This window comes from Dama dama, chromosome 29 (genome assembly GCF_033118175.1).
Source record: "Dama dama isolate Ldn47 chromosome 29, ASM3311817v1, whole genome shotgun sequence".
Classification (NCBI taxonomy): Eukaryota; Metazoa; Chordata; class Mammalia; order Artiodactyla; family Cervidae; genus Dama; species Dama dama.
Genome location: NC_083709.1, coordinates 32,134,183 through 32,206,271, shown reverse-complemented (window position 1 = coordinate 32,206,271; position 72,089 = coordinate 32,134,183). Strand labels below are relative to the sequence as shown.

General features: G+C 41.3%; 5 protein-coding genes and 1 pseudogene across 5 annotated transcripts; all 6 read right to left on the bottom strand.

Annotated features, from left to right (window-relative positions):
• Positions 1 to 11,008: 11,008 nt before the first annotated feature.
• Positions 11,009 to 11,528, bottom strand: LOC133048748 (interferon alpha-H-like; annotated as a pseudogene).
• Positions 11,529 to 12,239: 711 nt separating this feature from the next.
• LOC133048954 (interferon beta-2-like) lies at positions 12,240 to 12,862 on the bottom strand. The gene has a single exon (XM_061132933.1). The coding sequence runs from the start codon at positions 12,798 to 12,800 to the stop codon at positions 12,240 to 12,242; it is 561 nt and encodes a 186-aa protein (XP_060988916.1). The 5' UTR covers positions 12,801 to 12,862.
• A 35,813-nt stretch (positions 12,863 to 48,675) lies between these two features.
• LOC133048527 (interferon omega-1-like) lies at positions 48,676 to 49,263 on the bottom strand. The gene has a single exon (XM_061132225.1). It carries the CDS (start codon positions 49,261 to 49,263, stop codon positions 48,676 to 48,678), a length of 588 nt encoding a protein of 195 aa, XP_060988208.1.
• Positions 49,264 to 54,095: 4,832 nt separating this feature from the next.
• On the bottom strand, positions 54,096 to 54,665 carry LOC133048696 (interferon alpha-1-like). Its single transcript, XM_061132477.1, has one exon. It carries the CDS (start codon positions 54,663 to 54,665, stop codon positions 54,096 to 54,098), a length of 570 nt encoding a protein of 189 aa, XP_060988460.1.
• Positions 54,666 to 61,801: 7,136 nt separating this feature from the next.
• LOC133048537 (interferon omega-1-like) lies at positions 61,802 to 62,389 on the bottom strand. The gene has a single exon (XM_061132235.1). It carries the CDS (start codon positions 62,387 to 62,389, stop codon positions 61,802 to 61,804), a length of 588 nt encoding a protein of 195 aa, XP_060988218.1.
• An 8,569-nt stretch (positions 62,390 to 70,958) lies between these two features.
• Positions 70,959 to 71,546, bottom strand: LOC133048523 (interferon omega-1-like). Its single transcript, XM_061132221.1, has one exon. It carries the CDS (start codon positions 71,544 to 71,546, stop codon positions 70,959 to 70,961), a length of 588 nt encoding a protein of 195 aa, XP_060988204.1.
• Between the last annotated feature and the right edge of the window lie 543 nt (positions 71,547 to 72,089).

The following is a 72,089-nucleotide window of genomic DNA, read 5'->3' as shown; positions in this document are numbered from 1 at the left end:
AGATGTTGTGCAGTTCGTTTGTTTATTTGTTGGCCTTCTGGAGAGAGTCTTGAGTATGAGAGGCAGAGCTCAACCTTACAGAGCTCACACTGTTGTAAGGACATTGCCATGAAAGAAGTAGTTATAAAGTAAGTAGGTATTTACACATGGGCCCTGGGCTACACAGAAGTATCAGATGCTGATGGCAAAGAGTATCCTGGGAAGCTCATTCAGACCACCTTCAGTCTCCCCAGGGAAGTAATTCGAAGTATGAGACTTGAAGAATGAGTATGAATTTGTCAAGTAACTCACAAAGAGCAAAATTTCCCAAAATAAAAAAATAATAATAATACAAAATAAAGCACAGCATATAAAGGGTCCCTGCAGCAGAAATGGTTCTGGTACATTTAAAGATGTGAACAAGACCAGAGTCGGTAGACTATACTGATGCATGTAGGGTATAGCATGGCATGACACTGGAGATATGGAAAAGGGCCCAGTGATAGACTTTTGAATGATGTGAGATTTTAAGAACCAAGGAAATTACTTGCGAATTTAAAGCTACAGAGCAACTCTGACCAGAGCAGGTGCAGGGAAATTCAAGAAACCAGCAGTTCTCAAAGTGCAGCCTGTGGGCCCCTGCAGATCCCCAGGACAGTCTACAGGGATTCGTGAGGTAAAATGATTATTATAGTGATATCAAGATCTTATTTCTCTTTTTTACCACATTAACAGCTACTACCGGTGGTGCAAATACAATGCTGGGTAAGAGTGCTGGTGCCTTAGTGTTGATCAGAGCAGTGACACCTTACTGTCCTAGTAATTGTCATGTGTTTACGTATAATATACTTGAAGTTTGAAAAAAGTATCGTTTCACTTAAGAAGATCCTTAACGAAACAGCAAGATGATGAATTTTATGAAATCTTAACTTTGGAGTATACATTTAAAAAATATTCTCTGTTGTAGTCTTTTTAACATGTTGTGTGACAAGCACGTCTGCTGCATGCATGGTGATTGTTCTGAGGAGAAGCACTGGGATGATGATTATTTGAGTTATGTGCTACACTACCACTCTCTTTATAAAATCAAGTTTTACTCTAGAGAAGGACAGTCAAATCATGGTCACTCAGAAGTGGGCATTTGACAGATATTTTTTTATACTATTTCTATTAATGTTATATGAATATTCTTGTTGACTTTAATGAATGAGACCAATCTACTTTCAATACATGTTTCTAGGATATGAGTTCATCTCAGTGTGTATCTTTGCTTCTGAAAATTTGAGGAGTAGTGATTTAATTTCCATTACTTACAAAATTTCTAATTTTACGGTTTAATTTTGACTTGACATAATTTATCAGGATGATGTTACTTCTTTAAGTGATGCTTTAAAATAATATTAAAATTAATTGCAGGCATTGTGATCTGGGCAAACAACTTATACAAATATTTTTCCCCTGGAAGAATCATGGATATTTTTTGTGAAGTCTAATGTATGATAATTTTCATGGATGGTTTATAGATATTTGAAACAAGTTATATTTCCTATTCTAGGTTAAGGGCCCAAGAGTGTTAATCACTAATTTCCTCCTCTAAATCATATTTTCAATTCTTCTTCTCTTTACTATTTTATATATGGTTTTTTATAGAATAATAGAATTGTGTTGCTTCCCAGGTGGCGCAAAAGGTAGAGAACCTGCCTTCCAGTGCAGGAGACATAGGAGACACCAGTTTGATCCCTGGGTCAGGAAGATCCTCTGGAGGAGGGCACGGCAACCCACTCCAGTATTCTTGCCTGGAGAATCCCATGGACAGAAGAGCCTGGCAGCCTATGGTCCATAGAGTCACAAAGAGTCAGATATGACTGAAGCAACTTAGCTCACAACCACAGCATTTAGGTAAAATTTCAGTGCTACCATGTTTGTGTTCACACTGCTATATAACGTTATGTTCTTTCCTCATTGTTTTATACTATTTGAAATTTAGCTCAAGCATTTTTAAAATTTAATTATAGATTCAATGTGTTTCTTATGTACATTGAACGTCTTTCTCACAAAGAACTTCTTTCTCATGTGTTATTTCTGGAATTCTCAAGTGTATCAATATTGATATTAATGACAAAGATCTCGTTGATATTAACATTGCCACCTCTAATTATTTCCTTCATTATATTTTCTTGCTCTGTATTGGCCCCCTTCTGTGTTGCCCTTGTTTTGGTATTAAGTATTTAGCATTATTTGATTTTAGGTTTTTCTTTCTCTTCCAAGTAATAATGGAGTTAGTGTTTTAAATTAATCAATAGCATCTTTTATGTTTAAGCAGAGTCTATTAATTTTTTATTATTTCAACCTTTATCAGTTTGGGTCTCAAATGTATTGGATTCATGCTTTAATTTTAATGTGACTTTTACATGTTTTTTGACCCTTGTCATACTCCATTCAGTTCTCCAGTAGTCAATTATTTAGAGCAAATATATAATGTTAAAGCAATTTAGAGTTTCTCTGAATCCTTGAATGAAAAACTGAGCAACTAAAACTGCAAAATTTAAAGTAATTTGAGACTTCCTTGGCCGTTTGGTGGTTAGGACTCAATATTTTCACTGCTGCAGGCCTGGGTGAAATCCCCAGCCAGGAAACTAATGCCTCTTAAGTCACGTGGCACAGCCAAAATAATAAGAAACTCTTTAAAGTAACTTCCACTGATGTGACTGTTCACTTCTAGTTCTTACTAGGACTGTTGCTTTAATCAACAGAGTAAATGTTCACAAGAGACTTGATAGGAATAGAGATGCATGGGAAGCTATGTTCAAGTGTAAACACAGGGGAATGTCTAAAAGTTAAAGGAAAATAAATTGTTTATTTAAGAAAATGAAAATACATTAATTTTGAATCCTCTTAGAATGATGGAAAGTTTGATACAGTTTGCAAAATGAATGCCATGTATTCCAAATATGATGATTGGAAATTTTTGGAGTCCTGTGGTTAGTAAGGCCATAATCAACTTGAATGAAACAATTCTCACTTTAAGGTGAAGCATATGAGAATATAGCAATGAGTTTCATATTCTTATCTAGCTTGTAAACTTGCTCGGAAGGCAGTTCTCATTCTGGGAGTCAAAATCTTTTTGAATGATGATGATACTGTTGCCATCATTAGACATCATGTCTCCTGACCTGTTCTTCAAGACTTCTATTGAGATTACATCCAAGTACATGTACAACTGAGGAAACCACGGGAATACCTACGTTCAGTGTCACATAGACTCTCTCATAAAACTACCCCACAAGCTTTAACCAAGAAAGCAGGTGAACCAGGTGAGGTCTGAGGGGAGAGTTTACGTGGCAGGGGTTACTTCATCACACCAGGCTCTCCATGTGATCCTGGAAGTCTTTCATGGCCTTTCTTCGGGGATCTGTTATCCAATGTTGGACTAGAGCAAGGAGCAAGCTACAGTACTGAGAGAATGAACATCTGAGGCAACTTTCATCTCTTGTTCTAGGTCCTCAGCCTTGTAGTCTTGGTTGACTAGTGAGTGATGCATTCATGAACAAACATGAACTGGAGTTACATTGCCATCTATGGGCTGTAGTCAAATACTGGCTTCAGTTCAGTTCAGCTCAGTTGCTCAGCTCAGTCATATCCGACTCTTAGTGACCCTATGGACTGCAGCACACCAGGCTTCCCTGTCCATCACCAACTCTCGGAGTTTATTCAAATTCATGTCCATTGAGTCGGTGATGCCATCCAACCATCTCATCTTCTGTCGTCCCCTTCTTCTCCCACCATAAATCTTTCCCAGCATCAAGGTCTTTTCAAATGAGTCAGCTCTTCGCATCAGGTGGCCAAAGTATTGGAGTTTCAGCTTCAACATCAGTCCTTCCAATGAACATTCAGGACTGATTTCCTTTAGGATGGACTGGTTGGATCTCCTTGCAGTCCAAGGGACTCTCAAGAGTCTTCTCCAACACCACAGTTCAAAAGCATCAATTCTTCGGTGCTCAGCTTTCTTTATAGTCCAGCTCTCACATTCATACATGACTACTGGAAAAACCATAGCTTTGACTAGATGGACCTTTGTTGGCAAAGTAATGTCTCTGCTTTTTAAAATACTGTCTAGGTTGGTCATAACTTTTCTTCCAAGGAGCAAACATCTTTTAATTTCATGGCTGCAGTCACCATCTGCAGTGATTTGGGAGCCTAAAAAATAAAGTCTGCCACTGTTACCACTGTTTCCCCGTCTATTTGCCATGAAGTGATGGGACCATGATCTTAGTTTTCTGAATGTTGAGCTTTAAGCCACCTTTTTCACTCTCCTCTTTCACTTTCTGCTGGGACCAGTCGGCAATGTGAACAAGTCCCGACCGCAACCACACGGAAGCCTGAGAAGAAAGAAGCTGAAAGTAAAGGATGGGGTCGATAGGGCTGAATGCTCTTTGGGCAAGTCAGTGATTTTATTGAGTAAAACAGCTACCTTTATACTAGTACAAGCAGAAAACATAGTTCATAAAAAATGCCATCTGGTGTTTGTCACATCAATACAATTCTTTGTCTTAAGTGATTGCAGAAGCCTACATCTTGTTTTTGGCATTCCAAGATAAACTACTAAGTGAAGGTCACTACTATGTTTTTCTCAAGGAAGAACAAAGGAGACCCGGCAAATGTTTTACTATTTTATCATGGGGTGGCAGGACAGGGAATGGCCTCTTTCAAGGCTTTTCCCAGGGCCTTTTTGGGCCTTGAGCAGGCCGGCTCCCCGCAACTTTCATCAAGAGGCTCTTTAGTTCTTCTTCACTTTCTGCCATAAGGGTGGTGTCATCTGCATATCTGAGGTTATTGATATTTCTCCTGGCAATTTTGATTCCAGCTTGTGCTTCATCCACCCCCATATTTCTCATGATGTACTCTACATATAAGTTAAATAAGCAGGGTGACAATATATAGCCTTGAAGTACTCCTTTTCCTATTTGGAAACAGTCTGTTCTATGTCCATGTCCAGATCTAACTGCTGCTTCCTGACCCGCATACAGATTTCTCAGGAGGCAGACCAGGTGGTCTGGTATTCCCATCTCTTTCAGAATTTTCCACAGTTTATTGTGATCCACACAGTCAAAGACTTTGGCATAGTCAATAAAGCAGAAATAGATGGTTTTTCTGAAACTCTCTTGCTTTTTTGATGATCCAGCGGATGTTGGCAATTTGATCTCTGGTTCCTCTGCCTTTTCTAAAAGCAGCTTGAACATCTGGAAGTTCATGGTTCACATATTGTTGAAGCTTGGCTTGGAGAATTTTGAGCATTACTTTGCTAGCATGTGAGATGAGTGCAATTGTGCAGTAGTTTGAGCATTCTTTGGGATTGCCTTTCTTTGGGATTGGAATGAAAACTGACCTTTTCTAGTCCTGTGGCCACTGCTGAGTTTTCCACATTTGCTGGTATATTGAGCTTAAAGATTGGCTATGTTGGTCTCCTCTGAACTCCAGCTGGGAAGATGGCAGGAAATTAGAAATCAAAGAACAGTTAGCTGTCCTGCCAATTTAAACACAAAGTAGCAAATACAGAAGTGAAGAAAAAACAATTCTCATTCACAGTATTGATTCTAGTAATGTGAAATGTATGTTCTTAGACCCATGTATTCATCTTCTTTTTCAATAATGGGAAAAAATAGATTTTCATTATTACATGCATTTGCTATTTTTCCTCTATTTTTATATCCTTAGCCATGGACATTTTATGACCTTATCATTTTTTCCAATGTATCAATTTCATACATTAAACCTATCCATTTTTCACTTCCATAAAATGAATTAATTATTTTTCTATTGTTTTATTATTTTTCTTGATGAAACATACTTGACTCATATACTTGTTTTTGATGAGCTACAAATGATGTATAATTTTAAAAATAAGGTAAAGTACTTTTCTCATGTTCTTTTATGTTCTTTACATGTTCTCATGTAAAATAAATTTTTTTATTCTTTTTAATTTAAAAAAAAATAATAGTAAAAATATATCTAAGACTTTCTCTGGAGCTGTTGTGGACAGTGTGGGGTCAGTTCATCTTCAGATAGTTCCTTGGTCTGTCTTGTACTTCTCAAGGTCTATAGGCCCCTTCCTATGTAGTCGGTGCTAGCTACAGGGTTTTAATCTATTGCACCTGTCACTTCCACAGCGGTTCCCTCTGTTTATTTAGCTTCTGTTTGCTGGTCTCTTCAGTGTCTAATTTCCGCCCTGACACAAGGGGCGGGTGGTGGTCACTTTTTTTAGGCTCTCTTGTTCAGTCGTGCTTTGGGGAGGGAGGAACACTGCGAACAAATCTCACTGGCGTGTGCTCACAGTGTCTCAGCCACACTGGTTTGCCCCCGCTCACGGCGTGTGTGCTTTCCCCGTCCACACTGCTCAGACTCTCGGTTGCTCTGCCGGGAACTGTCTGAGGCGGGCCCTGGTTTACATGCACTTCCCAGGTCTAAGCCGCTCAGGTCCAGGTTCTCGGGTACTCCACAAAGGCGCAGACTTGGTTGGGCCAGTGTTTTGCGCCCTCCCCAGGGCCGAGCCGCTCAGGTGGCCCGGTGCTAGGCACGCGTATTCACCCCAGGTGGAGGCTGCGGCTTACCCCCTCCCCGGTTCCAGCCGCTCGGTTATCTGGCCTTCTTACGTGTGCCCTGGGTCTATTCTGGGGAGCTGGTCTCTGCCTGTGACCCTCCCGGCGGATGTCGACCATCCAGAGCCCCAAGAAGTCTTGGTTAGCAGAGAAGTCTGCTTGCAGTTTGGTGGATGCCTCTCTGGGGCCGATTGCCCCCTTCCCGCTCTGGCTGCCCTCCTCTGCCCGTCTCCGGCGGGGAATGGGCCGGTCTGCAGCCGGCTGGCTCTGCTCAGTCCTTTGTCCTGTGAGCCTGCCTGGCTGTGTCTTAGGTTGGGGCTTTTCGCGGGGCTCGCGGGATAGCTATCCCACAGTCTGGGTTGCTATCTCAACCTAGTTCCCTCAGATTGCCCTCAGGGTATTCAGGCCCAGCCCTTACCCTAAGCAATGCACCTGCTCCTCCCTGTCCCTCCCCTGCTTGCAAGTGGGGGATGCCAGTGTCTGGGCTGCTGCTGCGCTGGGAGTTGCTGTTAGGCATGTAATCTGTGGGATTTCACCATTTATTTTTCCTTCCAGTTATTTTGCCCTCTGAGATTCCAAGGCTCACCACAGACCTGCCAGAGAGAGTGTTTCCTGGTGTTTGGAAACTTCTCTCTTTTTTAAGACTCCCTTCCCGGGAAGGATCTCTGTCCCTACCTCTTTTGTCTCTCTTTTTATCTTTTATATTTTGTCCTACCTCCTCTCGAAGACAATGGGCTGCCTTTCTGGGTGCCTGATGTCCTCTGCCAGCATTCAGAAGTTGTTCTGTGGAATTTGCTCCACATTCAAATGCTCTTTCCACGAATTTGTGGGGGAGAAAGTGGTCTCCCCATCCTATTCCTCCACCATCTTAGGACCACTTCCTCATGTTCTTGATAGTATTTCAGATCTAACATGGTTTCCAAGTAGGATTATGAATTTTTTGAGTTTTATTACACAAATAAGACACGGATTCATTTTCATCATTATATTTTAACTAAATGTAGAAACATTCCAGCATTAGGACTTCCAGTGATAACTTGTGAACTCCAAGAGGTATATTGTTTTCTTATGTGAAACATAATAACATCTAAAATCACATACAAGCTTTCCTTTGTGTTTCCCTCGTTTTATAGTTTTCTGCATGGTTGTTGTTGAGTCCATAAGTCGTTTCTGACTCTTTGCGTCCCCATGAACAGTAGCCTGCCAGGGTCCTCTGACAAGAATACTGGAGTGGGTTGTCATTTCCTTGTAGAGGGGATCTTCCCAACCTAGGGATGGAACCCACATATCTTGTCTCCTGCATTGGCAGGCAGATTCTTTACCACTAGTGCCATCTCATCTGTTAAATTGTAAGTTCACATAGAGTTTAATTTTAACTTAGAAAAGCATCAGGATTTAACATGGAAATGTTGTAGTCACAAATTCTATTTAAATGTTCTAATTGTTGAAACATTTCTTTTGTATTTAGAATATTACATTCTGTGTATCACAATTCAGATTGTATGCATGGAAAGCAAAACAGTGAGGGTTTTTTGGAATGAATACGCCAACCTCAATAAGTAAATTTTCCATTATAATAGAAATTTCAAAAATTCAAATTTTGAAAATCTTCAGCCATCATGTAAAACTGAATCTCTATAACATCTATTGTTTCCCTGATCTAAATTAACCACCTTTTTAGAGAACTAATTTGAGGCAGAGCTAAACCAGACCCCCCCCCCAAAAAAAATACGTATACATATATAGTTGTATCAACATTGAAAAAACGAAGATCATGGAATACAGTCCCATCACTTCATGGCAAATAGATGGGGAAAAAGTGGCAACACTGTCAGTTTTCATTTTCTTGGGACCCAAAATTACTGCAGACAGTGACGGCAGCCACAGAATTAAAAGACTCTTTCTCCTTGGAAGAAATTATATGAGAAACCTAGACAGTGCGTTAAAAAGCAGAGATACCATGTTGCCAACAAAGGTCCATGTAGTTAAAGTTATGGTTTTTCCAGTAGTCATGTATGGATGTGATTTGGACCATAAAGAAAGCTGAGCGCCGAAGAATTTATGTTTTTGAACTGTGGTACTGAAGAAGAGTCTTGAGAGTCCCTTGGACTGCAAGGAGATCCAACCAGTCCATCCTAAAGATCAACCCTGAATATTTATTGAAAGGACTGATGCTGAAGCTGAAGTTCTAATACTTTGGCCACCTGCTGAGAAGAAACCGACCCATTGAAAATGACCCTGATGCTGTGGAAGACTGAGGGCAGGAGGAGAAGGGGGCAACAGAGGATGAGATGGTTGCTTGGCATCACTGACTCAATGGACATGAATTTGAGCAAACTTGGGAGATAGTGAAGGACAGGGAAGCCTGGCGTGCTACAGTTCATGGGGTCTCAATCAGTCGGATATAACTAAGTGACTGAACAACAATATATACACATATATAAGTACACACACACTTGTACAATATGTATTAAATAAGTATACACATGTGTGTTGCTACTTTAAAATAAAAGGGTGAAAAGCAAATGCTTACTTGAATTGCTATCTTATCCTATATTATTTATTTTCCTGCACCATAAATGTTACCTCATCAGCAGGATAACAGCAAGAATAATTAAGTGACTGTTAGTGGTATTAATAGACTAAGCTTAGTAATGTGTCAAATATTTTATATAGTGTTTCATCAACTGTGATTAATTTTATCTAACTCTTTGTTGATACAAAAATTTGTTATAGTTTTTTGTCCTTGCACACAGCATGTGTGAGATATTTTTTGAAGATCATTTTCAGGAAGACTCTTCAACTTTCCGTTTCCAATATTTAGAAGATCAGGATGAGGCTCTTGAGCATGGACCCAGGTGGAAGACTCACTCATCACTTTTTCTTCAGTCATCCTCAAGTAGTTGAAAGGAACTGCCTGGTTATTCTTTTCTTGTCTCCCTCGGGTAATAAGGAAACAACCTGTAATGTGTCTACACTGTGGATATTTTCCTGTAGGCAATGCCTTTGGGGATCAGCTTGAATGTTTCTTGCAAACAGTTGATGATACTGTCAACTATGACTGGCATTCTTTTCATTTTCTGGAAGCTGAACTTGGAGAAAAAGCATTTGGGTCAGATTGTATTTTAACAAAGTGTGTGCAAGCAAGAACATTACTTGTTCCCTGCAATCCCTACCCAGAACTTCATTTGGACGAATAGTGCAAACGTGAAACGTGGTCTCATGCCCTGTCAAGGACAAACTAGCACGTGCCATTGGCACTTGTCATCTACCTACAAGGATTAAATCATGTGCTATTGCAGCTGCTGATTTTTAACACCTCTGGAAAGGAACTCAGGGTGGAAAGCAGAAGTGAGGTGAGCTGTGAGCAGGGAAAACTGGCAGAACAAGTCTTCAGAAGGCTAGATGTTTTCAGGAGCCCATTTTATGAACCCAATTCTTCTGTCTCCTCATATCTAGAAAAGCACGAAAATCCTTCATGGTGATGACTGCTTCTTGTGACTCCAAGAAACCTTCATGACACTGGCAGAAAACTTCCACAAAAAATAGGCACATGATTACATGTGTTCCCCCTTCACCAAATTCACATATATCGCTCTGTGTGTCTTTGGAACAGCTATCTGATGTGCTGTCTCCTGGGCTGCAGTCCTCATTTTGCCCCCCCAAAACTTAACTTTCAACTTTCATGTTGTGTATTTTTGAAATCAGCACTCTGAACTTATCTCTTCATCCATTCATCACCCAATAGTTTCCTAACTTGCTTGCAATGAGATTCCCATGAGGATATATCCAGGCCATGGAACATGAGAGGAAGTGCTCTCAACCTGTGTAGTCCTGGAGCTTGGAAACATCCCCTGTGAGACACCAGACTTCATCCATTTACTGCTGAGTGTACTAGATTCAAGTACCACAGACAAACTTGAAGTCACATGTTGATGATGGAAAAAGCCACAAAACAGAAGGTACCCATGTCTTTGAATCACCCTTTGAATGTGAGCAAACCAGAAGATTCACCTGATCCGGAAGGCCTGCGTTGTGCTCTTCAGAGAAGGAAAGATATGTTTCTATTATGATGAAAATCCACACAGTTTATTCTTTCCTTCCTATAGCACCTAGAAATAACTGAGAAAGATCTTTTAGAACAGAGGATCCTGAAAACCTGTCCATGAGAAAGAAACTCTGAACATTGAGTATAGAAAATACCAGCCTCTCAGACATCAAGAGATCTTTTAAATGATGATCAAAAGATCTTTATACAAGAAAAGATATTCTGTTCTGCTGTCCACACCTGTTTCTGGAAAGTCATGATGTTCATTTCAGTTTTCAGTGCCTGAGGAAGTATGAGTGGCAATTGCTTTGGAACAGGAAGCAAACAATAATGGAATTCATTAGCGAGTGTTACAAAAATAAACATCTTTATTGTTGACATTTCTTTAAGGATTCTTACATGAGGGAAAGGCACTTTTAATTTCCACTCTGACAGCCTCTCAGGCAAACTGGCTGTATTCCTGCTCCCTGAGGTAGAGATGGATGCCATGGAAATACTCCCTGGCAGGAAGTCCCAAATGAGAACAGCACAGATGGTCTCCTTCCACCTGCTCCAATTGTTTCAGGCTCTGATCCGGGCTGTAGAGGAGTTTATCCAGCAGGGTGTTGTTCCAAGTAGCACGGCTGTCTCCGTGGTGAAGAGTTGGAAGCTCTGCTGGAGCATCAGATAGTGGTTGCAGGGGCCCTGAGTCATCTGCATTGGAGTGATCATCTCTCTTTTCCAAGGAAATCTGAAGTCGGCCTGTCATTGAGGCGCGACTGAGAGCGGATCCTTTGCATCTGTTTCAAGCGTTTGAAGATATCCTTGTTTTTCTGGCAGTGGATCCCAGGCACGTTTCAGCGAAGAGAGCAAGCAGGGATGCAGCAGAGCATCACTCCTTCCACCAGCAAGTGGATGTGGGCCATAGAGAATGTCAGTGATTCTGCAGACGGCCGGGAGGGGGCGCGCGAGCACCGCGAAACGACGAGCAAACGGTTCTGAGATGGAACCGCAGACCGCCTGCTTCTCCAGGCGATGGCGAGAGCGCGCTCGCTGTGGTTCGATCGCTTCTGCTTTCGAATCTCAGTCTTGGGAGAGCTTGCAGTTGACTCGCGTGGGGCTGCTGGAGAGACAGGATGCAAAGTTTCCAGAGAGCTTTTTATAGGAGCACTGATTCAGGGGTGCGCATATCACTAGCCCTTTTGTGGAAAAGGCCCGGTTTCCGCTGTGCTGAGTAGGGAGCCAGAATATTGCGTTTTCGGAAACATCGCCTGAGTAGTGGGCTTCCTTGTATTTTAAATTCCTCAAAGTCAGGGGCCGGAAACTACTACTCTGCAGGCTTCTTTTGCAATGAATGTCTCCAAGGTGCTCTGCAATTTTTAATATTTGTTGTCACATAAATCAAGTTAACATGGAAACTGCCACGTTGACTTTGTTTCATAAATAATTTATTTCCCATAAAAAAGTTTAAATAAATAAATAATGCATACATCAATTTTAAAAATAGCTTACAGTCTTTAACTGTCTATTGAAGTCCAGTGCATCGCATTGTCAGTTACTTCAAGAGCCTCTGCTGGCTGAAGAGTCTCATGTCAAAGTCACATTGTCCATTCCCAGAGCCACAGGTGGGGAGATGTTCAGTCAAGGAGGTAACCCGTTAGTCTCTTCAGGACAGAAAAGTTCCTGAGCATTTCTGCTTTCACGACTGTCCAGGCACAGCTGTTGTACTCCATGGACTTCAGGTACTGCCCAAGGTTGAAGTAATATTTCTTCAGGTGAAGAACGGTCGAGTCTCCTATAGTGAAGTTTTCCTTCTGCATGATTTCCTTCTGGATTGGCTCCAGATGATCCATCTGCCCTTGGAGTTCCACAAGGAGGTCCTCAATGATGGTCTCAGACCAGCCAGTGCTGGAGAAGTCTGTGGTGAGAATACCGAAGATCTGCTGGAGCATCTCATAGATGACCAATACGGCATCTTCCTTCTGGAACTGCTGTGCTTGCCTCATCTCCTCAGGGACCTGGAAGTCCATCCTGACCTCGAGGCAATGTTGAGGAGTTGAAGGTAACTGCCGCAGGAGTTTCTGACACATGTTAATGCTCCTCCTTTGTTGGAATCGAAGCAAGCTGTAGCTTGTGGAAAGAACTGTGGTGGAGAAACACAGCAGGAGAGCTATCCGGAGGAGGCACCAGTAGGTCATGATGAAAACAGGCACAGGGCTGCCTGTTCTGCTAGTAGATGCTGAAGCTCAGTCTTCAAGAGTTTGCAGAGTGAGTGTCCTTCCGCCTTGAGTGTAGCGGAATGGCCCTTCATTCTTCTTGAAAGGAATTTTCCACTTTCCATTCTCCCTTTTAGTTTTCTCGTGTCGTTTCAACAATTAGTTACCTCTAAAACTCTTTTTCTTTTAAGCTCCTTGCTTTTCATACAATGTGGAAGAATTTCTAATGTTTTTGTAGATTTTCAGTGACTTGCTAAATGCTAAAAAAAAATAGGCTAATCAATTTGAATTACAGCAAGTTTCTTTCATTGGGAAAAGATCTTTGTTTTTATTTTTTTATATTGTTAGATTCTGTGAAAGGGTCTTTATTTCTAAGAGTTTATGATTTTAGAAAAAAATTTATTTTTTATGTCTAAAATAGAATGGTGTAAGTTAAGTTCATCTGAAATATTTTGTAGGCTTCAACCATAAGCAGCAAGATATTACATAACTTTGTCAGCCAAAATTTATTGCTTTATTTGACAATCTCTAACTATCCCAAATATAACGAAAAAGTAAAGATTAAGTAATATGTCTGTGCAGGCAAATGAATGTTACACAGACTATGCATAAAAGTCCATGAGTCCTCTTGTAGGGATCCTTTGTAAGAATTGCTGAGGCCCGATGAATATTTATTTTGTACATACTTCAAATAATCTAAATATCTGATTTTGCACACTAGGGTGAGGATGCAGCAAGCAGGAAAATTCTTTGCTCTTCACCTTGTAGAACTGCTTGTACATGAACTTTTCCTCATAATGAACGAATATCTGTGAGATAGGATTCTTGGGTATTTTCATAATTTACTTTGAAAGAATTGAATAAATGTTACTATAATTTTTACCCTTTCTTTTCTCACATTTAAATTTTTTCTATAAGGAATTCATTTTTTGGTATTAGAAAATAAAAAGCACCTACTTATGTTCAAAAGCAGGGCATAAAATTGTAGATACAATGCAACTATGTAAAAGTATATAGGAAAATAATAAACTAAAGGAAATATACTAACATTTTTATAGTAATTATGTTTGACTTGTGAAACTAAATGGTGATTTTTATCCTTTATGTGATTTTTCAATATGCTACCAGAGAATGTATTCAGCACTGCTCAGAAGAAATATAATTTCTTAAAATTTTTAAGAAATTTAAAATTTTCTAGTAGCCACATCAAAAGAGGAAAAAGAAACAAGTGAGGTTAATTTTAACAGTGTATGTTATTGAACATGAAATATCCAAATGTTATCATTTCAACACATACCAATATAAAATTAATAATGAGATAGTTACATCATCTTTTTCATAGTTCCTTCAAAATATAGTACATATTTTTACAGTCGTAGTACAGCTAACATTGGACTAGTCAAGTGCTCACTTGGCCTCTTGTTAGTTGATGTCATGGTGGCCAGCACAGCTCAAGATAGAGGAAGCAGCTTGATCAGAGAGCCAGGAGAATTCCCGAGTTTGCAGGAACCACCCAGAAGGAGCTTCAAGTTGTGGACAAGTTATGTACTAAGAATCAAGGGGATTAATGGTGGAAAATTAGCTCAAGATGTATTCAGGACACTCTTGAATGCTAGAGTATGCTTTGTACTTAATTTGAGAAGTCTTCAAGCAGAGAGGGCACTAGGTTGTGCCCTGGACAGAAGAATGGGCACAGATGTTGTTGGGAACTGAAGCAGGGAGAAGTCCTGCCCAGGTGCTCTCGTGGCTGTAGAGACTGGAAATAAAGACCAGAGTGAGGAACTGGAAGAAGGGGGTGGGTGTGGAATTGTAAAGAATTTCTTCTGCTTTCTTCCCTTTGTCCTCCTCCCATGTCCTGCTGTTGTGTTCATGAACTGCTTCCTAATCGGTCTCTTTCAATTGCCTCCATGGAGTTTGTACCACCTTTCAATTGCCTTCATGGAGTTTATATTGATTTTTGTCAGTAGAATTAATTTTGCTATGAAAATCCTTGTATGTATTCTTTGTTGCACATTTGTATAGCCTTCTATTGGGTATATGGCCTAGGATGATGTAATGGGGTAATAGAATGTGCATATGTTCAGATTTAGTAGGTAATAACAAACATATTTTCCAAATGTTTGCACCAATTTATATTCTCGCTATCAGAGAATGGGATGTTAGTTACATTACTTTCTTTTCAACACTTGGTATTGCCTGTCTTCTTAATTTTAGCCATTCTAGTGAAGCATAGTGATGTCTTATTACAGTTTTAACTCATATTGCCTAATTGTTTCTAAGGTTCAACACAATTTTCATATGCTTATTGACCATTTTGAGTATTTTCTTTGTGAGGGGGCTGTTCAAATACCTTGCTGACTGTCTCAGGTAATTTTTTTCTATCTAAAGATGATATAATTGGGTACATACAAAATATAAACTATTAGAATTTTAAAATAAATTTAACAAGTCACCAAAAAGAAGTTCAATTTTAAAACCAATCACTCTTTTTGCACTAGCAATAAAAATTGGAAATTGACATTTCAAAATGATACCACTGGTAAGAACATAAAAAGTCTATTACTGAGAAATTGTCACAGCCTGGAGGTGCCTAAGGAAACATGGAAATTAATAAAATGTGCCATTCTAAACAGCATCCCAGAACAGAAAAACAATATTGGGTAGAAACTAAGGTGATCTGGGAATTCCCTTGAGTTTCAGTGGCTGGAACTCCATGCTTTCAGTGTAGGGCACCCACGTTGGATCTCTGGTTGGGAATCTATTTAATAAGATCCCACAGTTCTCATAGCCTTAAATAAATAAATAAGTAAAAATGAAGTTACTCTAAACAACGGGGGTGAATGGGTAGGTGGGGGAATAAGGAAATCTGAATAAAGTGTAGATTTCAGGTTTTTTTTTAAAGTAGCTTTGACAGGACACTTTATCTTCACCTTTAACCTCAGCTGAAATTTCAATACTTTGGCCACTTGTTGCAAAGAACTGACTCATTCGAAAAACCCTAATGCTGGGAAAGATTAAAGGCAGGAGGAGAAGGGGACAACAGAGGATGAGATGGTTGGATGGCATCACCGACTTGATGGACATGAGTTTGAGCAAGCTCTGGGAGTTGATGATGGACAGGGAAGCCTGGCGTGCTGCAGTGCATGGGGTTGCAAAGAATTGGACATGAGTGAGCAACTGAACTGACAAGTCTATAATTTCATTTTTGATTCGTATTAGATGGCCAGAAGCCAGTGAAAAATATAACAGTTTTTTCTCTTACATTGAGACAGTATGTTTTAAATCTTGATCATTAATGAGGATTAAGCAACTTCTCTTTTTGTAAGGGAGCAAGGGACATGTAAGCACATGATGAGGTGGAAGGGAGATATTTATTCATATCTTCCCTCAGTGAGGAGGGAAATCAGAGTGTGCAATAGGAAACTGCCAAGGTCACCTCCTCCTGAGAAACACACAGTTATTTAGTTCACAAATTTTACTTAGCAAACATTTCTTAACCATGTCATAAAGAAAAACAAATATTTCCATTTTCTTGAACTATTTTAAAACTGTCTCTCAATAAATTTTTGCTGCTAGTTTTATTATGTGTCTTGCACATTCTTTCTGAGGTTTATTCCAATATATTTATGCTTTATTATTGTTGCAAGTATTAATGAAATATTTTCATGACATTTGCTATTTTTTAAATAGCAACTTTAAATAGAAAGTAGAGATAGAAAACTTTGCTACTAAGTTATCCTTGCATTTTCATACACACACACATATGAAAATAACTAATTTTGTTTTTTTCTCTGGCCAGCTTTACAAACATTATATAAACATATTGGGTTAATTTTTTTAAATTTTTAGATAAACAAATACATTGCCTGTAAATAAAAAAGTTAAAGGACCTAAAATGTCAAGTCTAATGACCATATGGAGCAACTGCTGTTTGGTGTGTTAATTTGTACAACTACTTTCAAAAACATTATCTAGGAAAGTTGAAAATATGCATGGCCTATGACCCAGTAAATACACTCTTGATTTTAACCTAAAAAGAATCATGTAAATCTGCATCAGGATATAAGTAAAGAATATTCAGACCAACAATATTCGCAACAGTTGCAAACTAGAAACAACCCAAATATCCCTTAAAATTGTATGAATAATATGTTACCTATGCTTACACTAGGGTTGCTAATAACAATAAAATGTAAGAAACACAACTAAATGCACAAACATAGTAGTGAGTAAAAGAACCTCCACTCAAAAGAAAACATATACCATTTATACAAATTTAAAAATAGGCCAAACTAGACTGGAGACATTTTGCTCAGCAACCTGGAGAGCTCCTGTGTAGCTTCAGGACCACGATGGAAAGTCTGTCTCCAGCTTGAGGGAAGAGCGTGTCTTCGCACCTTCCAGCTGCGGCCCGGTTCTCGCCCTCTCTCAGCACCTGGGCTGACTCTGCCCAGGCCGGGGTTGCCATGTGCTCACAGCCGACAGCTGGGGGCCAGCGCCCCTCCTCAGCCTCCCACCGGGTGTGGGGATGGACAATGTGCAGAGAGATCTGAGTGCCCCTCCTCTCACTCCTCTCTTCCCTTTGGGCTTTCCTGGTGGCTCAGCTGGTAAAGAATCCGACTCCAATGCAGGAGACCTGGGTTTGATCCCTGGGTTGGGAAGATTCCCTGGAGAGGGAAATCCCCCTCCAGAATTCTGGCCTGGAGAATTCCATGGACTGGACTGCATAGTCCACGGGGTCACGTGGTCACGTGTCGTATAGTCAGACACAACTGAGTGACTTTCACTTTCTCTTTTCCCTTCACTTACACTCTGTACGTCTTTCATACACCTTGCACTAGACTCATTGCCCAGTGTTTGTCCTTCTCACTTCAGAATCAAGCTGGAACTAGGTACTTGGCTGGGGGCCCTCTGCCTAGCTCTCCTAACTCCTCCAGAACATACCCAACCAGAGGATCCTACACTCTGCATCCCGTCACCCTCAGAATGCTCTCATCAGAGGGTCAATGGCCCAGGAACAGGCAGGAGTAGCCCACACCTTGTCTCTCACTATTTGCTGCCAGACCTGCTGCTGTTGGACACTCAGACTGGCCCTTTCAGAACATGCCCATCTGCATCAAGCCTGCATTTACTTTTCCCTTCAGATCCCAGGCTGTCCTATGAGCTGGACTCATTTAATTCTCACTATCATTGTCAGGGCTGCATTGAGTCCGGCCAACCTAAGGTTGAGAAGAGAGTTAAAAGGACAACACATTGGCTGCAGCTGCTGAACAAGCCTCATCAGGCCCCTGCCCCACCCAGCTGCCCCACCCACTCTAACTGTGTGAGTTCTGGGTGAGTTTCCTGTCTCTGAGGCAGTTTCCGAATCTTCTTTAAGGTGAAATAGCCCAAAGCAAAGCCCTCTACATACTTAAAGCCGACAAGTGACTTGAGTTTTGTTACATCATCAGAGATTGTGTAATGAACCCCAGAAGGCAAAAATAGCAATGAAGCTGATGCAATAAGTGAAAAGGAAACTAAATGCAAGCTGCCAAACGGGATTTCAGGATCCAGGCTGGGAATCCCCTCTGGCCCGGCCTCCTGGCTGGGTTGAGTGCACAGCGCAGGGCATCCTCCTGACTGTCTCCCAGACGCCTGTGTCTTCCTGGCTGAAACTCTGAGCTCCTAAACTCCAGGGAGAACCAAGAATCCAGTGAGGGTGGGGGTGAGTCCTTGTAGGCAGCTGGGCTGTGTGCCACGTAGGAATGTTTCTGTCTAGAACTCTGGGTATTGTTGCAACAGGCTTGGCCTCGTCATCCCAGTGAATGGCTATTTCTCCTCTTGCTGTGCAGTGGGTGAGCTGCAGGAATCTGTCTCTGAACAGCTGTCTGGGAACTGCCTCATCTTCCTGACCACAGACCCAGAACATTGGAAAATAATCTTCTAACCAGATTCAAATAGAAGAGCTAATATGTAAGGAGTACTTGGCAAGTGTCTGGTACCATTCTGAGCACGTTCTATAAATTACAGCAAAGAAACTGGGAGGACCATTGGGAAGTTGGGGGGTTCTGCAGGATTGCCCGAAGGAGAGGTATCAGCAAGTTCTGAGGACTTTGGGCGATCGGTGCATTTTAAACATTGAGTATTGAAACTTTGATTTTTGTGTTTTGCCATTTTTTCCCCCTTTTCTTTTCTACTCTTTTTTTATGAAGTCAGTTAAAAATGTGCATTTATTGCCATGAGTGCCTAGGTGGGGGACTCCAAATCACGTGTGCCGCTGAGATATCTACACAGCAGTATAACACTCTTCTCCCACCTCCTGTGTTGTTCCTGGGGAGGACAGTCTAGTTAAAGTCAGAGAAGGGAGAAACATTTGTACAATATATGGTGGATTTTCTGGGTCAGAAGGAAATATTCAATATAAAAGACTTTGATTTTTCTTATTTTTCCTTATTGACCCTTTTCTCCCTTCTTTAAAAATTTTAATTATGTGTATACCTTAAAACTATCAACTGAATTGTTCTAAAGTTCACTGAAAACATTGTTGGAGAACAGTATCACTGAGATGATCTGCTAAAAGGAAAGTATGGTGCACCTATAATAATCTGGCTGCTCATTTGAGTTCTGATTTCCCTAAAATTTTTGAGTTTGCCTGTGTATGTGATTCTCACTCTTCTCTACCAACTACAGTTGCCTCAGTCATTGTGCAATACAATCTCATCTCCTTACATATTCATTGAGAAGTGATATCCTACCACGTATTCAGGGAGAATGAGGCTGCAATGATTTTTGAACCTTGTAAAGATACATCTTTATTGAATCTGTAAGATACAGATTATTTGTAATAATATTGATGGTAGCAACCTTTAATTATATACAACCTCTCAGGAAAGTGTTTTACAAACACTTTGTTTAATCTCTACAACTTCCCTTTGAGGGAATTACGATAATTATTTATATGATTGCAAATAAGGAGGGCTTCCCTAGTGGCTCAGATGGTAAATTATCTGCCTGCAATGCAAGAGACCCGAGTTCAATCCCTGAGTTGGGAAGATCCCCTGGAGAAGGAAATGCTACCCACTCCAGTATTCTTGCCTTGAGAATTCCATGGACCGAGGAGACTGTCAGGAGACAGACAGTACATGCAGTTGCAAAGAGTTGGACACAACTGATTGACGTACTTGCAAATAAGGAAACTGAAAACTCAGAGAGGTTACTTAATTTGCCATGATTAATTATATAAGCGGTATTTTACCACTATGCTGTTCTGTGTCCTTGTTACTTCTCATTTATCTTAAGCATCTCCTTTAGCTATACTCTGTACAGCTGGAATTAAGTAATTTATCTAATTATGTAACATCTGATTACCCTAATAGACTATAAGGCAGTAATGCCACATCTGGAGTGTCCAGCAAGTGGTCATTGTTCAGTCACTAAGTCATGTCCAGCTCTTTGAGACCCCATGGACTGTAGCCTACCAAGCTTCTCTGTCCATGGGAATTTCCAGGCAAGAATACTGGAGTAGGTTGCCATTTCCTTCTCCAGGGGATCTTACCAAATCAGGGATCAAACCCATGTCACCTACACTGGCAGGAGGATTCTTTATCACTGAGCCTCCAGGGAAGTCCTCACTCTGTCCCAGAGCCAGTTCTAAGAGAACCACATACTCCGAAGAGTGAGTACATGTAGAATTTGAAGACTGTGTCAGAAAATGATAATCTTCTGAAAACAAAGATAGTAAATTTTTTTTTAAGCAACAAATATTTTTATTAGTTGGAGGCTAATTACTTTACAATATTGTAGTGGTTTTTGCCATACATTGACATGAATCAGCCATGGATTTACATGTGTTCCCTATCCTGAACCCCCCTCCCACCTCCCTCCCCATCCCATCCCTCTTGGTCTTCCCAGTGCACCAGCCCTGAGCACTTGTCTCATGCATCCAACCTGGACTGGCAATCTGTTTCACCCTTGATAGTATACATGTTTCAATGCTATTCTCTCAGATCATCCCACCCTTGCCATCTCCCATGGAGTCCAAAAGACTGTTCTATAGATCTGTGTCTCTTTTTCTGTCTTGCATATAGGGTTATTGTTACCATCTTTCTAAATTCCATATATATGCATTAGTATAATGTATTGGTGTTTATCTTTCTGGCTTACTTCACTCTGTATAATGGGCTCCAGTTTCATCCATCTCATTAGAACTGATTCAAATGTATTCTTTTTAATGGCTGAGTAATATTCAATTGTGTATATGTACCATAGCTTTCTTATCCATTCATCTGCTGATGGGCATCTAGGTTGCTTCCATGTCCTGGCTATTATAAACAGTGCTGCAATGAACATTAGGGTACATGTGTCTCTTTCAGTTCTAGTTTCCTCGGTGTGTATGCCCAGGAGTAAGAGTAAAGTTTAAATGGATACTTTGTCCTTCAGGATAATTTCTAAAAATATTATCTCAGATGGGAACAACTTCAGTGAAAGTGACCAAAGGTCCAGTTTAAGTGAAAGTGAAAACTGCTCAGCTGTGTCTTACTGTTTGTGACCCCCATGGACTATATATACAGTCCATGGAATTCTCCAGGCTAGAATACAGGAGTGGGTAGCCTTTCCCTTCTCCAGGGGATCTTTCCAGCCCAGGTCTCCTGCATTACGGGCAGATTCTTTACCAGCTAAGCCACCAGGGAAGCTCAAGAATACTGGAGTGGGTAGCCTATCCCTTCTCCAGCAGGCGTTCCCGACCTCGTAATCAAACCGGGATCTCCTACATTGCAGGTGGATTCCATAGAGCTCAACAAAACACCACCTAAAAGACAAGACTGGAAGTAAGCAAGTGTAAGGGGAACTGTATCCTCTTCAATTGTATTGTTGTAATGATTGTAATGTCTTTGGAATGGGTGAATGGCACTTTTGTGACAAAGAAGAATGGGAATTGGAAAGTAAGAGTTTGCTAAGTATTTCTCTAAGAGAGGAAGCACATTGTCAGAGGAGAGGGCTGGATCCGGTGCTTAAGACAGTGGACACAGGGGCAAGACTGCCTGGGTTATGCCCCAGCTTCAGTCTGCATTGGCTATGTGACCTTCAGCACCTCAGTTTTCTCCCCAGTTATATGGAAATGATAATCATATCTATTCCACTGGCTTGTTGTGATGATTGGATGACCTAACATATTTCTAACAATGCCTGGACAAGTAAGCAGGCATTATCTAGCTGTTCCCATGTGGGGCAAAATTCACACATCCAGCTATGGGCACTGGATAGAATTTCCCTGAGAAGACCTCTTCTCTTCCTTTAATTCTCAGCTCACTTCTAATCTCATCTCTTATGTGAACATGGCGCCCTGTCCAAATGACTAACATCTAGTAGTTTCCAGATAACAGCTGACCTCTCGCACATGAATAAAGTGGCTGTCCAGTCTATACCCCAGTCTCTTTTCAGTGTGAGTTAATAGGACTACATCCTCAGAACTGATAACCTCCATAGAGAGTGAAAACTGTAAACAGACGAATAAATAAATAGATTCTTAGATTTAGCAAAGCTGACAACTAGCCTTTTAGGTTAACACTCTGCCTAGGAGCCTGCTGCCCTGCTCTGGCTCTGTCTGCAGCTAAACAATCTCACATGGTATCAGGGGACATTCAGCTTTGAAGGATCCAATATGTTATTCTTTTCTTTTGTGTGCCGTTTCTCAAGGATTCTCTATTCCTTATAAGTTCCTGGAAAACAGGAGTGAGCAGAGCTGCACGCAGTTCTCAGGACTGAGATTATGAGATAGCGCACCTGCTTGGACTCCCTTCAGTGACTCCCTTCAGTGACCTTACTTAAATGTAATCAGTTATGTCCCTCTTACTCAAGATATCGAATGCTTTTTGGCCCTTTGAAGATTGTTATTTGCTTGGCTTTGTTTTTGCTCAATTTTTTTTTTACTGCCTAAAGCTGCCTTGTATGACGATATACAAACATGCATTTCTGCAAATAAAGCACCCTTATTTCACTCGAGACTTGGGTCCCCTGCGTCCCTCTTCTCGTCAACTCCAGTCCCCAGGTCCTGGTCTACAAAGACCGTGACAACATGGGGTGGTCTAAAATCTGTCACTCTGTAGAGCTCTTCATCCCTGATTTGTAGTTAAGTGACATTTTGTCATTTGGACAGAGAAGACTATCTTTGTCACTTTTTTTTTTCAATATCAGTGTTTACTTTCCATTTGTCTTTGTGCACTACTTTTTCACAACTTAATTTTACTTTCCAGGAATGTTCAATGAGGGAGGAAAGTTTTGATATCTTGAAAAATCACAGAGGAAATATATTACCTCTTCTTTTCACTTACATTTTCTCTTCCCTTTTTTTTCAACAAACCTCAAAGTGGAAATAGAAAAGATTGCAAGATCCTTAGGACAGCTTTTGCAAATTGAAACTGCAAATGCCAAGCAAGAGGTAACAATATGAAAATTATATAAATGTAGCAAATAAAAAATTGGCTGCTTAACCATTGGAAAGATCCCCTGGAGAAGGAAATGGCAACCCACTCCAGTACTGTTGCTGGGAGAACCCTATGGACAAAGGAGCCTGGCAGTCTGCAGTCCATGGGATTCCAAGGAGTCAGACACGACTTAGTGACTGAAAAACAACAACAGCAATTGCATGGACACAGCTAGGACAATGGTGCTGGCTAAGACAAAGAGGTTGCCAAAAAGCAGCAAGACATTCTAATTGCTTGAACACCTGGACAGATGTGGTGGCTACACTTTACTCTTCTTGAGGGTAACATTGGAGGTTTAATCATCTTGATATAGCCTGAGTTCAGCATAATGATTGGCACAGAATAAGTGTTCAGAAATTTTCTCAATTAAAGAGGGTTAATGAAACCGAATTTGACAAATTATAAATTCTGCAGCAGAGCCAAAGGTGAGATCCATGCATATAAAGCTCAGGTATCTTTCACACCTAATTAGCTCTTCCAAGAGTGTATCTAGAGGCAGGAGAAAGAAGACCTTTTAAAAGAAGCCTAGCAAATTTTCCTTCAAAGTTGATCTTATCAGGAAGTAAGACCCAGATAACTATCACTAATTCAAAGTTGTTAAGATGATAAGCATTCCATTGAATTAGAACTTGGATGCCTGCCTGATGAGAGAGGAAGACTCCACCCTGGGAAGGATGGGCCCCATACTGGCTGTGAAGAGGTACTTCAGGGAATCCATGTCTACCTGAAAGAGAAGGAATACAATGACTCTGCCTGGGAAATCGTCAGAGTGGAAATCACGCGGCACTTTCTCTGTGTTAACAAACTCCTAAGAAAACTCAGGAAGTAAGAAGGAACCTATCTTTTTGACTTTTCATACTGTTAATTGGGTTCTCAAGGCAAGAATACTGAAGTAGTTTGCCATTCCCTTCTCCAGTGGACCAGGTTTTGTCAGAACTCTCCACCATGACCCATCCATCTTGGGTGGCCCTACACTACATGGCTTGTAGTTTCATCGAGTTAGACAAGGCTGTGGTCCATGTGATCAGATTGGTTAGTTTTCTGTGATTGTGGTTTTCTGTCTGTCTGCCCTCTGATGGAGAAAGATAAGAGGCTTATGGAAGCTTCCTGATGGGAGAGACTGACTGAGGGGGAAGCTGGGTCTTGTTCTGAAACTTGTTCTGAAACTCCAATACTTTGGCTACCTGATGTGAAGAACTGACTCATTTGAAAACAACCTGATGCTGGGAAAGATTGAAGGTGGGAGGAGAAGGGGATGACAAGAGGATGAGATAGTTGAATGGCTTCACCGACTCGATGGACATGAGTTTGAGTGGGCTCCAGGAATTGGTGATGGACAGAGAGGCCTGGTGTGCTGCAGTCCATGGGGTCACAGAGTCAGACATGACTGAGTGACTGAACTGAACTGAAGAAGGAAATCGACTCAGTGACTAGTGTCCTAGCTCAGACACTTCATTGTTCAGTCATTTCCAAAACTGTGATTTCTGCCTCAGCTATGAAATAGTTTGAGTCACACTTGGTATCTTCAGTAATATGGAGAACATTGATATCCAACTCTTCTCAGAGGGGGAGGAAATTTAACTGATGCCCTGTGACTGAATCTCATTTTAGAAAATATGTATATTTGTATGTATGTATGTTATATACCTATTTGCATTAATTTATTCATTTTTATGGTATGTGCATTTATAGGTTGTATTTTTAATATAATGTTATGCCACATTTTCTTTAATAAAACTTACATTTTTACTTTTAAAATTTATTTTAAAATATTTTTCTGCTTCCTCTTTTTGAAACCTTTCCCAAAGTCCTTCTGCTGCAAACTACTTTTATGGAATGGTGTTGTGCGCTTCATTTCTTTACTTGTTGGCCTTGGGGAGAGAGTCTTGAGTATGAGAGGCAGAGGCCCTGAACTTACAAAGCTTACATTGGAGCAAAGGCCACTGCTGTGAAAACAGTAGTTACGAAGTAATTAGATATTTACATTCAAGATCTGAGCCACAAAAAAAAAAAAAAAAGATCTGAGCCACACAGGAGAAGCAAAAGATGCTTATGACTGTGAGTATTCTCGGTAGCTCATCAGTTCCAGAGTGCCAAAGAATTGATGCTTTTGAACTGTGGTGCTGGTGAAGACTCTTGAGAGCCCTTTGGACTGCAGGGGGATCAAACCAGTCCATCCTAAAGGAAGTCAGTCCTGAATATTAATTGGAAGGACTGATGCTGAAGCTGAAGCTACAGTACTTTGGTTATCTGATGCAAAGAGCCAACTCATTGGAAAAGACCTTGATAATGGGCAAGAATGAAAGCAGGAGGAGAAGGGGATGACAGAGGATGAGATGGTTGGATGGCATCACCAACTCAATGGACATGAGTTTGAGCAAACTCCAGGAGATATTGAAGGACAGGGAAGCCTGGTGTGCTGTAGTCCATGGGTTCGCAAGGAGTTGAACATGAGTTAGTGACTGAACAACAGTTTCTGGAGGGTTTCCCTAGTGCCTCAGTGGTAAAGAATCCACCTGCCAATGCAGGAGATACAAGTTCGATCCCTGATCCTAGAAAATTCCCTAGAGAAGGAAATGGCAACCCACTCTAGTATTCTTGCCTGGAAAGCCCCCAGGGACAGAGGAGTCTGGTGGGCTATAGTTCATGGGGTTGCAAAGATTCAAATAGGACTTAGCAACTGAACAGTGACAATAATTTCTGGAACAAGACCACAGAGTTGGGCCATACTGATGCATAGAAATATGTCATGTAATGACCTTGGAGATACGGAAAAGGGCCCACTGATAGACTTTGTGAAAGATGTTAGATTTTATCTTAAGAGCCAAGGAAGTTACTCTACAACTTAAAGGTTATAGAGTGACTTTAACCAGAGCAGGTGCAAGGAAATTCATTAAACCAGCAGTTGTTTAAGTGTGGTCTGTAGAGCCCTGTGGATCCCCAAGACACTTTAAGGGGACTCATGAAGTCAAAATGATTGTTATATCTTTATATAATGATATCAAGACCTTATTTGCTTTTTCACCACATTAACAACTTCTACGGGTGGTGCAAAAACAGTGGTGGGTAAGACTGCAGGTGCCTAAGTGTTGATCAAAGCCATGGGACCTAAATGTCTTAGTAATTCTCATAGTTTTCACTACAATCTTCTCGAAGTAGAAAAAAAAATTCCAGTTTCACTTAAGAATACCTTTAGTGGAGGAGGAGCTAAGATGACGGAGGAATAGGATGGGGAGACCACTTTCTCCCCCACAAATTCATCAAAAGAACATTAGAATGCCAAGCAAACTCCACAAAACAACTTCTGAATGCTGGCAGAGGACATCAGGCACCCAGAAAAGCAACCCATTGTCTTCGAAAGGAGGTAGGACAAAATATAAAAGATAAAAAGAGAGACAAAAGAGTTAGGGACGGAGATCCATCCCAGGAAGGGAGTCTTAAAAAAGAGAGAAGTTTCCAAACCAGGAAACCCTCTCACCGATGGGTCTGGGGGAAGTTTTCAAATCTCAGAGGGCAACCTAACTGGGAGGAAAAATAAATAAATAAAACCCACAGATTACATGCCTAAAGGCAACTCCCAGCAGAAAAGTACCCCAGACACTCACATCCACCACCAGCAAGTGGGAGCTGAATGGAGAGGAATGGGTGGCATTGCTTAGCGTAAGGACTGGGCCTGAATGCCCTGAGGGCAATCTGAGGGAGCTAATGTGAGATAGCAACCTAAACTGTGGGATAGCAATAGAGAGAGAGAATTAACCTGTGAAAAGCCCTAACCTAAGGCACTGCTGGGCTGTTCACTGAACAAAGGACTGAGCAATACCAGAGAAGAGCTAGTGGGCTGTGGGCCAGCCCATCCCCTGCTGGAGGCAGACAGGAGGCGGGCGCCAGCCAGAGCCAGAAAGGGGCAAACTCGGCCCCAGAGAGGGCACCCCCTACCAAACTGCAAACAGGCTTCCAGTTTCTAACCAAAGACTTCCTGAGATTCTGGGTGGTTGACATCTGCCGGGAGGGTCGCAGCCAGTGATCAGCTCCCAGAAGAGACACAAGGCGCACCAGATGGGGCGCGCGGGGAAACTGAGGCGGGGACGGGGAGGGGAGAAGTCGCGCTGCACCTGAGGAGAGTGCGCTCTCAAGCTCCTGGCTGCCTGAGCTGCTCGGACCATACCGGAACAGCACAAAACGCAGGCCCAACCGAGTCTGCGTCTTTGTGGAGTACCTCAGAACCTGAACCTGAGTGACTTAGACCTGGGAAGTGCACGCAAATCAGGGCCTGCTCCCTGTAGAGCGGCCTGAAGCCTGAGCAGTGTAGATGGGGAAAGCACACACGCCATGAGCCGGGGCAAACCCAGTGTGCCCGGAACACTGCGAGTGCTCCCCACACACACCAGTGATATTTGTCTGCAGCACCCCTCCCTCCCCACAGCAAGACTGAACAAGCGAACCTACACAAGAGACCACCTCTGGCCCCTTGTGTCAGGGTGGAAATTAGACACTGAAGAGACCTGCAAACAGAAGCCAAATAAACAAAGGGAACTGCTTTAGAAGTGACCGGTGCAACAGATAAAATCCCTGTAGTTAACACTGACTACACTGGAAGGGGCCTGAAACTGAACTGGACCCACACTGCCTGCAACAGCTCCAGAAAAATTCCTAGATATATTTTTACTATTATTTTTTTTTAATTAAAATTTCTTTTCCTTTTTTAAAGTCCTCTATTACTTCTTTAATTTTCATTTTTATAACCCACTATTACCTTGCAAAAAAAAAAAAAAAAAAAGCACCCTATTGTTAAAGCGAACTGCATATATATTTCTTATACTTTTTGTGTTTTTGTTTTTTCTAATATTGCATTTTTAAGAGTCTAACCTCTACTCTAGATTTTTAATCTTTGTTTTTTAGAATTTGATATCAATTTTGTACATTTAGGAATCCAATCTTCAGTACCCATTTTTACTCAAGAGTGTGATTACTGGCTTGATTACTCTCTCCCCCTTTTGACTCTCCTTTTTCTCCCCCAGATCACCTCTATTTCCTCCCTTCCCCTTCTCTTCTCTACCCAACTCTGTGAATCTCTGTGGTGTTCTGGGCTGCAGAGAACACTTAGGGAACAGAGTTCTGCCTAGATCTGTCTCTCTCCTCTTGATTCCCCCTTTTTTTCTCCTCCTGCTCATCTCTATCTCCTTTCTCCCTCTCCTCTTCTTCATGTAACTCTGTGAACCTCTCTGGGTGTCCCTCACAGTGGAGAATCTTTTCACCATTAACCTAGAAGTTTTATTGTCAGTGCTGTATGGAGGGAGAAGTCTTTAGGCTACTGGAAGAATAAGACTGAAAACCAGAGGCAGGAGGTTTAAGACCAAAACCTGAGAACACGAGAGAACTCCTGACTCTAGGGAACATTAATTAATAAGAGATCATCCAAAAGCCTCCATACCTACACTGAAACCAACCACCACCCAAGAGTCAATAAGTTCCAGAGCAAGACATACCACACAAACTCTCCAGCAACGCAGGAACATAGCCCTGAGCATCAACATACAGGCTGCCAAAAGTCACACCAAACCCACAGACACCTCAAAACTCACTACTGGACACTCCATTGTACTCCAGAGAGAAGAAATCCAGCTCCACCCACCAGAACACTGACGCAAGCTTCCCTTACCAGGAAAACTTGACAAGCCAATCGTACAACCCCACCCACTGGAAGGAACCTCCACAATAAAGAGGAACCAGAAACTACCTGAATACCCAAAGGCCACTGCAAACACAGCAATCTAAACAAAATGAAAAGGCAGAGAAACACTCAGCAGGTAAAGGAATATGAAAAATGCCCACCAAACCAAACAAAACAGGAGGAGATAGGGAATCTACCTGAAAAAGAATTTAGAATAATGATAATAAAAATGATCCAAAATCTTGAAAACAAAATGGAGTTACAGATAAATAGCCTGGAGAGAGGGGTTGAGAAGATGCAAGAAATGTTTAACAAGGACCTAGAAGAAATAGAAAAGAGTCAATTAATAATGAATAATGCAATAAATGAGATTGAAAACACTCTGGAGGGAACCAACAGTAGAATAATGGAGGCAGAAGATAGGATAAGTGAGGTGGAAGATAGAATGGTGGAAATAAATGAAGCAGAGTGGAAAAAAGAAAAAAGGATCAAAAGAAATGAGGACAACCTCAGGGACCTCTGGGACAATGTGAAACTCCCCAACATTCAAATCACAGGAGTCCCAGAAGAAGAAGACAAAAAGAAAGGCCATGAGAAAATACTCGAGGAGATAATAGTTGAAAACTTCCCTAAAATGGGCAAGGAAATAATCACACAAGTCCAAGAAAACCAGAGAGTCCAAAACAGGATAAACCCAAGGCGAAACACCCCAAGACACATATTAATCAAATTAACAAAGATCAAACACAGAGAACAAATAATAAAGCAGCAAGGGAAAAACAACAAATAACACACAAGGGGATTCCCAAAAGGATAACAGCTGGTCTTTCAATAGAAACTCTTCAGGCCAGAAGGGAATGGCAGGACTTACTTAAAGTAATGAAAGAAAATAACCTACAACCCAGATTACTGTACCCAGCAAGGGTCTCATTCAGATATGAAGGAGAATTCAAAAGCTTTACAGACAAGCAAAAGCTGAGAGAATTCAGCACCACCAAACCAGCTCTCCAATAAATGCTAAAGGATCTTCTCTAGACAGGAAACACAGAACAGGTGTATAAACTCGAACCCAAAACAACAAAGTAAATGGCAACAGGATCATACTTATCAATAATTACCTTAAGTGTAAATGGGTTGAATGCCCCAACCAAAAGACAAAGACTGGCTAAATGGATACAAAAACAAGACCTCTATATATGCTGTCTACAAGAGACCCACCTCAAAACAAGGGACACATACAGACTGAAAGTGAAGGGCTGGAAAAAAATATTTCGTGCAAACGGAGACCAAAAGAAAGCAGGAGTTGCAATACTCATATCAGAGTACTTAAAATAAAGGCTGTGAAAAGAGATAAAGGATACTACATAATGATCAAAGGATCAAACCAAGAATAAGATATAACAATTATAAATATATGTGCACCCAACATAGGAGCACTGCAATATGTAAGGCAAATTCTAACAAGTATAAAAGGGGAAATGAACAATAGCACAATATAGTGGGAGACTTTAATACCCCACTCACACCCATGGATAGATCAACTAAACAGAAAATTAACAAGGAAACACAAACTCTAAATGACACAATGGACCAGGTAGACCTAATTGATATCTATAGGACATTTCACCCCAAAACAATCAATTTCACCTTTTTCTCAAGTGCACAAGGAACGTCCTCCAGAATAGATCACATCCTGGGCCATAAATCTAGCCTTGGTAAATTCAAAAAAATTGAAATCATTTCAGTCATCTTTTCTGACCACAATGCAGTAAGATTAGATCTCAATTATAGGAAAAAAAACTATTAAAAATTCCAACATATGGAGGCTAAATAACACATTTCTGAATGACCAACCAATCATAGAAGAAATAAAAAAAGAAATCAAAATATGCATAGAAACGAATGAAAATGAAAACACAACAACCCAAAACCTATAGGACACTTTAAAAGCAGTGCTAAGGGGAACGTTCATAGCAATACCGGCTTACCTCAAGAAACAAACAAAAATAAAGTAAAATAAATAACCTAACTCTACTCCTAAAGCAACTAGAGAAGGAAGAAATGAAGAACCCCAGGGTTAGTAGAAGGAAAGAAATCTTAAAAATTAGGGCAGAAATAAATGCAAAAGAAACAAAAGAGATCATAGCAAAAATCAATAAAACCAAAATCTGGTTCTTTGAGAAGGTAAATAAAATTGACAAACCATTAGCCAGACTCATCAAGAAACAAAGAAGAATCAAATCAACAAAATTAGAAATGGAAATGGAGAGATCACAACAGACAACACAGAAATACGAAGGATCATAAGAGACTACTACCAGCAGCTATATGCCAATAAAATGGACAATTTGGAAGAAAATGGACAAATTTTTAGAAAAGCATAACTTTCCAAAACTGAACCAGGAAGAAATACAAGATCTTAACAGACCCATCACAAGCATGGAAATCAACATTGTAATCAGAAATCTTCCAGTAAACAAAAGCCCAGGACCAGATGGCTTCACAGCTGAATTCTACCAAAAATATAGAGAAGAGCTAACACCTATCTTACTCAAACTCTTCCAGAAAATTGCAGAAGAAATTAACTTCCAAACTCATTCTATGAGGCTACCATCACCCTAATACCAAAACCAGACAAAGATGCCACAAAAAAAGAAAACTACAGGCCAATATCACTGATGAACATAGATGCAAAAATCCTTAACAAAATTCTAGCAAACAGAATCCAACAACATATTAAAAAGATCATACATCATGACCAAGTGGGCTTTATTCCAGGAATGCAAGGATTCTTTAATATCTAGAAATCAATCAATGCAATACACCACATTAACAAATTGAAAGATAAAAACCATATGATTATCTCAATAGATGCAGAAAAAGCCTTTGACAAAATTCAACATCCATTTATGATCAAAACTCTCCAGAAAGCAGGAATAGAAGGAACATACCTCAACATAATAAAAGCTATATATAACAAACCCTCAGCAAACATTATCCTCAATGGTGAAAAATTGAAAGCATTTTCCCTGAAGTCAGGAACAAGACAAGGGTGCCCACTCTTATCACTACTATTTAACATAGTTTTGGAAGTGTTGGCCACAGCAATCAGAGCAGAAAAAGAAATAAAAGGAATCCAGATAGCAAAAGAAGAAGTAAAACTCTCACTGTTTGCAGATGACATGATCCTCTACATAGAAAACCCTAAAGACTCTACCAGAAAATTACTAGAGCTAATCAAGGAATATAGTAAAGTTGCAGGCTATAAAATTAACACACAGAAATCCCTTGCATTCCTATACACCAACAATGAGAAAACAGAAAGAGAAATTAAGAAAACAATTCCATTCACCATTGCAAAGAAAAGAATAAAATACTTAGGAATATATCTACCTAAAGAAACAAAAGACCTATATATAGAAAACTAAATCACTGATGAAAGAAATCAAAGAGGACACAAATAGATGGAGAAATATACCATGTTCATGGATCAGAAGAATTAATATAGTGAAAATGAATATACTATCCAAAGCAATCTATAGATTCCATGCAATCCCTATCAAGCTACCAACAGTATTTTTCACAGAATTAAAACAAATAATTTCACAATTTGTATGGAAATACAAAAAACCTCAAATAGCCAAAGCAATCTTGAGAAAGAAGAATGGAACTGGAGGACTCAACCTGCCTGACTTCAGGCTCTACTACAAAGCCACAGTCATCAAGACAGTATGGTACTGGCACAAAGACAGAAATATAGATCAATGGAACAAAATAGAAAGCCCAGAGATAAATCCATGCACCTATGGACACCTTATCTTTGACAAAGGAGGCAAGAACATACAATGAAGAAAAGACAATCTCTTTAACAAGTGGTGCTGGGAAAACTGGTCAACCACTTATAAAAGAATGAAACTAGAACACTTTCTAACACCATACACAAAAATAAACTCAAAATGGATTAAAGATCTAAATGTAAGACCAGAAACTATAAAACTCCTAGGGGAGAACATAGGCAAAACACTCTCCAAGATAAATCACAGCAGGATCCTCTATGACCCACCTCCCAGAATATTGGAAATAAAAGCAAAAATAAACAAATGGGACCTGATGAAACTGAAAAGCTTTTGCACAACAAAGGAAACTATAAACAAGGTGAAAAGACAGCCCTCAAAATGGGAGAAAATAATAGCAAATGAAGCAACAGACAAAGGATTAATCTCAAAAATATACAAGCAACTCCTGCAGCTCAATTCCAGAAAAATAAATGATCCAATCAAAAAATGGGCCAAAGAACTAAACAGACATTTCTCCAAAGAAGACATACAGATGGCTAACAAACACATGAAAAGATGCTCCACATCACTCATAATTAGAGAAATGCAAATCAAAACCACAATGAGGTATACCACTTCACACCAGTCAGAATGGCTGCAATCCAAAAGTCTACAAGCAATAAATGCTGGAGAGGGTGTGGAGAAAAGGGAATCCTCTTACACTGTTGGTGGGAATGCAAACTAGTACAGCCACTATGGAGAACAGTGTGGAGATTCCTTAAAAAACTGGAAATAGAACTGCCGTATGACCTAGCAATCCCACTCCTGGGCATACACACTAAGGAAACCAGGACTGAAAGAGACACGTGTACCCCAGTGTTCATCGCAGCACTGTTTATAATAGCCAGGACAAGGAAGCAACCTAGATGTCCATCAGCAGACGAATGGATAAGAAAGCTGTGGTACATATACACAATGGAATATTACTCAGCCATTAAAAAGAATACATTTGAATCAGTTCTAATGAGGTGGATGAAACTGGAGCCTATTTTACAGAGTGAAGTAAGCCAGAAAGAAAAACACCAATACAGTATACTAACACATATATATGGAATTTAGAAAGATGGTAACAATAACCCTGTATGTGAGACAGCAAGAGAGACACAGATGTATTGAACAGTCTTTTGGACTCTGTGGGAGAGGGTGACGGTAGGATGATATGGAAGAATAGCATTGAAACATGTAAATTATCATATGTGAAACAAATCGCCAGTCCAGGTTTGATGCATGAGACAGGGTGCTCAGGGCTGGTGCACTGGGATGAACCAGAGGGATGGAATGGGGAGGGAGGTGGGAGGGGGGTTCAGGATGGGGAACACATGTAAATCCATGACTGATTCATATCAATGTATGGCAAAAACCATTACAATATTGTAAAGTAATTAGCCTCCAACTAATATAAATAAATGAAAAATTTTTAAAAAATAAAATAATTTTTAAAAAGAATATCTTTAGTGAAAGAATAAGATTATGAATTTTATGAAATCTTAATTTTTGAGTGTACATTTAAAAAATATTCTCTGTGATAGTTTTTTTTTTTAATGTGTTGTGTGACAAGCATTTCTGCTGCATGCATGGTGATTGTTCTGAGCAGAAGCACATAGATTGATGACTGTATGAGTTATGAGCTTAATTAGCCACTCTTATCACAAACTCCATTTTAACTCCAAACAATGACAAACTATGGCTATTCAGAATTTGCTATTTGGCAGATATTTTCTTGAGATATTTATAGAATGAACCTGTCACTTCAAGGAGGACATTTGTTGCCAGTGCTAACAGTTGAGCTTTCAATATAAAATTAGAATTTTTAAAAATCTACCACTGTGATCCTGACAATTTCCCAATACTTAAAGACTTTTATGATGACAGCAATGAAGATATTAACAAATAAATTACTTGAGTCTATATATTGAAATATATGTAGATTTTCTAAGATCTGAATATCTCTGCACCAGTATTTTCCAAATGACTAATGCATATAGTACAAAATCATGCATAGGTTACAGAGACCTATTCAGAGGGCAAGTCAGATTGATACGGTGTTATGTAACTGAATTTTAAAAGTACACTTTTTGGGTTTTTGACTGCACATTGCAACTAATCCTTAAGAAACTGCCACTTATGAAAGTCTATTTTTGTAAATGATGCATTTTATATACATACATACATGTATATGTATATATACATGGACAGAGGAGCCTGGTAGGTTACAGTCCATGGGGTCGTATATATATATACACTTTCTGGTGTCAAATCATCTTTCTATTTCCAAGGTACTCTTAATCATGATGAATTAATTTATTAATCTGATTTTGAATTCTGTCACACTGGAATGTGTATAGATTTGGAAAAATTCTGACAGTAATTGAATCACATTTCTGCTACTTCATAGCATCTATGGTCTGTTGTTCTTGCACATAGTAGATGCTCAGTAAATGAGGGTATCAAAGGACATGCTGAAGAGAACCAGTTATTGTTTAATAGTTTGGTAGGGTTGTTCAGAAGATAGAAATCCTTCCTGTAAAGTGTTTAGCACAGTCCCAGGTGCAGAGGGAACACTTAATGAATGTTACTTTTTCCTGTTAATTTTAATGTTATTTGAATTCTCTTACTGACTTGAACGAGTGTGTGCATGCTTGCTCAGTTGCTCAGTAGTGTCCAACTCTTTGGAACCCCCTGGACTGTAGTTTGCCAGGCTCCTCTGTCCATGGGATTGTCCAGGCAAGAATACTGAAATGGGTTGCCATTTCCTCCTCCAGGGGATTTTCCTGACCCAGGGATGCAACTGGCATCTCCTTTATCTCCTATATTGGCAGGCTAGTTCTTACTAATGAGTCACCTGGGAAGCCCTTTAATGAGTGAGGCCAATCTATTTTCAATTCATGTTTCCTAAAACTGTCAATTTGGGCTTCCCAGATGGTGCTAGTGGTAAGGACTAGCTAGACTGGCAGGTTATAGTCCACGGGATCACAAAAAAGTCAGACACAACTGAAGAAACTTAGCATGCATACACTCAAGGCTGTGAATTTACCTCAGTATGCAACTTTGCTTCTGCAAATTTGAAGAATAGTGATTGAATTTCCATTACTTACCAAATTTCTCATTTCACTTTTTTGTTCTGACTTGACCATAATTTATCAGGACGATTTAAAATCTCTAAATGGTTGCTTTTGTGCCAAGTTGCTTCAGTTGTGTCCAACTCTTTGTGACCCTATGGACGGCCAGGTTCCTTTGTCCATGGGATTCTCCAGGCAAGAATACTGGAGTGGGTTGCTGTGCCCTCCTCCAGGGGATCTTCCAGACCTAGGGTTGGAATCCAGGTCTTTTATGTCTATCTGCATTGGTAGGCAGGTTCTTTACCACTAGCATCACCTATTTTAATATTAAGTGCAGGCATTGTGATCTGAGCATGCAACTTATAATATGTTTGCTCTGGAAGAATTATAGATATTTTCTGGGTAGTCTAATATATGATAATTTTCATGAATGATTTATAAATATTTGATAGAAGTTATATTTCCTATTCTAGGTTATAGTGGCCCTATATATAAAGCTTTGGTTTATACTCTTTTATATCATATTTCAGTCCTTCTTTTCTCTATAATTTTTCTATATTTTTTTACAAACTTATAGCACTGTACTAAAATTTCAGTGCTACCATGTTTCTGTTTGCATTACTACATATTGCTACATTTTTTTTTCACTAAATGTCTTATACTATTTGAAATTTAGTTCCATGCTTTTAAAATGTAGAAATAAAGCAAAAAAAAATTCTTATTCATAGTAGTGATCCTAGTAATCTGAAAATTATGCTTTTGAATGCACATATTCATCTTACTCCAAAGTAGGTTTACACATATAACTGGCATATTTGTATTTGAATGCAGAGTTCCAAAGAATAGCAAGGAGAGATAAGAAAGCCTTCCTCAGTGATCAATGCAAAGAAGTAGAGGAAAACAATAGAAGAGGAAAGACTAGAGATCTCTTCAAGAAAATTAGAGATACCAAGGGATCATTTCATGCAAACATGGGCTCAATAAAGGACAGAAATCGTAGGGACCTAACAGAAGCAGAAGATATTAAGAAAAGGTGGCAAGAATACACAGAAGAACTATACAAAAAAGATATTCACGGCCCAGATAATAACAATGGTGTGATCACTCACCGAGAGCCAGACATCCTGGAATGTGAAGTCAAGTGGGCCTTAGGAAGCATCACTATGAACAAAGCTAGTGGAGGTGATGGAATTCCAGTTGAGCTATTTCAAATCCTAAAAAATGATGCTGTGAAAGTGCTGCACTCAATATGCCAACAAATTTGGAAAACTCAGGAGTGGCCACAGGACTGGAAAAGGTCAGTTTTCATTCCAAGCCCAAAGAAAGGCAATGCCAAAGAATGCTCAAACTACCGCACAGTTGCACTCATCTCACACACTAGTAAAGTAATGCTTAAAATTCTCTAAGCCAGACTTCAGTAATATGTGAGCTGTGAACTTCCAGATGTTCAAGCTGGTTTTAGAAAAGGCAGAAGAACCAGAGATCAAATTGCCAACATCTGCTGGATCATCGAAAAAGCAAGAGAGTTCTAGAAAAACATCTATTTCTGTTTTCTTGAGTATGCCAAAGCCTTTGACTGAGTGCATCACAATAAACTGTGGTAAATTCTGAAAGAGATGGGCATACAAGACCACCTGACCTGCCTCTTGAGAAACCTGTATGCAGGTTAGGAAGAAACAGTTAGAACTGGACATGGAACAACAGACTGGTTCCAAATAGGAAAAGGAGTACATCAAGCCTGCATATTGTCACCCTGCTTATTTAACTTATATGCAGAGTACATCATGAGAAATGCTGGGCTGGATGAAGCACAAGCTGGAATCAAGATTGCTGGGAGAAATATCAATAACCTCAGATATGCAGATGACTCCACCCTTATGGCAGAAAGTGAAGAAGAACTAAAGAGCCTCTTGATGAAAGTGAAAGAGGAGAGTGAAAAAGTTGGCTTAACGCTCAACATTCAGAAAACAAAGATCATGGCATCCGGTCCCATCACTTCATGGCAAATAGATGGGGAAACGGTGGAAACAGTAGCTGACTTTATTTTCCTGGGCTCCAAAATCGCTGCAGATGGTGCTTGCAGCCATGAAATTAAAAGACGCTTACTCCTTGAAAGGAAAGTTATGATCAACCTAGACAGCATATTAAAAAGCAGAGACATTACTTTGCTAACAAAGGTCCATCTAGTCAAGGCTATTGTTTTTCCAGTGGTCATGTATGGATGTGACAGTTGAACTATAAAGAAGGCTGAGCACTGAAGAATTGACACTTTTGAACTGTGGTGTTGGGGAAAACTCTTGAGAGTCCCTTGGACTGCAAGGAGAGCCAATCAGACCATCCTAAAGGAGCTCAGTCCTGGGTGTTCATTGGAAGGACTGATGTTGAAGCTGAAACTCCGATACTTTGGCCACCTGATGGGAAGAGCTGACTCATTTGAAAAGACCCTGATGCTGGGAAAGATTGAGGGCAGGAGGAGAAGGGGACGGCAGAGGATGAGGTGGTTGGATGGCATCACTGACTCAGTGGACGTGGGTTTGGGTGGACCCCGGGAGTTGGTGATGGACAGGGAGGCCTGAGGTGCTGTGGTTCGTGCGGTCTCAGGGAGTCAGACATGACTTAGCAACTGAACTGAACTGAACTGAATTGAAACCAAAAAAGAAACACATATTTAATTAACAATTTATTTGTAAATGTTGTTATCCCTGAGCTGACTTACATTATGGTTCACACCATGTAAAGACAAGCTCTAATAACTGACTCTTGGGATGAAGGCGTTGGGTTTTTGTTTTTTGCTTTCTCAAAGGATCCTTGAATTCTGCAATGCAAATTTACTCACCCACCTCTATGATCAATTACCGGCAAGTTCTGCATGTTAATAATTTCTTTCTTTTTAAACATATGATTTTTAAGATTTTTTAATTAATTAATATTTTGGCTGCTCTGGGTCATATTGCTGTGGTTGGACTTTATCTAATTGCAGCAAGGGGTACTATTCTGTGTTGTGGTAAGGAAGTTTCTCACTGTGGTAGCTTCTCTTGTAACTCATGGGCTCTAGAGCATGGGCTCAGTAGTTATGGGACACAGGCTTAGCTGCCTCAGGGCCTGTGGGATCTTCCAGACCAGGGATCGAGCCCATGTCCCCTACACTGGCAGGCGAATTCTTATCCACTGTACCACTAGGGAAGTTCAATAATTTCTTTCTTAGAAAGAATTCCTTGAAAGCATATGCTCACTGGATATTTTTTTCTCTCCGTAGGCTCACAGGAGCTATGTCATGATGACTAGCACCACAGTTTTAAGAGCCAGAAGAAAATTCACTGTGGACAGAAAAAAAAATACACAGTGATATGAAGTGATATGAGTAGCTCATAATGTGGCTAGAAATGTAATTTTTCCAGCCAGATTCAACAACCTTCCTGTAATTATTCCAAATCTCTGGACTACAGAAAGCCAGGTTTCAGCTCCATCTCTTGGAGCTCAGTTTCCAGGCCCCTTTCAAGGAAGTTGGACCTGACTATACCTGCTGACATTCCTTCCCCAAGAGGGTGCCCCACAGCCCTCTCCTGAGATGACCATCTTAGCCTAGCCCAGGCTGAGTTCCCATCCCTTTGTAGAACTCTGGGGCGGAAATGATAAGAGTATGATGAATGAGCAATCCACCCTTTCGTCCACAGTTCTGCTGACCCAGAGTTCAGATTTGTGTCAGGATTTGAGCAGACTTTTGCTTCTGGGATGTGGTGACCTGTCTTCTGGGATATGGTAACCTGTTACATCTGAGGGGTACTAAGAGGGATAGCAGTGATACTTCTAGCTTAGAAGATGGTAGGATGATGAAACCTTTCACCTACTCAGTGATATCCAGGGGAGAAACATAATTAGGCTTTCATTTTGTCATGCCTGAGTCCCATTTATGAGTGCGGTTAAGCTGGAAGAATCAGGCACAACAACCCCCTTGTCAAGGTGAAGAAGGAATTCATAGGGCCAGGACTCCATCTCAGGCCTATCTGTGCTAATCATGCTCGGCTGCCTCTCCAGTGGACTCTGAACTCTCTGCTTAGTGCCTGTGGGAACGACATTGGAAGGATAAGACCCGACAATGGAAGGATAAGACCCCCTCCGGACAGGGGAATCTTGAAGATCACATCCAGGTTACTCATTGCCTAAGAGGAAACATACCGTAATCACCCCTGTCTCCGGACAGGTCATAAACATTTTCCGTATCTATCAGGATGTAATCACAGGCTTATCGATTATTAACTAGTTGGCACGTGACCACAAGCTTACTGATTATTAACTGTTTGGAATATAACTGTGGGCTTATTGATTATTGACTGTTTGAACACATAACACGTGAATGATGGGGTTATTGTAGTTGTATTTACCCTACCTTTGTTTATGTAAGTCTCAAGGGAATTGGGGTGGTGGGTTTGGACACGTACACATGGGGTATAAAAGATTTTCACAAATGCTGGTCGGGGTCCTTGGCTAAGAGGAGACTCTGCCTTGGGCCCGCTGGTGTAATAAACTGCACTCCACTATCTGCATTGTCCTTCTGAGTGAGTTTGTTTCCCGGAAAGCATGGCTATAACAAAGGATCTTCGGTAGGTCTAAATTTCATATTGTTACCGAGTCCATGCTTGCTCTGATCACCACACGACAGGCCAGCGAATCTGAGGGAGGAGGTGTTGAGGCAAGGAAGAGACTTAAATTGGGGAGCCGGCAGCCGGAGAAGACGGGAGGCTAGCGCCTCAAAATAAACATCTTGTCAGGGCCTAGATGCCAGGTTCTTTTATGGAACAGAGATGCACAGGAGGAAACAGAATAAAAAGACTTTTAACTCTGCAAACTTGCAAATGTCCCCTAGAATGGCAAGCCTCAGGCAGGGGAATGTGTTAGTTTTACTTCCGTAGTCAGTCCTTCAGAGGTGGGTGGGGTCAGGTTATCTCCCTGAAGTAGGCCATTATGGATGTTTGTAATAACAAAAATGGTTAAAGTCACAGAAGCAGATCCAGTGCAAATTTAAAATTAATTCTTCCCGGTTACAATATTAATCCTCATCTGGACACCAAGGCTGCAGTCACATTAACAAAATGCCTGTGTTGAAAGCTGTTGTCCACATCATCTACAGTATAGGAGACTTGCTTGTGTTTCCCACCATAGAAAGGCAGCAGATCAAGCAGCAAGATTATGCTGGATTTGATGTCAGAAAGACCTGGATTCAATTCTGAGTACTATTTTAAACCATTTGAGCTCTAAGGAAAATTACTGAAGCTGAGTCTATTTTCTCATCAGTAACAATTTTCTACTCACATCTGGTTGTCTTTAAGGTTCTACTGGTCCTGTTTGATGGGTTCAAAGAAAGATGAATTTTAGAAACTAAAGTACACAGAACCCTGAGGATAAGAATACTGGCAACAATTACCATCTACCTTGTCCAGTTCCTAAAGCCTCCATCCTGTGGAAAACTAAAGCAGGAACACTGGTGACAGCAACACTGCAGAGCTCCTAAAGGGTTCAGATTTCTACTTTCATTTTTCATCTTACTATAAATTCATCTGATGTAAAGTGTATGTCAACACTTCTATAATGAGGATGTCTCATTTTTATTATACACTTTCCAATAAAGACAAAAAGTTTTAGAAATAGTAAGTGATTTGTCTGAAGCCACAAAGTTATCAAGTGATGAAGTCAAGATTCAAACTCAAGGTAGTCCATCCTGACTAACCCATTCTACCCTATACATTGCCCGGGGAGCAGAGATGAATGGATAAGATCTTAGCCTACAGCTTACAAGTAATTAATAATACTCCAGAAGCATTCTGCCTGGGCCTTGCTGAGAGGTGGAATGGTGTGGAAGAGCTGTAGAGTAATCAGCATGGCTTCAAGCCAGCAGAGACTGATTTGTAAGGACCCCACCTAAGAGTTGGACACGACCGAGTGACTAAGCACGTGCACACATGTATTCCCAACCCAGAAGCAGGTGTGTTTCAACTTTAACCTATGCCCTTGGGAACCCACAGGGCCAACAGTGTTGTAAACACCTGTGCATTCTTCTGTCACTCTCACATCCCTTGCCTGGTTTTAACTTGTGGAATCAGATCAGCAGTCAGAATTTCTTGGATAAAATATACACCAGCAAGAAAATTAGCTCTTTCTTCTAAAGACAGCATTAGTGCACATAGTATGAAAATGAACAGGGTTCTTCTTCAGCAAGTTTGAATGTTCTTCCCACTAGTCACAAAATTAGACTCCAGTTCCTAGTCTCTTTACAGTGAGGTATGGTCATGTGAGTGAATTCTGGCCAGTTGAACATGGTTGGAAGTCATGTTTTCCTTGCACAGGTCTGGCCCTTGGAAACACAGCCACATTATCCAGCAGGCTTTTCCCCTTTACAACAAAGAGGAATAAACCCAAGCACCACAGAGACATTTAAAATCACATAGTTGATGTGTGAAATTAATACATGGTTATTAATAAAAAAATAAAAATAAAATCACATAGTTGATCACAAGGGCATTTTACGGAAGTGTCCCTGATTCACTGTTTGGGAGAGAACCATCTGATCAGGAATGTTTACACTGAGGTGTTAACACGGATGGAAGATAAACCTCTACTGTGTTCAAAATGTTCAAAATGTGTTCAAATTTTCATGTTTCTCTGTTTGAGCAACTAATATTAATTACCTTAACAGACCGAAGTCTAAAACAAAATAATGAAGAAAGTTTGCCATGAAAAGTTACAGCTCAGCTTCTAGTAAGAAATGGAATATTTCCTGCCATATTAGTAAACAGGGATGTTATAGTCATCAGCAATTGCAGCCCTTGCCCTGAGCTAGTGAGCCCCGAGGGAACTCCGGAAGAACACAAGCCATCTAGCAGCCCCAAACTGCAGCCCCTCCCTACAGTGAGCCCTGAGGAAAAGAAGATCAGGATATGTAAACACAAGAAACTGGCCCCAGACAGCTAAGGTGCATAGCAAAGGAATGATTCCAGTCAGTCCAGACTCTTGGATCTTCCATACATAGAAAACTGCTAAATTCCTTTACTTGGCATATCTAATTTTAGTTAATGATAATCTTTTGATGTTCAGACTACCTGCCCTTTGTTGCAAAACTTCTAGGTAACCTGGGTCTTCCCCATGCCTCCTCGGGGCAGTCCTCTCAGGATGACTTAGGATGTTGTCTCCCAGGCTTGAAGTCCTAAAAATTCCCATTGAATAAAACATAACTCTCAATTTTTAGGACATGAATAGTTTTAAAGTGGACATAAGGGACAGCATATACCTTCCAAAAATACAAAAAAGATCAATGATTTATTATAATGAGGTTATATAAAGAAGCATAGGTTTAAAAAAAAAAGCACAAGTTATTTACATTTCTGAAACTTTCTTTTTTGGAAACTCTACGTATTTTAAATATGCTGCTGCTGCTAAGTCACTTCAAGTCGTGTCCGGCTCTGTGCGACCCCATAGACGGCAGTCCACCAGGCTCCCCTGTCCCTGGAATTCTCCAGGCAAGAACACTGGAGTGGGTTGCCATTTCCTTCTCCAATGTGTAAAAGTGAAAAGTGAAAGTGAAGTCGCTCAGTTGTGTCCCATGGACCGCAGACTACCAGGCTCCTCCATCCATGGGATTTTCCAAGCAAGAGTACTGGAGTGGGGTGCCATTGCCTTCTCCGATTTTAAATATAAAGCCTTGAATTTCAGATTTTTTACAGCTGATACAGAAAATACAATGCAGATTGCTTGCTTGGATTTGACAAACAGTAGTATTAACATAATTGATTAGAGAATTATGAGAATCATTTTATTATTTTCTGAATTTTCTGTGAAATTTATTCAATGGGGAAAGTACACTTCACTCATCCTTTGGACAATCTCCAAGGCGAGGCAGCTATAGTCCTCCTCTTCCAAATAGCTGCTGACTCCTTGGAGGCACTTTTGGGACAACTTTCCCAAGCAAGGACAAGCTAGAAGATTGTCTATTTTCATCTTCTGCTCCAGCTCCAGACTGGCTAGAGAGTAATTCAACAAGCAGGTCTTACTCCAAACTGTACTGGAGTTTTCTGAGTGGAACCGGTTTAAGATCTGGAACAGATTGAGAATCCAGTGATAGAAACTGGTGGCTTGTATCTTCTAGATGTTGACATCTCCTACGTTGTAGTGAAAAAAAAAAAAGAAAATGAAAGCATGTCTGTTATGCTTGCGTGATTGATCTGATATCTCAAAACTGAGGATTTCCTGCTATCCACAGCTTTGAGCCCAGGAGAGGCTGAAACAAGGTATCACTAGCACCGTTAGCAAATAGATTATGCCATTCAGCTCAGTGATTCAGCGGACCACGCTGAATGGCAAGCGCTGCTGCGGTTCAAGTGCGCCCAAAGCGCCTTTGGCGGCGGCCGGGAGGGGGCACCCGAACTCGCCGTAACGCACCGACCGCGAGGCCCACCCAGCTGGACCCGCCTCCAGGTTCGGCGCCGCGAACTCCAGCGCGGGATCCACCCGGAGAACCCAGGAGTCCCCGTCGGCAGGAGCCTCGGCCCCGGGCGAGGCGCCGCGGAGGCCGAGGGAGCGCGTGGAGCCGCCGGAGCTGTGAGGAAATTTCCTTTTCGGGCCCTACTGCCTAGGGCAGCTTTGCCGCGGCCTCGCTCAGAGCCTTTGATTTCTGCACCTGCTCCTGAGTTCACCCTCCCCTTCCTGAGAGGAGATTTTAGCCAGAGGGGTTTGCACCGTGTCTGTTGATGCTGCGTTTGATGGCTTGAAATCAGAGCGCGTCGTGGTATGTTTTCAGATTCAAGGTTGTTTCTGGGGGAAAAGACTAATTCAGGGAAAGGGGAAAGGCATCTACAATCTGGACAGATATCTACGAAGTAATGGGATCCTCCAGTCCTGCAAGTGGAATGACTTAGGGACACGGTTGATGCACGGCTCAAACTTACTGGAGCCTGAGGCAAAAGGTAAGCTTTGTTTCTATATGCTTCCTTTTATGATTTTTAATGGTTTATTTTTCCTACAGCTTTAAATTGGTGGAGAAAATATTGAAACTATTATTGAAAATATTATTAATAACCATGTAATTATTATAAACTATTAATTATTAACATTAAAATTCACAGCACCATTTAAAATATTGAAACTATTATTTAAAATGCTATTAATTATTAAAATTTTAAATGTTGAGGCTATTATTTATTAATAGCTGCATAATTATTATACACTATCAATTATTAATATTAAAATTCACAGCACCTTTTAAATTTTATATGTTTTATTTATACCCAAACCAGAATTCATTATAATTTTTTCTTTGCTCTAATAAAAGGAAACTAATCAGTTTTCAAAGTATGCTTCTTTATCTGGTTTTCATTATTAAGAATTGCTATTTTGACATTTTTTGTGGTTTTAAAGAATTTTTAATTAACTTCAGCTCGCTGGAATTTCTTTTGCAGTATCCCACTGTGACTAGTATTTGCTATAAAATTTTCAAGGCCACTTCTGATTTTGCTTAAGATTGCACTAAACAGAATTTGTGAGTCACTTGGGAAGATCCAAACACAAAACTGATTTTATCTTACAAATTACTGATGGTGCATCTTGCTTGTGTGTGTGTGTTAGTCACCCAGTCATGTCCAACTCTTTGCGAGACCATGGATTGTAGCTTGCCAGGCTCCTCTATCCGTGGAATTCTCCAGGTGAGAATAGTGGAACGGATTGCTATTCCTTTCTGCAGACCTTAAATCATCGAAAATACGTAAGAGCCAAGTCAGTGGCTGCTTTTTGCATATCAGATGTATTTACATGAAAATAAAGTTCCTTTTTTAAATACTCAAAATATGAATGCACTTAGTTTAGATTTTTATATTCATATCTAAATTTCAAAGTTGAAATCAGACATCTATATCTAACTTTAAAAATATGCTTATAGACCATAATAATTGATACTTTCATCCAGTTATTCCCACATTTCCAATTTATAATTCCTGTTTTTCCATTTATTTTCAAGTTCAACAAGTGCATTCATATCTATCCCAAGCATTTTACATTTATTAACATACTTTCAAGGCTTCCCAGGTGGATCAGTGGTAAAGAATCCACCTGACAATGTAGGAGCCGCAGGAAACAGGGGTTCAGTCCCTGGGATGGGAAGATTCCCTGGAGGAGGAAATGGCAACACACTCCAGTATTCTTGGTGGGGTAATCCCATGGACAGAGGAGCCTGGTGGGTAAACCCATGGGGTCACAAAGAGTTGAAGCAAGAGTTGAACACCACTAAGCATGCGTGCAACATACTTTCAAACTTACTGTGTTTCTTTTGTTGTAAGCAAAATGGTAAGCCTCCTATGAGCAAGCTGTTTTCGTTTTGTTTTGTTTGTTTATTTATTTGGCTGTTGTGGGTCTTAGTTACTGCATGCAAGGTCTTCCATCATCCTTGCAGTGGGATCTTTAGTTTCGCCTGTGGAACCTAGTTCCCTGACGAGGGATGAAACCCGGGCCCCCTACACTGGGAGCTCAGAGTCTAGGCTACTGGACCACCAGGGAATTCCCTGAACAAGCTGTTTTATTTCTAGATGGGTTTATGGAGGGTTTTAGTAGAGCTTTATTAACTTTTACCATTTGGTTTAAAATAGCATCCTGCCAAATTAAACTGCATGAAAATCTATAATCTTTTTGTGTCAAAATGCTTTAGATTTCAGCACAACGTACGTTATCACTTGATACTATATCTTTTAATATTTGGTAGACATCTTTAGTTTGTGTGTGAGCTGCCACGATTGCGCATGACCTTGATACCCATCAGATGTCCATATATGTTTTTAATATGGATTTTAGAATAGGAAAACTGAAAAAATACATTTATCCTGTGTACAGTACTAAAAAAACTTATCATACTTCAAGTCACAAAAGCAATATGTTGATGACTGAACTAAAACTATGAGTTGAATAAGACACAAATTTAGCATAATGATTCTTGAGGGAAATGAATTGTTCATCATTGGGTGCACTTCTCTGTCTTTCCACTCTGACAAGTCGACCACAAAGTAATATTATTTACAAAAATGAGAAATTGCCATTTTAGCCAAATAATGATTTAAAATAGTCAAATATTTAAAATAATCATGTTTCTGTCATTTCCTACATTCTTCAAAATAATTCTCAGAAAACATATTTCAAAAACATAAAAAAATACGCACAGAGATAGTAAGCTACACTTTCCTCAAAGTTCCACCTTATTTCTCTCCTCTACTTCACAAACAAGTTCCCAAAATCATTGTCTGTACACAGTACCCTTAACTCCCCTTCCTCTTCACTTACTCCCATCTGGTTTCTGCCCCATTAATTCTACTAAACAAGATCCCGCTAAGGTCACTATGGCCTATGTTTCAGGCTCACTGGGACAGTTCAGTCCTCACCCACCCTGCAGGCCCTATTGTGTCTTTGAAACACACTCCTTCCCTTCAGTAGTCTCTCCCCTGTTCATCCTTATGTCCTTCTCACTGCACTGCCCCCTGCCTCAGTGCCTGTTGCAGACTCTCCTCTGCCTGGCCCCTGGTACTGAGGGTATGAAGGATTAGGTTTAGGTCCTCTTCTCATTGTCCATTCTATTTATAAGTGACCACATCCATCCCCAAGTCCCTATTACCGGACACACAACGCTGCTGCTGCCACCGCCAAGTCGCTTCAGTCGTGTCCGACTCTGTGCGACCCCATAGAAGGCAGCCCACCAGGCTCCTCTGTCCCTGGGATTCTCCAGGCAAGAATACTGGAGTGGGTTGCCATTTCCCTCTCCAAGACACACAATAAAGAATTTCAAATCAGTAATTATGCCCATGACATTTGTTTATTGTAGACCCACTTGGCCAACAACCAATCAGGCTTCTACAATTACACACTTCCCAGGTACCATAGAAAAGGTATCCCTCTTTTTTCCCTTGAAAATTACCTGTAAAAATTACCTGTAAGTATCTTCTGATATGAGAACCCAGTTTTCCATTACTTCTTTTTGTATTTTTAAATATAATTGTAATTTTAAAAACACACATTATTTTTATGTATCATTCTCTATGAGACTGAAAGTTTCAACATAGAAGGTACTGAATTAGATTTATTTACCAGTGTTTCTTGAAGGCAATTCCACAATCTGCCACTTTGATACTCAACTAATACATGTGACGTGAACTGAATGAATGAATGAGTAGATAAGTGTTACCATCAATTACTCACTTTTGTTTAGAAAACTGAAGATTGAATTTAGGTGTTAAGAATAAGCAGACTCAGTGTCTACACAGAGACCACGGCACAAACATGTTTCCAATGAGGCAGTGTCACCTGTGGAGAGTTCTTTGATCAAAACACAGGATTTTCTACTTAAATACTCATTGCTGGATTAGTTCATTTTTGTGTGTATTCAATCATTCAGTAAAAATATGTTTGGAAATGCCATCCATGAAAAGAGAGCAGAATAAATTTTATCTCACACAAAAAAGAATAAAAGAGTTTGATAAGAATTTAATAAATAAAAAATAAAATTTAATGAAATGGAATGCTGAACATATTTTGTAAATCTTAATACAATGTGAAGGCAAACATGCTTATATGAAAATATAAATATGACAAGAACAAGTATAAATAAATAATAAAGAAATCAGGGAAATAATCACTTAAGGACTGATGACCCTAGAGCTAAGTTTTTAACATCCTTACTTAATACTACAAAATATATGTTCAAGTACTTCAGTAAATTTTGTGGCTAAAGCAGAATTCAGAGTTTTCTGAAATGACCACAGGTGGGTGTGCAAGGCTGATGAGGCATCTTAGTCAGTGAGAGGCATCTCAAGGTGAGTTCAGGTCTTCATCCATCATTCTTAACTTTTCTTGCAAGTTGATTGATGAAGACAAGGATCTCATTATCTCCACTCTGACGATTTCCCAGGCACAGTCGCTGTATTCCTTCTCTTGCAGGTAGACATGGATGCCCTGGAAGTACCTCTTCACGGCCAGCGTGGGGCCCGTCCTTCCCAGGGCAGAGTCTTCCTCTCCCATCACCCGCCCCAGGCAGGCATCCAGGTCGTCCAGCTGCTGATGGAGTCCAGTGCAGAGCTGCTCCAGGAGGGTGGTGTCCCAGGCAGCAGAGGAGCGCTCTGTGTGGAAGAGGTTGAAGCTCTGCTGGAGCATCTCGTGGAGCACAGAGATGGCCTGGGCCTCCTGCAGCTGGCCGCCCTCCACCATCTCCTGGGGGAAAGCGAAGTCCATTCTGTCCTGCAGGCAGAAGCGAGGGGAGAGTCTCCTCATTTGGCCCAGGAGCCTGAGGGTCTTCCTACCAACCAGCACATGGTTCTGAGACAGGTCACAGCCCAGGGATCCTCCCGGGCCGTAGCTGACCAGCACCAGGGCCATCAGTAGAGAGAGCACGAAGGCCATGGGGAAGATGAGGCTGCTGCAGGGCTGGTTGAGATGGTGTCTGGTGGAACCTTGAGGTAGGTTCTCTGATGCCATGCTTTCTAAGCAAGGCCATTAAATAGGGAACATGGTAGTTTTCATTTTCTAGTCATTTCTGTACACTTGTACTTCCTTTTTTGATTTTCATTTATGTATTCACAATATGATCAAAGAAAATGTCATCAACATAAACTATTAATTTTGGATATTTCCCAATAACTTCCTATATGCCCATCCAAATGGATATTTATCAATCATATGAGAAAGGTCTTTTTTTAACTCAGGAGTGATGTATGTTTGTAATTACACACATTATTGCTCCCTGTCTTTTGTGCATAAATGTTGCTCTCCTCTTGTCCAGGAACACATCTGTAGCCCTGATCTTAGGCTCTATTTTCCCCTCTATTTTACATGGGAATCCAGGCTCCGTCAGCTCTGTGGTTTCTGTATTTCTAAAGTATTTACCAGTTCACTCTGGTAATTAAGCTCTTTGAAATAAATGATGGTTTCTCTTTACTGTTCGATTTAGAGAAGATTCTGATTATTATGAGTCCATGAGCTTCTCCCATGTTCCTCTTCCTTCTAGAACACGTTCCTGCAGGTGCATGTGGTTGTGCTTTGGGGAGCCATGAGGTCAGGATGATTACAGACATCGCCCTTTCTTTCCACCATTTTCTTCCTGGAGACCTATCATCCTCCACAGGCTGGTCCAATACCCCCACCAGAATCCTGGTTCTTCTCGGGAACATGGGAGAGGAGACTCTCATTCAAGGATAATTGTATTTTCCCAGCAGCACCTCACTCACAAGGGAGAGATCACGTGGAGCCACACCCTGTCCTCAGGAGTGACAGAGTCCCTTCCTCACCTGCTGGACTCTCTCCCTGAGGGCAGGCTCACCACATCCTGAGGACTTGAAAATCTCCTATCTGTGGAGGGCTTGTTTATTTGTTGGGAAAGTAAATCATCTTCCTGAGACCCCACCCTCTCCCCTGGAGTGTTTCTGTGAAGGACCCAAGTTCCCAGTGGTGACCCCTCTTCTCCTGACCCATGTCCCCTGGTGTCCTAAGTGTCAGTAGCTCTAAGGCGCTGAGAGCTAAAGGGTGTTTGTGCAAGTAGACAGAGGAATTATCCAACTGCAATTATTTCACCTTTTCACCTTTAGTAGAGAGATAATTTTTATTTTACCAAGTATAGATTTTACCATTCTACTCTCTTAATTTTTTGAACCCGTGTGATGTTCAGAGTTTCTGAGTTGAGGGATGAGATTCAGTGGTGTTGCTGCCTCTCACAGAACCTAGTGAGCTTCGGTTGTTCATTCAGTCAGTTGATTCCACTGGGCTTCTTTGTTCCTCTGTCTCTGTCTTCCTCTGAGAATGCAGGGCAGTGAGACTCACGCTACTCAGTCAGGGAGAAATAGCCTTCTTTCTTTGCTCGTGGGTGAGTCTTCAGTTCAAGTTCTTTTAATTTATATTGACATACTGGACAAGATTAGTCTCACTGCTCCTGCTCTAGTCCTAATTCATGATGAGGTGAGAACCATAAAAGGAAGTGAAGAAAGCCAGAGGGGCTGTATCTCTATCCTTTTCAAGATTTTAGGTTTTTTTTGTTTTTCTTTGCAACTTTCTTAGAAAGTAAACTTCGAGATGAGTTTTGTGGGCAAAAAGAAAACAAATGTAAATCTGAGTATCATGAATATGAGAGAAGGGAAGTGGCTTTCCCCTGACACAGTGACGTATTCTGAGTTAGCAAACTTCAGTGCAGCACAGCTGGGGACAAGCTGAGGCAGAGGGGAAGGGTGAGGCCAGTGTGAACAACAGAAAGCGTGGGACACAGCTGCTTCTGCCAGAAACTCAACAAAGGAAAAGTTCTGGGCCAGTTGACTGCCCTTTACTTTGCAAGATCTGTTACCTCATTTTTCTTTCATTTAATCCATGTAAGATGTGTTTCAGGAGAGAAGGAAGAAGTCACACCCATCAGCTCATAAGAAACTGACAAGCAGAACCTCAGTTGGTATACCACTAACCTTTTCTGGCAAGATTGTGGAGACCAGCCTTGCTGAGCATCTGTCCCGGTGATAAACCCACTCAACAATGAGAAGATGCTTTCTGAAAGCTAGAACTAAACAAAAGGCAATCAGATGATTCCAAAGATCCTTATGTTAATCTGGGTAATAGTAATCATAATATTAAAAAGTAATAACTGAATTTTGTTTGCTACTAATGGACTTGCCATTTTAAGCTCTTTAAAATATTAATGCAGTCCTCTCATTAACCCTATTTGGATGACATCATTTATACAACTGGAGAGAAATATCAATCTGGAGCATTGAACTATTCCCAATGTACCAAATACAAAGGTACATCTAAGGAGCTTTACAATGATTTGTGTGAACAATCCCATTAAAAAGAGTGAAGGGTTCAAATGAACATGTTGCTGGGAAACCAACAAAGTAAGTTGAAGGAGGAGAATGAGATGACAAAAGCCCTTAAATCCCCTGCAAATGCTGAAGGGTCACTGTTAATGGTTTTGTAGAGCAATAAGGGAGGTATGGTCATGTATGGATGTGAGAGTTGGACTGTGAAGAAAGCTGAGCACCGAAAAATTGATGCTTTTGAACTGTGCTGTTGGAGAAGACTCTTGAGAGTCCCTTGGACTGCAAGGAGATCCAACCAGTCCATCCTAAAGGAGATCAGCCCTGGGTGTTCATTGGACGGACTGATGCTGAAGCTGAAACTCCAATACTTTGGCCACCTGCAAAGAGTTGACTCATTGGAAAAGACCCTGATGCTGGGAGGGATTGGGGGTAGGAGGAGAAGGGGACGACAGAGGATGAGATGGCTGGATGGCATCACCGGCTCGATGGACATGAGTTTGAGTAAACTCCGGGAGTTGGTGATGGACAGGGAGGCCTGGTGTGCTGCGATTCATGGGGTCGCAGAGAGTCGGACACCACTAAAGCGACTCAACTGAGAACTGAACTGACTGAAGGGAGGTAGTCTTAAGTCTAGATTAACCTCTTTAAGATCTAATAAAAATAGACAAAATTGCTATTAAGTATTTAGAGGGGAATAGATTTTTCTGCTAATTGGAAAAAAAAAAATGAATGGGACTTTCCTATTGGTCAGGATCTGGCGCTTTCACACTGTGACCTGGATTCAGTCCCTGGTATGAAAAATGAGATCCTGCAATCCATGAGGCAGTAAATCTAAGATTTTATGAGTGATTTCTTCAATGAGATATAGTAAAATAACTTTATTAACCCTATAAGAGCTACCCCTGGGATCTTTGTGTTTTAAACTCTTGACTTTTCTCGTGAGTTTAAGAACAAAGGAAGAGCATTAATTTCTGGCCCCATGAACTCTGACTTTTCTCCTTCAAGATGACAGCTAAAATGTCACTTGGCATCTTGTTCCACAGGAATGAAGTGACTACCCTCTGCGTTCCCTTGCCTCCAGCAGGCTCTGATAGAAGTTCAGGGTGGTGATCAAGAAAGAGGCACTCTGTGCTCTGGGAAACTAACACAACAGACCAGCAGAGAGTTAGATAATTTTCCTGAGAAAAATTTATGAACCCAGTTTTTGCAACTTCTCATAGGTAGAAGAGCACTAAAATCATTCATGGAGATATGTGTTCCTACTGACTGTCAGCCACCTTCTACCAAGTGGTGGCATGTAACCCCTTTACCACAATCACATATATATACTGACCCCCTCTAAAACCCTGGAGCAGTTCCTCAGAGCTGAGGAGAGTCTGTCCTCTTGGCTATAATCCTCAGTAAGTCCACCCAAGAAACTGAACTCTCAGCAGTCATATTGTCAGTATTTTTTCCCTTGACAAGAATCCTTTGTGGTGTTCCCTCCCTTTTAAGGTTGAGGTCATAGGACTCAATTTTAAGTCCTTTTCTCATCTGATACTCTTTTCCCATTTGATTAGTTTTTCTGTTCCATGCTTTATATTTCATGGAATTGCTTGTAAATTGCCATCTCCAATATTCAATGGACATTTGCACTGATATGTTTACTAATTACCTATAGTAGTTAACTTTTTATATCCTCTCACAGCTTGGCCCACATTCCGCTGGCAGTATTCCAATTTTCTCCCTTTTATTGCAGAATTCAAGCTAACTGATATTCATTTCTGCTACTAATTAGTCCTATTTTTAAAATAGTTAACATTTTAATATGAATTAACTGATTTTTGATTTGATATAATTTCCTTTTTAAAAAAAAATCAAAGAAAAAAAATCGAAGTTACAAAAATGATTGAGTTAGTTATGTTTATATCTAGGTCTTGAGGGCAACACACAACCTGGCTAAGGGAAGTGTATTTTTCATTCTAATCTGCATATTAAAAAAATGGTTCAAGGACTTGTGAAATAAATTAACCAAGTTGTGCATTCAGCTTGGTGTTTCTTTTTTTTAAAGAAAAAAGCAAAGGATGCTTTTTAATAGTAAGAATTTAGTGAATAAAAAAATTATAGGCTGATTAAATACAGAATATGTATTTTCCCTCAAGTATACATACATATTATATGAACAAAATAATTTGAGTAAATATAAATAGATAAATAAATATTAAAGTAGATAAATGTTCATGTAGATAAATAAGTAGATAGATCAGCTTGAGTATCTGTGAGGGATTAGTTCCTGTAGAGTAGAATATGATATCCTTTAATATTCCTGAAAACCTTTGACAAATTGATTCATTTCAGGGTATGGTGACAGCAGAAATGAGAGTCTTCCACGTGGCCGCGCAGGAGGCATGTGCTCTTGTTGGTCTGTGAGGATCATTTCCGTGTTGAACCGGGTTTGTGTCAGTCCCTCCTCCGGAATCTCTCCTGCAAGTTTGTTGAGGAAGAGAAGGCTCTCATGACTTCTGCTCTGACAACCTCCCAGGCACAAGGGCTGTGTCCCTTCTCTTGCAGATAGAGAGTGACTCTGTGGAAGTATTTCCTCAGAGCCAGGCTGGAGTCCCCCTTGAGCAGGGGAACCCCTTGCAGCCCCTGCTCCTGCCTCAGACAGGCTTGCAGGTCAGTGAGCTGCTGATCCAGTGCAGTGCGGAGCTTGTCCAGGAGGCTCTGGTCCCACGCAGCGGCCGAGCCCTTGGTGCTGAAGAGCTGGAAGGTGTGCTGGGTCACCTCGTGGAGCACAGAGATGGCTTGAGCCCTCTGCAGCTGGCTGCCACCCAGCACCTCCTGGGGGAATGCGAAGTCATTTCTGTCCTGCAGGCAGGAGGAAGGGGAGACCCTCCTCAGTTGTCGCAGGAGCGTCAGGACCCTCCTGTTGGCCAGGCTGTGGGTGTGAGGCAGGTGGCAGCCCAGAGAGCAGATGGCGTTGCAGCTGAGCAGCAGCAGGGCCAGGAGTAAGGACCAGGCTGGGGCCATCGGGGACCTTGCGGATGCTTCTGGTCTGGAGAGGTGGGTGACTCTGTGAACCTGCTCTCTAGGTTCCCTGAAGACCTTCCTTCAGGCTTGTGTCTTAAATAGGAGCCCAGAGCCCATGGTTTCCATTTTCTGAAAGTTCCCTCTTGCTTTCTACTTTTGTTTTTGATTTTCAATCTGCACTCTTCAAATGGGTTAGGACAGCATTTTGCAAACGTTGTTTTCACTATTGCCTCCCCTTCCACTATCGACAGAGTCTTCTGAGATATTTTTTTCCTAATTACCCCCACCATGAAATTTTGACAGCACAGTTATGCTGTGGATCCGTCTTTGTACTCCATGAGTATCTTCATATATAGAAAAAGAAAGTGCAAAACTTACTTGCTGTATTCACCCTCAGGTTAACAATGCCAGAAAATGAAAGGTGTACATTAAATGCAAAAGCTGTTGAATTTTATTTAACTTTATGAATGAGTTTGAAGAATGACTTTTAATGGAGGATATTTACTTATATAAATAGTAATGTACCAAACTACATATTCATATGAAATTCATTTAAAATGTATAATAATACCACAGTATCAGTTCAGTTCAGTTGCTCAGTCATGTCCGACTCCTTTCGACCCCATGAATCACAGCACACCAGGGCTCCCTGTCCATCACCAACTCCCAGAGTTCATTCAAACTCATGCCCATCGAGTCGGTGATGCCTATAGAGACTTAAAAATCTTTCAAAACTCAAATTCATTGAAAATCTTAAACTATTTTCTTATTATTTATTTTGAGGTACTTTTAACTTTCCTTCATATCAGAAACCAATTTTTAATTCCCTGGATACTCAATATTCTTCTCTGCTTTATCAACATTTCTTTCTCTTGACATGCTTATGGATAGCTCTTGACATGCTTATGGATATTCTTAACAACTTTGATAGGTATAAATAATAAAATACCATGATATCACTCCAGTGGCAGAAAGTGAAGGGGAACTAAAGAGCCTCTTGATGAGGTGAAAGAGGAGACTGAAAGACTGGTATAACACTCAACATTTAAAAACCTAAGCTTAGAAAAAAAAAAAACCTAAGCTTATGACATCTATGGCGAATAGATGGGGAAAAAGTGGAAATGGACAAGTTTATTTTTCTTTGTCTCCAAAATCACTGTGGGCAGTGACTTCAGCTACAAAATTAAAAGACACTTGCTCCTTGGAAGAAAAGCTATGACAGAACTAGAAAGCGTATTAAAAAGCATAGACATCACTTTGACAACAAAGGTCTGTATAGTCAAAGCTATGGTATTTCCAGTGATCTTGTGAGAGCTGGACCACAAAGAAAGCTGAGCGCAGTAGAATTTTACTTTAAAATTGCATTGCCTTAGAAGACTCTTAACAGTCCTTTGGTCAGCAGGGAGTTGTGGCAGGATTTATCTTGGTGCAATTTAAACTGTCAGAATAGACTATGGAGTCACACCTCTGAGTTCTCTTTTGGGCTAAAGAAAAGAATTAGATTGAGTTTTGGGTTTTTATTTCAAGCTGACTTGACTCATGTAGATGAATATCTCCTTTTTGATTGACACTTTTCCATGAGTGTATTTCATTTCCAGTGTAATAACACAAAAGAAGCATTGAAGCTGTGGCATTCTCTGATGCCCAGAATAGAAGGGAAAAGCTTTTCAGTGGAAACAAAAGAGAAGAGTGCAGAAAATGACAATTCTGGCCTATTAAAGATCTTATTTGTGGGAAGGTGCTGGGAACAGCTGGATAAAGGCTGGCACAACCTGACATCTGCAGCATCACCAGACTCATCAGGTGCCAACACCTTCCCTTATGACATGGAAGGTGGTGTTCTCCAGCCCTGGAGAATGGTGGTCATCACCATTGTCATCCTCCTAGAGACCAGGAATCACCAAACTCAGTGCTTTAGTGAAACTGAGTCCCAGGGCTACAGCTCAACAAGGATCTCCAAGCTGCCTTCCCTTTGCCTCTGCAGCTGGGATGGGCACTGCAGATCTCCCTGTAACAGACCAACTGGCCCTGCCCGCCCAGCGGAAACCGACTCCAGGTCAAGAGCCTTGAACTTGAGTGCGGGTTCCACCAAGGATAATCGGATAACCGGTCGACAGGAGCCTCAGGCCGGGGCAAGGCGCCGCTGGGGCCCCGGGAGCTTATGGGGTCCCAGGAACAGTGAGGAAACTTCCTTTTCAGGCCAGACTGCCCAGGGGTGTTTTGCAGCGGCTCTGCTCAGAGCCTTTGATTTCTGCACCTGCACCTACGTCCATCCTCCCCTTCCTGGGAGGAGATTTTAGCCAGAGCAGTTTACACTGGTGCCCGTTTATGCTGCAACTGATGGTTGGAAATCTGAGCATGTTGTGGTGTATTTTCAGATTCAGGGTTGTTTCTGGGGAAAGGACTGATTAGGGGAAAGTTGAAAGGCATCTACAGTCTGGAAGGACATCTACCTGATATTGGGACCCTCCAGTGGGAAGACTTGAGGACAAGACTGAGACTTCAAGGAACCTCTTGAAAGGGAAAGTGATTTCATTTCATTTAAATGGTTAATTTCTCCTGCAATGAACAAGTAGTTGAAAAATATTTTTAAATGTATAGGTAAGTCTTAAACTCACACCAAGTTTAAATATTTTCCTTAAGCCAAAATAAAACTTTAATGTTCTGGCTTCAGTGGAAGCAGAATCATCTGCAATGTGTTCAAAATTACTTCTTTGTTCATCTTAATTCAATTGAGTAAAAGCTGTAGTCGACAAACTTGTGACCCAGTAACTACCTTAAATAATTTCAATTTTCAAAATCTTTCTTTCTCCTCATTTCTTTTAACCTAGGATCATATGTTAAGCTTTCAAATTTATACATAGTTTTCCACTGGAAAGTTTTACTAACTTTTTAAAAATGTCATTTTATACAGATAAGTTGCTTTAAAATTCATAATCAAGATTTTTTTTTATTTCAACATAATATAGGTTTACACTTAATATATCATTTGCTACTTGATAAGCATCTTATATGCCAAATGCACGGATTGCATGGTGACTTGATGCCCACTAAATGTCTCGGTGTGCTTGGGACAGTCATGAGATTATTTCATTTGCTAGTAAAATTTTAAAATGTGTAGATATGCTTTGTACAATATTAGAAAAGATTTCTGCTGCTAAGTCACTTCAGTCATGTCTGACTCTGTGTGACCCCAGAGACGGCAGCCCACCAGGCTCCTCCATTCCTGGGATTCTCCAGGCAAGAATACTGGAGTGGGTTGCCATTTCCTTCTCCAATGCATGCATACCTGCTAAGTCGCTTCAGTTGTGTCTGAGTCTATGCGACCCCATGGGCAGCAGCCCACCAGGCTCCTCTGTCCACAGGATTCTCTAGGCAAGAATACTGGAGTGGGTTGCCATTTTTGTCTCCATAGAAAAGATGAACCTATTCTAATTTGCAGAGGTAGAATTTTTGCATTAAAATTAGAGTTGAACAAGGCACAGATATGGCATTATCATTCTTAGGGTAGACATGAAATATTGGCGAAACCTTTGTATACACCTGTCACAGTAACAACTCTCAGAGTTATGTTTAATGTGTCCCTGATGCTTTATGTAATCTACTCATTTATGATAACTTTTTAAGTTGTTATATTAACATTATATAAAGCACATGAGATGGTATATTGAATGGAGTACAGTATTCTCACTATCCCTATTTTATTTTCAGTTGGACAATAATTGGTTTACAATGTTTTCTTGGTTTCTGCTTATACAACAATGTAAATCAACTATAAATACACATATATCCACTCCCATACTCCTATTTTAAAGCTGAGAAAGCTGTAGTATAGGACAGAAAAGCCAACTGGACCAAATAGTGCAGGAAGTTGAAGGAAGACTAAAGAGATGCCCAGATAACAAATATACTGGTCTCATAAGAAGACAAGAGTAACCCCCCCACCACACACACACAAAATGCAGCAAGATTGTCATTTTCAAACAGTTTAACTGGTAAAACTATTTTAAGCTTATCATTATGATTATTATCATTATTACACTTACACTTTTATTGACAACCCCGAGGACCAGCAGTATCCTACCATTGTGCAGGATGCTGGGTGGGATAAGAAATGGAGACTTGCTCCTGCTCTGGGGAGTCAATTCCTCCCCATTTAAGGGACTGTCACTTAGAAGGTCCTGATGGAGGAGGTGTGTGGGGGAGGGGTGTTTAAAACTAAAAAGCAAGCCCTTGATCTTCTTTTTTTTCTTTTAGTTCTACCAGTTTATTGCTACCAACCCATCTCCCTCCACCCTCATGCACGCATTCTCAGTCATGTAACCCCATGGACTGCAGTCCGCCAGGCTCCCCTGTCCACGGACTTTTCCAGGCGAGAATACTGAGTGGGTTGCCATTTCCTTCCCTAGGAACGCCTTGATCTTGAAAACTACAGACTATAGGAAATTCTTAAAATAATAAAAGTTGAAATATGGTGAATGAAATGTATAAATTGCTGGAATGTTTGTTGATCAATTTTTGTAAATGAACCCTGGCTTGTTACTGTGGGAACTTGGATGTAACTCAGTAATGATATTTTCTGTGCAGCACATTGACATATTGATTATTAAACTCCTTCTTAGAAAATCATACTGTTTGAAGATAGAGAACATGCCTATTTTCAGTAATTAACCTCCTGTTCAAATCTCAGCCAAACATAGGTCCATGGTGCTGAATAAAAGATATGGTGGGTGTGCATGACATGCTTCAACATATTTCAAATGGTCAAATATCGAAGTTTTGGCTTAGCTTCTGGTTCAAGATGGTGGAGTAGAAGGACGTGCACTCATCTCCTGCAAGAGCACTGAAATCGAAACAAACTATTGAAAACCATCCACAGGAGGACTCTGGAGCCCACCCAAAAAAGATACCCCATGTCCAAAGACAAAAAAGAAATTACAACGAGATGGTAGAAGGTGCACAAGCACAGTAAAAATAAATCCCATATCTGCCAGTTGGGAAACTAACAAACTGGATAACAGTACTACCAAAAAAATTCTCTCACTGTTGTGAAGGTTCAAAGACTCACGTCAGTCTTCCGGGTCTGCAGATCCAGCAAAGGGACTGGGAATCCCCAGGAAATCTGACTCTGAAGGCCAGGGAGATTTGATCACAAGACTTCCACAAGACTATGGAAGAGAATCCATTCTCAAAGGGGACAAACAAAATCTTGCGAGCACCAAGACCCAGGGGAACTGAGCAGCAGTGACCTCACAGGAGACTGAACCAGACCTACCTGCTAAGGTTGGAGTCTCCTGTGGAAGTATGTGTCAGCAGTGGCTTGCCTTGGGGACAAGGGCACTAGCAGCAGCAATCCTGGAAGGTGCCCCTTGGCGTGAGTCCCCTTGGAGGTTGCAGAAAAATCACACTTCATTCATTAATAATGTTTCTCATGTCTTTAGTATGAGAAGGATAACAGTTGACTTCTGAACTCTTTGTTGGGTTTTGGTCTTTCAGTAGCAATGCAGAAGCTCCAGGAGGTGACATCGCCAGCAAGTATGGACAAAGGACTTTACTGAAAAGAGAACTAGGATCCAACCCGGGACAGCCCAGGACTGGAGGGCAGAAATCCATTTCACAGCACCTCCTCTTTCCTTCCTGCCTGTGCATGTGTTTGATTTTCTGCATTGATATGAGATCTCTATTCTTTCCCTATTATTTGTGTTTGTACTACATCAAAGCATTTTCTACTAATTCCTCTTTCTCAAAGAGTTTTTTCCGAACTCATAGGAATGCTTTTAGAAGTATGAAATCCAGAAATTGGAATGCTCTTCAGCATACAGCAAAGCAAAGTTCTCACACTGAAAGCCTATGGAACTAGCACCCAAGGTGAAAAGAAAATACCTTTGCCGGGGGCCCAGCACCTTTCCAGTGTCTCCTTCCGGTCACTGTCTCAGGCCAGCTGTCCTGCCTCCTCCCTGCGGGCAGGCACTCTGTGATCCTCACAGTCCTGAGGATTTCTGCAGGAGCGCTTGATGCTTCTTGTGTGACTGAACTCATTGAATCCAAACAGTAATCCTGTGAAAACTACCCTTATTTTCCCCATATTAAAGATGAGGAAACTAACCTTGTAGTGTTTGTGATACGTCTCAGGGTAACACTACTAGTAAATAGCAGAACTGGGATTCAGAGGTTTTGGAATTTCTAGAACTCTCCTTTCCCTTGGGCTCTCTTCCTGTGGCTTCCACTCTGACTACACCGCGCAGCTAGAAGAAATCAGCACAGAACGGAGCTCCTGAGATGGAGGCAGTGAAGGCGCTGTGTGAGGGGGTGACCTGCTCAGTCCTGAGGAGGCAGGGCTGAGGAGAAGGTGGGAGACAGAGTAATAGGAGTCAGGAGCGGCCATCAACACCGCATGTCGTCAGCTTTCCTGCAGGAGGGGACTGCTTCCCTCAGACATTTATATCAACCATTCTGTAATGAGTGGGTGTAGATTAGTTATGCCTATGACATCAAGACTCACCATTTTCTACAATTTCATAATTTACTTCCTACCTTATTTCTTTTTGGCACCCTCCACAGCTTATAGGATCTTAGTTCCTCAACCAAGGCTCCCTGGAGGGAAAGCTCAGAGTCCTAACAACTGCACCCATAGAAAATTCCCAGAATGCCACATATTAACAAAGATTTCATGGAAAGTGATAGAATTGTTCCACAGTATAAAATGAGCAAATGCTGATTTATGATAGATACATAGACAAAATAAGGATTTAGATTATCAAAATTAAAAAAACTCAAGCAGTTTACTTTGAAAAGTTTTAATAAATAAATTACAATTTTAATGAAATAGAAAGGGGAATATTGTTTCTAACTTTTAATACAATGTAAACATACACATCTTTTATATGAAAATATAAAATATTGAGAAAAATAATACATTAAATAAAAAATAAATAAATAAGATCAGGGCAAACATTGCTTATGGATTGATACACCTGCACTTGAATACTTTTATATCCACTAGCTAATTACTACTGACAAGTATTGGCTTAGCTAACTCAATAAATTTGGTGGCTGAAACAGAAACCAGAGTCTTCTGAAATGAACACAGGTGGGTATACGTGGGTGACGTGGCATCTTAGTCAGTGAGAGTCATGTCAAGGTGAGTACTGGTCTCCATCCATCACTCTTAACCTTTCTTGCAAGCTGGTTGATGAAGAGAAGGATTTCATTATCTCCACTCTGACGATTTCCCAGGCACAGTTGCTGTATCCCTTCTCTTGCAGGTAGACATGGAGGCCCTGGAAGTACCTCTTCACGGCCAGCGTGGGGCCCGTCCTTCCCAGGGCAGAGTCTTCCTCTCCCATCACCTGCCCCAGGCAGGCATCCAGGTTGTCCAGCTGCTGATGGAGTCCAGTGCGGAGCTGCTCCAGGAGGGTGGTGTCCCAGGCAGCAGAGGAGTGCTCTGTGTGGAAGAGGTTGAAGCTCTGCTGGAGCATCTCGTGGAGCACAGAGATGGCCTGGGCCTCCTGCAGCTGGCCGCCCTCCACCATCTCCTGGGGGAAAGCGAAGTCCATTCTGTCCTGCAGGCAGAAGCGAGGGGAGAGTCTCCTCATTTGGCCCAGGAGCCTGAGGGTCTTCCTACCAACCAGCACATGGTTCTGAGACAGGTCACAGCCCAGGGATCCTCCTGGGCCGTAGCTGACCAGCACCAGGGCCATCAGTAGACAGAGCACGAAGGCCATGGGGAAGATGAGGCTACTGTTGCTGGCCTGACTGCGATGGTGTCTGGTGGAACCTTGAGGTAGGTTTTCTGATGCCATGCTTTCTAAGCAAGGCCATTAAATAGGGAACATGGTAGTTTTCATTTTCTAATTGTTTCTGTACACTATTACTTCCTTTTTTGGTTTTCTGTTATGTATTTTCAATACAGTCAAAGAAATGTTTTCTATCTAGACTATTAATTTTGTCTTCTCCTAGTAACTTCAGATGTGCCCATCCAAATGGATACTTCTCAGTCAAATGAGAAAGGTCTTTGTCTTAAGTGAGAATCGATGTGCATTTGAATTTACACATGTTATTGCCTTGTCTCTCATGCATAAATGTTGCTCTCCTGTCTTCCATGAACATATTTTTGGCTTGATCTTAGGCTCCATTTTTTCTGTCCTACTTTACATAGGAAGCCAGGCTCTGTCAGCTCTATGGTTTTCACATTTATAAGGGATTCTACCAGATCGCTCTGGTAGTTAAGCTCTTTAAAACAAAGGATGGGTTTTCTTTAGTGTTTGATGTAGAGAGGAGGCTGATTATTGTCAGTCCATGTACTCCTCCCACACTTCTCTTCCTTCTAGAACACATTGCTGCAGATCCCTGCCCTTCAGGGAACCACGAGGGCAGGTCTATTACAGACATCACCCTTTCTTTCCACCATTTTCTCACTGGAGAACAGTCGTCCTCCACAGACTGGGCCAGCACCCCCACCAGAATCCTGGTTCTTCTCAGGGAACATGGGTGAGGAGACTCTCATTCCAGGATAATTGTATTTCCCCAGCAGCACCTCACTCACAAGGGAGAGATCACATGGAACTACAGCCTGTCCTCGGGAGTGACAGAGTCCCTTGATCACATGCTGGGCTCTCTCCCTGAGGGCAGGCTCACGACATCCTGTGGACAAGAATCTCCTTTCTGTGGAGGGCTTATTTATTTGTTGGGGAAATAAATTGTCTTCCTAAAAGCCCACCCTCTCCCCTGGAGTGGTTGTGTGAAGGACCCTAGTTCTCCGTGGTGACCTTCGTTTCTCCTGACCTGTTTCCCCAGGTGTCCAAAGTGTCAGCAGTGCTCAGAAGCTGAGAGCAAAAGTGTGCTTGTGCAAGTGGTGGAGGAGTTTCCAACTGCAATTATTTTACTTGTAGTAGATAAATAATATTTACTTTGCCAGGTATAGTTGCTATTATTCAGCTGTTACTTAAACTCTTCAACACTTGTTCTTCTCAGAGTTTCTGAGCTGGAGAAAAGAGATTCAGTGATGCTGTTGTCTCTCACTGGAAGCTTCTGTCACAGAACCTAACGAGTTTCAGCCATTTCTTCGGGCAGTTGATTCTACCGGGCATCTCTGTTCCTCTGTTTCCTTCTCCTCTGAGATTGCAGGGCAGTGAGACCCAGGTTACTAGATCAGGAGAAATAGCCTTCTTTCCTTTACTTGCGTGTAATTTTTCATTTAAACTTTTTCTATACACTTAGTGACTAATAGGACAATGTTGGTATTCCTGCTCCTGCTCTGGTTCTATTTCATGATGAGACAAGAACAATAAAGGGAAGTAAAGAAAGCCAGAGGGACCGCATCTCTATCACTTTCAAGGCGTTAGATTTTTTTGTTTCTCTTTGCAACTTTCCTCGAAAGTAAAATTCCACAGTTGTTTTTGTGGGCAACTAGGAAACAAGGGTCCGTCTCAATGTCGTGAATATGGAAGAAGGGAAGTGGTTTTCCCCTGGCGTAATGAGGTATTCTGAGTTAGCAAACTGCAGTGCGGCATGCCTGGGGAGTAGGCTGTGGCAGAGGGGGAGGATGAGGCCAATATGAACAACAGAAAGCCTGGGACAGGGCTGCTTCTTACAGAAGCTCAATGAAGGCCAAGTCCTGAGTCAGTTGACTGCCTTCAGCTTTGGAAGACCAGCTAGCTGATTTTCCTTTCCTTTAATCCACATGTGATCAGTATAAGGGGAGAAGGAAGAGAGACGGGCAATCAGAACCCCACTTGCTAAAACACAAACCCTCTCTGGCCGGGTTTAGGAGACCAGTCTTGCCTGGCTTCTGTGTAGTTGATAAATCCACCTGGGCAATGAGAAGATGCTTTGAAAAAACTAGAATGAAAGGGAATGAAATGATTCCAAAAGATACTGATCTTAATGTGGGTGACAGTAAAATTATGATATTAAAATTAAGAGCTGCATTTTATTGATTGCTAACCCTAATGATCTCCCTAATATTCCAGTTTGGGATACGATGACATTGATGGGTTGGGTTTCTGCAGGTGTTTTAAGAATTTTAAAAATATTTATTTTATGTGTTAATTTGGCTGGGCCAGGTCGTAGTTGAAGCATGCTGGGTCTTGCATCTTCCTTGCTTCATGCAGGATCTTTACTTGGGCCATGGGAAGTCTTGCTTGCCACATGCAGGATCTAGTTTCCTGACCAGAGATTCAACTCAGGCTCCCTGCTTTGGGAGCATGAGTCCTGGCCAATGGAGCATCAGGGAAGTCTCGAGGGGTAGGGTTTCAATATATGAATTTGGGGAACACACACACATTCAGTCTGTAACATGGTAATGACAAGATACCAAGGTATTGTGTTTATGGGGCAAGGATTCATTAGGATATATTTCATTCTTGGTATTTATTTGAGGAGAAAGAACACATTCATTGATGCTGCCCTCACTTCTTATGGCACATCCATCCCAAATTGATTACTAATTAAATGTTCCAAGACTACTGTGACCCTAATTACCAAGGACCTACCAGGCTTCCCTGGTGGCTCAGACGGTAAAGAATCTGCCTTCAATGCAGGAGACCAAGGTTCAATCCCTGAGTCGGGAAGATCCGCTGGAGAAGGAAATGGTAACCCACTGCAGGATTCTTGCTTGGAGAATTCCATGGGCAGAGGAGCCTGATGAGCTACAGTTCATGGGGTTGCAAAGAGTTGGACATGACTGAGCAACTGACACTTTCGCCAGACAAATCCCACAGACTCTCAGTGTTCATCAAAAATGACAGTGACAACAACTCCAAATTACTTAGCCTCTGTAAGGGACTCACTTAGTCCCTCCGACATAGTTGAAACTGAGTTAATATTCTCCTTCCCAAGAGCCCCCTGCTAAGACTTTATTTGAAGAAAATAATCTAAGAATGAATTCGCACATCTGGATTTCAAAACCTAATATGTCAGGTTCCAAACTCCCTATCCACAGCATAAACACCTGAGCACACTGCATGTACTAACTCTCACTTATTTCCCTACTTTACTTCTAACACAAGATGTTCCTTTGTTGTTTCATATCTCGATGTTACAAATCTCTTGTTTCCATTAGTTAACTTCTATTTCCAAATTCTAGATAAGCTGAGCGATTTACAAAGTATCCTGATTATTTTGTACAGTAAACAAAATTAAATGATCAAGTGGTAGTTATTACTGAGAGTCTAAATGTGATTGACAAAACTAATAATTATAAAACAATCATATTTAACTGCAAGATGACTCATATAGATTGTTAAGTGATCCTCACCATAAAATTGAGATACGTGATGGACAAGATCCTTGAGAGTTATGACCCCCTGCATGAGATTGGATTAGAAACATTTCAGATAATCCTGTATAGAAAACCCCAAGCTGACGGTACTTGTGGATATAGGTAAAGCATACTTAATGCTACCAAATTACATGAATGAGGGAAACGACTGGAAGAATACAAGACGACGCATGCTAACGGGTGAATTGTGAGGGATGGAGCAGAGCATCCCCATGGCCATCAGCAGGGAAACCAGGACCCAGAAAGTCAGCACTTGCCCTGGGCCTCAGGGAAACAGCTCAGGTCCTGCCCTGAGCTAAGCCGCCCTCCAAGCTCCTTTCGCTGCGCCCCAACGGCCGGGAGGGGGCGCCCGATCTCTCAGGAACTGACACACCGGCGCCGCAAACCCAGCTGGACCCGCCTCCAGGTACAGAGCGGCCAACTCGGGCGGCGGATCCACGGGGAGAACTCGGGGGTCGCCCTCGGAGGGAGCCGCCGGAGCCCAGGGAGCGCCTGGGGCCGCGCGAGCAGAGAGGAAAGTTCTTTTTCGGGCCCGACTGCCCAGGGCAGCTTTGCCGCTGCTTCTGTCAGAGCCTTTGATGTCTGCACCTGCCCCTGTATCCACCCTCCCCTTCCTGGGAGAAGATTTTACCCAGAGCGATTTACACCGGTGACCGTTTATGCTGCGATTGATGGCTGGAAATCAGAGCATGTTGTGGTATGTTTTCAGATTTAGGACTGTTTCTGAGGGAAAGGACTAATTCGGGGATAATGGGAAAGGCATCTCCAGTCCGGACAGAAATCTACTGGATACTGGGACCCTCCAGTGGGAAGACCTGGGGACAAGATTGAAAATTAAAGGAGCCCCAGGGAAAAGAGAAAATTATTTCATTCAATATTAATATAAATGTGAATATAAAAGGTTAATTTCTGCTGTACTGTTGTTTGAAAACTCTTTTAAAATGTATGTCTTAAAGTCACATCAAGTTGAAATATTTTCCTTATGCCACAACAGTACTTTTCAGTTCCTGCATTTAAGGGAAGCAAAATCATCAGTAATCTTTGCAAATTGCTACTTTGTATATATCTTCTCTCTCTCTTCAACTGAGCAAATGCCATATTTGACAAACTTCAGTTCAGTCCAGTTCAGTTGCTCAGTCCCGTCTGACTCTTTGCGACCCCATGGACTGCGGCAAACCAGGCCTCCCTGTCTATCACCAGCTCCCAGAGTTTACTCAAACTCATGCCCATTGAGTCAGTGATGCCATCCAACCATCTCATGCTCTGTCGTATCCTTCTCCTCCTGCCTTTAATCTTTCCCAGCATCAGGGTCTTTTCAAATGAGTCAGTTCTTCGTATCAGGTGGCCAAAGTATTGTGCTTTCAGCTTCAGCATCAGTCCTTCCAGGGAATATTCAGGACTGATTTCCTTTAGGATGGACTGGTTGGATCTCCTTGCAGTCCAAGAGAATCTTGAGAGTCTTCTCCAACAACACAGTTCAAAAGCATCAATTCTTTGGCGCTCAGCTTTCCTTGTAGTCCAACTCTCGCATGCATACATGACCACTGGAAAAAGCATAGCCTTGACTAGATGGACCTTCGTTGGCAAAGTAATGTCTCTGCTTCTTAATATGCTGTCTAGGTTGGTCATAACTTTTCATCCAAGGAGTAAGCATCTTTTAATTTCATGGCTGCACTCACCGTCTGCAGTGATTTGGGAGCCCCGAAAATAAAGTCTGACACTGTTTCCACTGTTTCTCCATCTATTTGCCATGAAGTGATGGGACTGGATGCCATGATCTTTGTTTTCTGAATGTTGAGTTTTAAGCCAACTTTTTCACTCTCCTCTTTCACTTTCATGCAGAGGCTCTTTAGTTCTTCTTCACTTTCTGCCACAAGGGTGGTATCATCTGCATATCCGAGGTTAGATCTGCTGGATATATCTCCCAGCAATCTGGATTCCAGCTTGTGCTTCATCCAGCCCAGCATTTCTTAGGATGTACTCTGCATATAAGTTAAATAAGCAGTGAGAGTATATAGCCTTGACTTACTCCTTTTCTATTTGGAACCAGTCTGTTGTTCCAGGTCCACTTCTAACTGTTGCTTCCTGACCTGCATACAGATTTCTCAGGAGGCAGGTCAGGTGGTCTGGTATTCCCATCTCTTTCAGAATTTTCCACAGTTTATTGTGATCCACACAGTCAAAGGCTTTGGCACAGTCAATAAAGCAGAAATAGATGTTTCTCTGGAACTCTCTTGCTTTTTCGATGATCCAGCAGATGTTGGCAATTTGACAAACTTATGACCCAGTAACTACCTTACATAACCAATCTCAATTTATAAAATCCTTTTTTCCTCTCATTTCTTTGAACCAACGGTCATCTATTAAACATTCATGTTTTTGTGTAGTCGGTTTTTCATTGGAGAATTTCATCAACTTTTTCAAAACGTCAGGTCATGTGGATAAGTTGCTTAGAAACCTGCAATCTAAATGCTTTTGATTTCAGCATCATGTGTGCTCAGCAGGTACCAACTGTGAAATAGGCAGTTGGGTATATGATTCCAGCATGCATCTTTGGAAGATCTCAGCATCAAGACATAGTTTTAAAGCCCTGATAATTAGAGTAGGTCATGGCCTACTTTATGAGTTTGAATGGAAAACAGTTCTGAGCCTTGAACACAGGGAAACCACAAGTGGCTTTGTCACAAGTGAAACTCAGACTGGATACCAGCCAGATGGCAGGAGGGCAGTGTGAGTGTGGAGCCTGGGATCCAGTGGAGGACCTTGAAATCTGTGTGTCTTCTAGCTGGAGATCACGGAGTTTGCACAGAAATGAATAATGAACTTCTTTACATGAGTCAAGTGACAATGGAAGAGCAATGGGTGCATTGTGTATGGATCAGAAATTCACAGAAGAAACCTGCATTTCCCGTGAATATGATGGGGAAAGGCTGTCACCTATTCTAGCGTACTGGTCTTAAAACTAAAGTCTCAACTCCACAGCTCTTCTCAACTCTACACTGCGATGCTGGGGCTCCAGTTCCTACCAGCACATTTCTCCTTTGCCTGCAGATTGTTTTTCTTTCAGAGTTCTCCCGAACCAATTGCAAGAGGTGGACCAGAAGGCTGGAGTATGACTGATGACAACCACCATCAATTAGGAAAAGGAGAATTAATGGTTGCTGCTAGATGCTCTGTGTCACCAGTCAGATTGGCAAAACCTAAAAAGGATGATAAGATCCCGTTTTGGTCAATGTGTGAGCACATAGAAGGACTTAAATGGTCTTGAATATAGATTAATGTAGCCATTATTCTCATGAACAGTTGGCAATATGCATGTGCAAGGTTTATGTATTTTGACCAATCAAATTGACTTCATGGCCCCTTGTTCAGAGAAAGACTCCCACTTGCGTATAAGACACCTGCATACACTTCTAGCAGTCTCTCCTCTAAAGGCATAATTTCTGAGAAGGACTGACTCTCGGGGGTGACACTGCCAGCACTTAGAGACTGAAGTTTTGATGGAACATTGAGCACAGGAGAGTTCACACACTGAATATACTGTGAAACTAGCACCCAAGTTAAATATTTTTACCGAAGACCTAGCGTCTTTCTAGTGTTGCCTTTCAGTCACTGCCTCAGGCCAGCTGTCCTGTCTCGTCCCCGTGGGCAGCTACTCTGGGACTCTCACTGTCCTGATTATTTCTGCCAGGCACACTTTTACCCTTCTTGGAATATGGACTCATTGATCCAAACAGTAGTCCTCTGAAAAACTACTGTTATTTTCCCCATACTTGAGAAGAAGATCAAGACAGCATGCATGCCTGCGTGCATGCTAAGTTGGTTCAGTCGTGACTGACTCTCGTGACCCACGGACTGTAGCCCACGAAGCTCCTCTGTCCATGGGATTTTCAAGAAAGAATACTGGAGTGGGTTGCCATGTCCTTCTCCTTAGTGTTTGTGATATTTTTCAGGGTCACCCTGCTGTGAAATAGCAGAGCTGCAATTCCAAGGTTTTGAAACTTGGAGAACTCTCCCTTCACTTGTGCTGTCTTCCAGTGATTTCCACTGAGAGAAACGTTGAAGGTAGAAAGCATCACAGAACACAGGTCCTGTGTTGGAGGCAGTGAAGATATTGTGTAAGGGAGTGGATTGTCCAGTAAAGCAGGGCTGAGGAGGAGGTGGGAGGGAGAGTAACAGGTGTCAGGATCAGCCTCTCGGCACCTCATGTTGGCAACTTCCCTGGAGGGGATGAGTCCTCCCCCCACATACTGACACCAACCGTTCTTTGCTGACTGGGTATAAACTAGTTATACTTGTGACTTCAGGACTAATCATTTACCACAGTTTCAGAGACTCCTTTCTACCTGTTTTTTTTTGGGGGGTGGAGGCCGGGCTGCACTCCACAGCTTGCAGAATCTTAGTTCCCTGACCAGGTATCCATGGTACCTGAGCTTCTCACAGTGGAAGCACGGAGTCCTAGCCACTGCACTGCCAGGGAATTCCAGGAATTTCATCTTTTGAGAATCATTTCCTGAAAAGTGGTAGGACTATTCTGTAGTATAAATGGACAAATGCTATTCCACAATAGGTATAGACGAAATAAGTATTTAGGTTTTCATTATGAAAAAATAGACAAAATAAGTATGTAGGTTTTCAGAATGAAAAAACAAATTTACGTTCATAAGAATTTAATAAATAAAAGAAATTACAATATTAAGGAAATGAACATATTTTCTAAATTTCATTACAATGTAGACAACCATTTTTATATGAAAATGTAAATATGATCAGATAAAAGAATAAATAAAATAAATACATAAATAAAGACAAATAACATCAGGGCAGTCATGACTTATGGACTGATTCCCATGCAGCTGAATACTTTTTATATCTACTTGCTTATTGCTACTAGACAGTACTATTGATTGAATTCGAGAAACACTGTGGCTAAAGCAGAAATCAGAGTCTTCTGAAATGAACACAGGTGAGTGTGCAAGGCGGATGTGGCATCTTAGTCAGTGAGAGTCATGTCAAGGTGAGTTCTGGTCTCCATCCATCACTCTTAACCTTTCTTGCAAGCTGGTTGATGAAGAGAAGGATCTCATGATTTCCAGTCTGACGATTTCCCAGGCACAGGCGCTGTATTCCTTCTCTCGCAGGTAGACATGGAGGCCCTGGAAGTACCTCTTCACGGCCAGCGTGGGGCCCGTCCTTCCCAGGGCAGAGTCTTCCTCTCCCATCACCTGCCCCAGGCAGGCATCCAGGTCGTCCAGCTGCTGATGGAGTCCCGTGCGGAGCTGCTCCAGGAGGGTGGTGTCCCAGGCAGCAGAGGAGCGCTCTGTGTGGAAGAGGTTGAAGCTCTGCTGGAGCATCTCGTGGAGCACAGAGATGGCCTGGGCCTCCTGCAGCTGGCCGCCCTCCACCATCTCCTGGGGGAAAGCGAAGTCCACTCTGTCCTGCAGACAGAAGCGAGGGGAGAGTCTCCTCATTTGGCCCAGGAGCCTGAGGGTCTTCCTGCCAACCAGCGCGTGGTTCTGAGACAGGTCACAGCCCAGGGATCCTCCTGGGCCGTAGCTGACCAGCACCAGGGCCATCAGTAGAGAGAGCACGAAGGCCATGGGGAAGATGAGGCTGCTGCTGCTGGCCAGACTGCGATGGTGTCTGGTGGAACCTTGAGGTAGGTTCTCTGATGCCATGCTTTCTAAGCAAGGCCATTAAATAGGGAACATGGTAGTTTTCATTTTCTAATTGTTTCTGTACACTTTTGCTTCCTTTTTTGGTTTTCTGTTATGTATTTCCAATACAGTCAAAGAAATGTTTTCTATCTAGACTATTAATTTTGTCTTCTCTTAGTAACTTCAGATGTGCCCATCCAAATGGATACTTCTCAATGAAATTAGAAAGGTCTTTGTCTTAAGTGAGAATCGATGTGCATTTGAATTTACACATGTTATTGCCTTGTCTCTCATGCATAAATGTTGCTCTCCTGTCTTCCATGAACACGTTTTTGGCTTGATCTTAGGCTCCATTTTTTCTGTCCTACTTTACATAGGAAGCCAGGCTCTGTCAGCTCTATGGTTTTCACATTTATAAGGGATTCTACCAGATCGCTCTGGTAGTTAAGCTCTTTAAAACAAAGGATGGGTTTTCTTTAGTGTTTG

What these genes read in the sequence shown, in the direction of transcription:
- LOC133048537 (XM_061132235.1), bottom strand. Translation starts at nt 62,389, where the DNA reads ATGGCCTTCGTGCTCTGTCTACTGATGGCCCTGGTGCTGGTCAGCTAC.
- LOC133048523 (XM_061132221.1), bottom strand. Translation starts at nt 71,546, where the DNA reads ATGGCCTTCGTGCTCTCTCTACTGATGGCCCTGGTGCTGGTCAGCTAC.
- LOC133048696 (XM_061132477.1), bottom strand. Translation starts at nt 54,665, where the DNA reads ATGGCCCCAGCCTGGTCCTTACTCCTGGCCCTGCTGCTGCTCAGCTGC.
- LOC133048954 (XM_061132933.1), bottom strand. Translation starts at nt 12,800, where the DNA reads ATGACCTACTGGTGCCTCCTCCGGATAGCTCTCCTGCTGTGTTTCTCC.
- LOC133048527 (XM_061132225.1), bottom strand. Translation starts at nt 49,263, where the DNA reads ATGGCCTTCGTGCTCTCTCTACTGATGGCCCTGGTGCTGGTCAGCTAC.